At 38.9% G+C, this 70,968-nt stretch overlaps 3 protein-coding genes across 11 annotated transcripts; 2 read left to right on the top strand and 1 right to left on the bottom strand.

Moving 5' to 3' along the window:
* Positions 1-23,180: 23,180 nt before the first annotated feature.
* Positions 23,181-39,286, top strand: DEPDC1 (DEP domain containing 1). Of its 4 annotated transcripts, none has more exons than XM_064516348.1 (12): positions 23,182-23,334; positions 24,317-24,582; positions 25,236-25,386; positions 26,565-26,680; positions 27,134-27,264; positions 27,620-27,667; positions 30,143-30,283; positions 30,815-31,666; positions 32,340-32,512; positions 33,508-33,684; positions 33,956-34,141; positions 36,326-39,286. In XM_064516348.1, exons 1-12 carry the CDS (start codon positions 23,287-23,289, stop codon positions 36,464-36,466), a joined length of 2,430 nt encoding a protein of 809 aa, XP_064372418.1. In that variant the 5' UTR covers positions 23,182-23,286; the 3' UTR covers positions 36,467-39,286. The 4 variants fall into 4 exon arrangements, with proteins under 4 accessions (XP_064372419.1, XP_064372418.1, XP_025954283.1 ...); XM_026098498.2 differs by having other exon boundaries at positions 30,788-31,666; XM_026098499.2 differs by lacking the exon at positions 30,815-31,666 and having other exon boundaries at positions 23,186-23,334.
* A 3,635-nt stretch (positions 39,287-42,921) lies between these two features.
* RPE65 (retinoid isomerohydrolase RPE65) lies at positions 42,922-52,232 on the top strand. Of its 2 annotated transcripts, XM_026098509.2 has the most exons (14): positions 42,922-43,039; positions 44,611-44,693; positions 45,089-45,239; positions 45,933-46,040; positions 46,134-46,275; positions 46,984-47,131; positions 47,430-47,511; positions 47,946-48,078; positions 48,204-48,343; positions 49,110-49,239; positions 50,059-50,173; positions 50,274-50,368; positions 50,477-50,588; positions 52,081-52,232. In XM_026098509.2, exons 1-14 carry the CDS (start codon positions 43,029-43,031, stop codon positions 52,230-52,232), a joined length of 1,602 nt encoding a protein of 533 aa, XP_025954294.2. In that variant the 5' UTR covers positions 42,922-43,028. The 2 variants fall into 2 exon arrangements, with proteins under 2 accessions (XP_025954294.2, XP_064372420.1); XM_064516350.1 differs by lacking the exons at positions 42,922-43,039; positions 44,611-44,693; positions 45,089-45,239 and adding an exon at positions 45,297-45,373.
* Positions 52,164-66,821, bottom strand: LOC112982250 (methylcrotonoyl-CoA carboxylase beta chain, mitochondrial-like). 5 transcript variants are annotated; one of them, XR_010390298.1, is made up of 14 exons: positions 66,720-66,821; positions 65,466-65,792; positions 63,572-63,768; positions 62,280-62,458; positions 61,262-61,342; positions 60,642-60,820; positions 58,870-59,062; positions 58,352-58,443; positions 57,286-57,442; positions 56,361-56,483; positions 55,587-55,735; positions 55,034-55,115; positions 53,178-53,328; positions 52,164-52,301 (listed from the first exon to the last, which is right to left on the bottom strand). XR_010390298.1 is itself a non-coding variant. In XM_026098500.2 (13 exons), the coding sequence occupies exons 2-13, from the start codon at positions 65,786-65,788 to the stop codon at positions 53,245-53,247; spliced, it is 1,839 nt and encodes a 612-aa protein (XP_025954285.1). In that variant the 5' UTR covers positions 65,789-65,792; positions 66,720-66,821; the 3' UTR covers positions 52,317-53,244. The 5 variants fall into 5 exon arrangements, 4 of the variants coding, with proteins under 4 accessions (XP_025954285.1, XP_025954290.1, XP_025954292.1 ...); XM_026098500.2 differs by lacking the exon at positions 52,164-52,301 and having other exon boundaries at positions 52,317-53,328; XM_026098505.2 differs by lacking the exons at positions 52,164-52,301; positions 66,720-66,821 and adding an exon at positions 64,378-64,495 and having other exon boundaries at positions 52,317-53,328; positions 65,591-65,726.
* Positions 66,822-70,968: the final 4,147 nt, after the last annotated feature.

Here is a 70,968-nt window from a genome sequence, read left to right as displayed (position 1 = left end):
GTAAATATTCTCACTAAAGCAGGGAAATTGGAAGCATTGCATTAGTTAGCTAATGCTGTTCAAGACAATTTCTTAGCTATTAACACTAATAATTACTCATATTTCTGTGTCGTACTATAGGGACATAAGGATAACAAGGATGGATATTGTCTAGTAAGAGTTCACTCACATGATACAAGCAATGCAAGCAAAAGATAATCTGCACAACAAGAGAGTAGCTGAATTTTGTACTAGTAAATGTTTATGTCATTTTACGCATTTCCCTCTCCCATGTACATATATGGATTGCAACTATTAAAAACAACTAACAGAAATCACCAGTGAAATAACCAATACTGAGCAGCTAGTGTCAAAGACAACCTGTTCCTTATGGGATGACTAATACCACTGAAGACAGCTGGAGCAGCAGCAGGAGTACTGAGCTACACTGGACAAAGTAAGAACTACTGTTGTTTACAAACAGTGCCATTTTATGGCATCCGGATTTAGAACGTGTTATAGTTCTGCTTCCACATCCCTGTCATCTGCTGATCTACCCCACCAGTCCATATTATGTTGGGAGCTGGATCCAAGAATCAGAAATTTGATTTTTTTTTTTTTTTAATTCCAGAGTAGTATTTCTATAAAGACAGATTGCTTTGTCAAATCTTGGCTTACAGAAACAGCTGGTTTAAGGGGCTAAAGACTTTTTGCTATAGCTTGAGAGACAAACGTCTTTGAAATCAGAGATTGCCATGAGATATTTCCAGATCCAATCCCCAAACTTTGCTCTAAACGAGACCTATCTTTAATTGCCTCTTCTTCCTCCAGGTCTGCACTCATTCTACCTCATGGCTATTGTATATAGCATTCTATCGCAGCTATTTCATTATCAGAAGGACACAGACAAACTGCAGAGGGAATAAACTAAAATGAGATAGATGGAGCTGATATATCAGAAAAAAGCAAAAATTTAATTTTAAAATTTAAATTTAAAATTTAAAATAAAAATTAATTTTAGCTGTCACTAACTATTGTATACACTAAATGACTTGGCTGAACAGCAACAAGCAAAAGGGGATATGATGAGTCTAAAAATATTTGAAGGAACTAAATACCAAGGATGAATTATTCAGAAAAGTATGGAAATGGTAATGGCATTAATATTAAAGATAAGTTGCCAAGTATTAAAAATAAAAAACACTGTTCTTGTGTTTGAATTTGCATCTTTTTGTGGGCTTGAAAGATTGTTTAGAATGGTTTTGCTGGATTTGCTCTCTTTTATCCTCAAAATATTAGGAATGGCAATATTGGCCTGTTTTTCTGCAGAATTCTTGAAGATCCCAAGCATGTATTTTCAAGCCCTGCCTCAAGCAGGGATGCTGGATTTTTAGCACAGCCTTCCTTTCTCTGAAATACCACTTAGCCCTTGAAGCGCAAAATTTTAGGGGAAAAAAGCAAAAAGCAGAATTTCACAATATTTCCCTCTCAGCCTTTCCCTTTTAATCACACAACTTTCACTGGCTTTGTTCTTGAAACATCATCTTCATTTATTTTCTTTTCTTTAGACCAGACATCTAAAAGGTTAAAAAAAAAAAGCTTCAGCCCCTTAAAACCTTTTCCCAGCTGGGTTGCGATTTATGAAATGGTGGTCTAGTTTGTTAAGGGAGCTGGCAGAACCGTATTTTTGAGGTATTTAGAAGCTAAATAAGCAAGAGAATATACAATTCTCAACTTACATATAATTTTATAGTCATACAATGATCTCATCTCACAGCACTTTGATCATGTTCAGAACTGTACCATCAGTTCTTGAAAGATGACCTTGACTGGCAGTACTTTCAGACAAACTGTGAGCTGATATTTTTTTTTAAACAAAGACAATTGATAATGAGTAAAGTTATTTAGCTAACTGTACAATCACATCCTAAAAGCTCATTCTGTGGGACTTTTCCCTAAAGGCTTCCAACTTTCTCTCCCTTTCTAGCAATGACCTGAACAGAAAGCATCATGCTCTAAAGAACAGATGAAAGGAAAATTGTGAGGATGTGGCCCTTTCATCTGCAGGTCTTTGAAGAACAGGTATAGGGCAAATACTTCTGATTCTTCCTGAATAATGTAGTCTACAAGCCCCAGCAATAGTCCTATGCTGTAAATAACTGTAGCAGAACAGATTTCTCAGTACTTTTTGGCTGGGGTTCTGTGTTTTGGAAGATGCTGCCTCACACTTGAAACTTTCTAGGGAAAGTTTTGTTCTGAAAAGTTTAAATCCAGGATGGGATCTCTTTTCAGGAGAAGACGACAGCTCTAGAGTAACTAACTCTAGCTAATACAATTTACTGTAGCCCATGACTGCACCTCCCACACACAGCCTGTGGAAAGCACATGGCAAAACACCAATTATGCAGCAAGAGAGGGACTCGGAAATGGACAAAAGGCACACAGCCTCGCAAAGGTCCTCCCCGCTCATCCGGCTTCAGAATCGATTCAGTAGTCCAGGGCGGCTTGTTACTGGCTATACTGCAGATAGCTCAAGTCACACTTGAACCTGAAAAAGCGATCACACTGTAATAGTTTCTATTCACACAGGAACTGCTGACAGCTCACTGAAAACCCAAATGAGTTTTAAGCCCACATTTATACGATGCTGTTACTGAACGTAACTTTCACTAGTGTCTTTAGCGATGTTTATCATGTATTTCTAGCATCAGGAAATGCTTTTTCTAAATTTAAACATAGCTTCAGCACGCTCCAAAGATGGATATAGCCCAGCTGAAGAGGAGCACGCTGTATGAGAGGAGCAGTGGTGCTAATGGTGGAGGCATGATTCCTCCCTAACTCCACTCCTGTATATGCAATTTCTTGCAACAGACATTGGCCAATTGCATTTGTCATCTCAGTGCCATGAAATAGCTGAATTATTCTCTCCTTGAGGTAGCATTTCAAACTCCCTTTTCTGTTAGACTTTATCTGGCAAAAGGATACGCACTTTGAAAACTGAGCCTTTTGATGCTCACCTTTTTATTGTGGTTGTGATTTTACACACCTCGGTCAAGGCTCTTGCTTGGGGGGGGGGGGAGGTGAATCAAACTCCCTTCTTGATCACACAACAGAATCCCCCCCATGGCTTCTAAGTGGCTTGTGTCACAGGTTTAAAACATGTCGCGTAATCGGGGCATGCCATTCAGCCTTCACCCCGCCTGTCAGTCACAATATCTGTATTGCTAATATAAAAGCTTCATTCTCATATCTACATTTGTAATCCCATAATAAATACTATTTTTGCAAATAAAGTCATTGTCAAGTAATATGCTATCTGGCACTGCTCTTTTTAACCGAATAACTTGCTAGGACAGATTTACTATAGCCTGTATTAAATGTTGAGATTAGTGAATGTGCGCTTGTACAGAATTAATATTTTATAGCTTCTAGGTCCTGTGTGGGCTGGCTGTTCTCCTGGAATGCTTTAGCACCATGGAAACGTTGGGAGATATTTTCTCTTAATTGCATGAATGGTTGACAGATAACAGTACAGTACCATGGAATTAAACTCCGAGCGCTGATGAATTCTGATGAGCTGCTACACTGTTTCTGTTGTTTCAGTTTTATTTTTAAACTTGGCAACATCTGTCCTTGTCCATTATAATTTCTTGAAGCTTTAATGTCAGTAGGTATTGTATCTGTATGACATGCAGCATATAATTACCACAACTAAAACTCTCACAGAGGTAAACTCTTTTAACTTCGAATTTTGGGTTTTGAGAAAGAACAGAATAAAAATCTCTTGAGTGATTAAAAACCCTAACGAAATGTTTCTTTTCTTTTTAATTGTTATTTTTATGGCAAGGCTCTAATTCTCTAAATGATTACGATAAGCCCTTGGTTTTACAATTGTTTAAAAATATAGTATTTAAACACCATTATTCGCAACCATTGACAGCAAATATAGGTAACTGTTTGGTTATAAATTGACTTTTTGTATTTTCCAAGTTAGAATTATCCAGTATTTTGTAGGACTGAGCCCTAGAAATCACTGAGAATTATTACATCGTGAAGCAGTTTTATAGAGCATTTTGGTTTTTTTGTAAGCATAGTATGCGCTGTATGGTTCACCATACTGTAACAATTTGGGATGCATGTTATATCTAGATAGGTAAAATGAATGTACAAAAGAGCTTGAGAAATAACAAGAGTGCTAAGTAAAAACTGATAATCTTATTAAAATACTTTTACAGCTGTGTAATTTCCTCAAACATGGGTACTAGAGGCTAGTAGCTGTGCTGTTATTTTCATTATTTCATTATTTTAATGAATTCAGGTGGTAAAAGGTGATGGTGGGCTTGGTCAGTTGATTTTTCTTCTGGTAATTACAGTTCTTGTCTGTCTGTGTCCTCTTTTTTTGTCTGAGTTTGCACCTCTCAGATCTCAGGGGTCTGAGTTTCTCAGAGGTGGAGCTGCCCAACTCTTGGGTCTTAAAAACAGCTTCTTAAAATACCAAAGGGTTTTTATCATGCGAGGTCAAGTAGGCCTCCACATACTGCCCAGCCTTCCAGCTGTACAGTGTGCTTGAAGGCTCATGATATGGGGACCGTGAGTTCCCAAAGCACCTTCCACTTACAAATGCAACAGTGTTTTTCCTATCCTTTGCATGCTTTAATGCTTTGTCGCTAGTAGGTTCAGGACTAGGTATTTCAGCCTACTCTAGAGGCTGGGAATCAGAACAAGAAGGAACAGGTTTTGTTTTGTTTTTATTTATAGAAATCTTTGGACCAGCACATTATATTCCTTAAGACAACAGAAATCATGTAATGAATTTAGCTAAATTGCATGAAGTTTCTGCCAATTTGTAAAAGCAGAATATTAAATGTTACATTACTAAAACTACGGCTGAGCCTTTGCCCTGACTTAAATACTAATATAAATTCATACCCTGCATGTAATCTGAACCAGATACTGTTTCTAGAATCCATTGCTACCTTTTCCTCAAAAGTTTTCTGTAGGTACTTTAAACAGTAAATTCTAAAGTATTTTCAGAAGACTTTTCCCGATTCTAATCAAAGTATATCACACATACACAAGAGGAATTCTCTTTATAGGTGATAGACTGATAGTCTAGAAGGGAATGACAGATTCACCTTGTCCCTATAACAGTTACACAGAAAGCATTCACATGATAGTGGGGTAGTTTTGAGAGCTGAGAGGTTTTTTTCTGTCTCTGTGTCCGCTTGCTTCATGGTCTCTGCTAAAACTCTCAAGGAGTTGATGTTTAAGAAAGCCAAATTATATTAATGCTATTAATATTATCATTAATATTAACATGCCATGAGCAACCTCCAGTAAAACCTTTAGATGATAAAACTTTTTACATGAGATGGATCTGAGTCAAATCCCAAACTCCAATAAGGACGTCTCTAAAAAGGGGAGGATTACAGTTCTACACTTGGATCTAGATCTGATCTTGTCACTGGCCCCTTTTTTAACATGTGGAAGCCTGGGTCTAATCAAGTTTTCAACTTTCTAGTTGTTCAAAATTCAGATTTGGGCTTTACACTGAAGTCATCACTGCTATCAATTAAGAACAGTATCTAAACAAAAGCCTTAAGGAAAAATACACTCTTGTACATCCATTCTTTTAATATTCCCTTATCGCTAGGTGACTTCTTATCTTTCTGCATATCCAGCTGCACTGTGTTACACAGACTGTACAACAGGAATAGTGTCTACCTCTATATTTGGAGAAGGCAGGACACTTATCCTACAGAACTCGTTGAGCCTTGACCTCAGTAACAGCAGGATATAGCCCAGGTTACCTACCTTCATAAGAGCTCCACTTTTTTTTGTGCTATGCTACAACAGTACAAATATATTAATAAACACATGATCAGATATGAACGCACCGCCACTGAATCCTCACAATGTTCCTTTCATAGAGGACTTCCTTGTATGGTCTGAAAAGAAAGAAGCCTGACTATGCTAAAGCAGGTGCACAACACACAAATGTTTACGTTTACTGCAACTACATTTTCACAGAACACATTCCTAATCATACAGATGTATGTACAGGTGAAACGTATCTGGGGTCTCTTTCAATTTTGGAAGACCCGAGTAACAGCAACATGGCCCTGCTACTTATTGACACAAGTTCTACAGCTCCAGTAATAGACGTTTGTGTTCCTAGTGTTTCAAGTCCTGGAGTTCAACCCTCTCCTTTGTTGGTATTTTCAAAAGAAAGTATGCAGGAACCAAAGATGACTATCATGTTTAAAATGCCTAAGTTTAGTAAAACAAGCTAAGCATAGTCATTTCAGAATACATCTGTTTATTCTCTAGAGCTGTTAAGAAAATGACACCATTATTTATATTTTAAAACACAGTAAACTACCTTCAGAATGCTCATTTATCTAGGAAAGAGCTTGTTTTTTGCATGAGAGTTATCGTTCCAATAGAAGAAAAGCTTTTCATTAGCAAACAAGAAATTTCTATAGTTCAGCTGCAGTAATTTGTCCTGTGTTTACAGGATTGTAAGTAAATATGTACTTAGGAACTGTCACATTCTGTGGGGGAAGTCTCCCCAGAGTATTAGTTTCATATTTTCTTAGAAATTCATCTATAGGAGGGCAGATGAGTTATGGTCTAATAGCTTCAGAAGTTGAACCGCCTAAACCTGGCATTTCTAAGAGGAAATGTTCGGAGTGTTGCATGGCGTTTGACTTGCATTGAAATTAAGAGTAACTGTGAAACCCTGCACGTTGGGTTGAAAATGTAGGGATTAACGTAAATACTGCGCGGCTTTGTCTGATTGGTGAGTAGAAAAATGTTTAACTCCCTGTGTAGTTTATACCCAGCCTGAATTCAGATTACAGATTTAAGGAGTATGTTTCTGTCAACTCACACGCACAACTCCCATTCATGGCAATGTTAATGCCCTGGAAACAATAATGTTAACATCAATGAAAGATATTCATGCAGAAACAGAGAAATAGGCCCCTTTTGTTGAAAAGCAGAGCTCAGTGGGGTAACTAACCTACACACATCAATGAGAAACAGTCCGGTAACCAGGTACTTTTTCTGCATACCCTGAGCTGAAAATATACGTAACTGGCAATGCAAAAGCATGACTCCTTCGGAGTGCTCTTTGACTGTATAAACGTGGGTAGTTTGGCACCTTTCCACCAGCATCATTCAAAACTAAATCAAACCAATTCTCAGCATATTATTACACCACTTTTGGCATTGGTAAATCTGTGTACGTATATCTATTCTAAAATTAGAGTTGTTGAAAGTGAGTAATTGGGGGGGAAAAATCTAGCTGAAAAGAACTGGAAACCAAGCTAATTATGGATGGGGTTGGTTGCATTTCCTATTAATGAGATTGCTCAACACTTAAGACTGGGTCTGTATATGAAATAGCTCTCGTATTAGAAAACATTTGGTATTTCATTAGCATTTACATTCTACTTCAGGTATAAGAGAGATTGCCTATATTTTTTCTTCTTCTTTACTGTGGACTTCTATTAAAAAAGACTCACTTTCCAAAAGCAGTGTAGTTCAGGAACGCACATGGAACAGATGAGAGCTCCTTCGGGGACCTGAACATGAACCTTGACATGAACTTCAATCTACCATAATCCTTATACTACCAACTCTTCTGCACTGGTTGTCTCTAAATCATTCCTGTTGTGCTGTTTTACTTTGCATAAATATTGTACCAGGCTAGAAACACAGAAGCTAAAGAAAAGCCAGGATACGAATATCTCAGACTGGCTAAACAAAGAGATTGTAACAACTGAAGTCTGAAGGAAAGACTCACATCAGGCACATACCTAGATTCAGAGAAGCCAAAGCATTGAGATGAACAAAAGGGTTTTATCTATTAGATTACATCCCCAAATGGGGTCTGACATGAAACCCAAGATCACTACCTGCAAGTTCCCTGCTATCCTCTGGGGCAGTTCTCAGCTCCATCATGCTGATTTCTTTGCTGATCTGTCCTTTCCCTTCTACTCTTTCTAGGCTCTCTAATTATTCACAAGATTCTTCTTAATCCAAATATTTATACAGCCAGAGCCAAAGTCCTTCCCTTCCTCTTCTCATTTGTCCCAACAGCTGGTCCTAAATGTGGCAAAGTCCTGGAATTTTTTTAGGTTCTCAAGTTCATCAGCTCAGTTAACGGTCTAGCACTTCTTTCAGTTTTCTCAATTTCAGTAGAGCAGATGTTGATACTTCTATTTCTAGCATTCTATTTAAACAAAATCACCTACTATTGTATGAAGGTCATTTTAAACAACAAGCTCTAAAATATTTTTAGAACAGTATCACCTCTTTTTGAATCAGTGAATATTTGGCTACAAGCTGGATAGCTGTAATGGGAAATAAAGGATACCATCTGATAATAATGTGGACTGCGATCTAGAAAAAAATTAAAAAGACTGACATTTTTGTAGAAAGCTTACAGACAAATTAATTATGAAATTTGACAAAATATTTACTCCATGCAACTAACTCAAACTCTATTCATAGTAAATTACACTGTAGTGTTACTATGACACTGAGGCAAATATGTAAGAGAACTGCATTGACAGAATGCTCATGGAAAAGTACTATCACAGTGTAAGAGCCTGTAGAGATAATGCTGTCACCAATACCAAATAGTGAATAATTACAAATATTACGAAATGCTCAAGAAGAATATGGCTATTCCTCATTCTATCCTATGATGATTATGCCTTCTTCTCTTTTTAACATATATTGAAATGAACGTTCATGTTAATGCAACAAAATAAATTGAACTACATGTGACAAGCAGTATCATCAACTGCAAAATGTAAGAACTAATACATACATTATCAAGATCAGAATCATTAGGTAACATAATTAAAGGGAACATAAATGGATGGCTTGCTTGGGGGAAGAAGAGGAGGGAAAAAAAATCAACAGCATCCCCCAATCTCGTCAGAACAGTGGTATTCGTATGTTAATCATGCAAATGTTTATCAAGCCTCTCACTTCCTCAGTATATTGATCCTGTCCTTGTTTCACATGGCCAATTTGTTCCCTGCGTCTTCCCTCTAGGAAGATTCTCAGAGTCCATTGTTTCTAATCAAATCACAGTTTTTCAAGTGTTTTTTCTCCTATTTAGCTAATTCCAGCTTTTCTGTGTCAGCTCTCCAAGAAAAATATTTGCATAAATAAGGTCTACCCTCTAGAGATTTTCTGCATATACTATTATTCCTGCTGATTCCTGGGCGATGTAGTAGGAATGACAAAAGCATACAGAGGAAGGAGAGGGACACAGCTGGTTGGTACAGAATAGGAACTCTTTGTATCATCCCTTATCTTCCGCGCATTGCCCGTGCTCCCAGTCTAGGCAGCTACTTGCTCAGATGCTTCCAGGTCTCCCTCCACATGGCCCTGTACCTGCCAGGCTTCCTCCTGAAAGGAGGCTCTGTAATAAAGGAAGGTTACAGCAGTGATGCAAGTGCTTTCACTGATGTTGGTGCTTTTGTTGCTCTTTCTTTGTGTCCAAGGAAGCATTCCGTTTCCAAGCAGGACAAAAACAGAGAAGTATTTCAAGGTCAACAGTTTTACAGGGTCCATGAAAAACCCAAATAAAAGTGTCATCTGCCGATACCACTAAGCTACAATACAGAAGAAGTGTTCAATATAAGACTAGCAAGGGATGGAAGAGCATGAACTACGGCACTTTTACAGTTCTTTCATTGACTAGAATCAAGGTTTTCACTCAAGTTACTAAATCCCCAGCCTGTAGACACAGAGAGCTGAGAACTGCAGGATTTCAGGGACTTTTCAATTACCTCTTTTTCCCATAGTTTTCTCTGGCTACTTCCTAGACTTTCAGGAACGCTTTCATATCCTATAAATTCCTATAAGATATTGGGCTAAGTAGATCTGGGCCATATGAGCCTACTTCCTGAGCTCCAGGACAGCGTTCAGCAGCAACTATTGCCTCTGTGTGCTACTGAGCATCATATGAATCATTCTGCCTGAGCAAGCTGGTTACCAAGCTGACAAGCATATCTTTGGAGAATTCAGCCTGTGCTAACACAAATTTGAACTAATACATTTCTCATAACATGATGCCTAAACTGCCTTTTCACAAACAACTTTAATTACATAAAGTGATGTCTAATGACTCCAAGTAAAGTGTTGATAAGTTCTCTTTGAAAAAATGGCTTATCCCTTTTCCTAGGGGGACAAAATAGTGACAGATAAGCCAAACGCAGTAAAAATGTTAGATGCAAAGGACTAGAAAGCAGGAAATAATAGTCTTGCTAATGTACAATGGATCTGTTGTATATTGAAAGCATAGTACTAGTATACTCCAGCTGTAAAAGTAACATGAAAATTGCATGAACATTTGTTAAACCAACATGTTATCATTAAGTTGCATTAAACAGATAAGAGCTGGTTTTCACATTGCTCCAGCTGGTCTCAGAAACAACTTTACAAGATTAAAAAGAAAAAGAAAAAAAAAAGAAAAAAGCAACACCACCACCATGTGGTAGAAATCAATCACATCACAACAAAGTCATGCAGAAAGATGAGCCCTGAAACCAGAAAAGCAAGGATGTGCTACAGCTTGTTTTTAAATGGTCAGAGGTGCTAGAGCAGGCTCCTGAATTCATTTGAAGAAATCAAGGTTTCATACAGTTACATGGACTCCCGCTATTATTTCCCACTGCAGTACAGGACATTGTACTTTAAATTCTGGGAGTCACAGATTACTTGTCTGCTTTGATTTTCTAGAACACATTGCATAGTTGGTCCCCAATACTCATTAGATGTTTCAGGTGTTAATAGATACAAGACTGTTGATATTATACAAAGTTACAGGGAATACTCCTGGAATTATAAGGTTGGAACAGGGTAGACTCTGGCCCTATAGCTAACCAGTTAATTCTGGTATTGACCACATATTCTGCCAAACAGGCAGGTAAAAATAGCATGTTTTCAAAATGTTACTTCAAATTATGACAAAGCACTCTAACAACAAGATGGAAACAATAGCTTACATGCAGGTAATAAGCCAGTCATTAGGGAAAGAGCTTCCACAGGCCCAGTAGTCCCATGCCAGAGCAGCCCCAGGCAGAAGGCTTGCTCTGGGTCAGCTTCCTAAAGAGGAGGAGGAGCCCTAGAAGTGCGATTTCCACTCCCCTTTTCTTGCTTGTCTGATAGGAGACCGCTGTCAGTGTGGGCACGTTTCTCCCATCAGGCAGAACAGGCAGTAAAGCTGCCTGCACACGTGCTAGCATGCAAGTTTATCTGATCTCAGACCAGGTAAACTGCTATGTTGCCAGAGTGAAAACATATCCTCATGTAGCGGGATCCAGTAGGTCCTAATCAGGTGGTAAATCCTGGTGATTTTCTAACTGCATGAACTTGCTGACCATCTCTGCAATGCCTGTTGCAAATTTCTATTATTTGAAAAGATTACTGTGAGCCATTACAGAGTGCAACTGGTGCTTTGTTTTCTTAATATGGTCTCCTATTAGTTTTTTCCAATTGTTTGGATCTTCCAAATTACATTACTAAGTCAAAAGATAACTGTGCTTTAAATTTGGGGGAAAAAAATGCAGCCTCAGATGATGAAGCAAGAAGACTAAGGTCATCAGTAACCACCTTAAGGTTGTATGCATGCAATAGCTTAACCTAAAACCAAAATAAACTAATCTGTAAAAAACTGGTATGTTTTTTAATAACGTAAGGGAGTGAGACATTCTGAAAAAATCATGTGCGACTGCAATGATGCAGAAAAGATATGTTGTCAAGAGATTCAATTATAATTAAACCTGGTATTTAAACCTTCACCCACTATATTGTTTGAATATATGATACAATTTATATGCCTTATAGCAACTTTAAAAAGAAGGAAAGACCTCTGATCCAGTAGATCATAATTACAAACATGTTATGCCCAGACAATCACCAATTACAATATTATTGTCCCAAAAAGAAATCATTCATTCAAGAACTGCTGTGAGCAGGCAAACTCTCCTGCTGCTATAGAGTAAGAATTGGCTAGGAAGCTCCCACTGATTTGAAGCTGGAAGCCCAGAGAGACCCAAAAATGCAGCAACAGAGCTGATCTACTGCACCATACAGATTCAGCTATGTACATATGTACTGGCAGACAGAAGGGAGGTAGAAAGTGATTTTGTGGCTTTTGAAGACAAGGACTTCTTTCTACATCTAAAGATAAGGCTACTCTCTGCATACTGAGAGTCCCAGTGCTTGGTTGCTGCCTGGGGAAACACAGGAGTCTATCGAGGTGCCTGCTTTACACAGCTCTGTGTAGACCTCCGTACTGTCAATGCTATCTATAGCATTGATTCCTCCAGGCCGCAAGTACAAGAATATCTAGAGATTTGGAGAGTAGCTAAGTTACATAGGTGATTTTGGCCTCAAGATTGTTTCCAGGCTATGTTTAAATGTTTTTTTAACAAACTAGTTCCAGAATTTACTGACTAAAATTTTTACTCAAAGGACATACCGCTCCAAAATCCTTCTAAAGAAGATAGACAGTAGAAGACCACATGAAACTGCATGAATAAGTACAGCTTTTACAGGAATCCTAAAAGGACCGCAGGAATGCCTGCTATATGATGCTGGAATTTAATAGAAAGTTAGGACAACCTCACTGGCAGAGGCTGTCCATCTGATATGGAGATCAGATAGTCAGCTAGTTGATATTTGGATATCAAAAAAGATGTTGAGCTACATGGCTAGGGAAATTTTGACAAAGTATAGAGTACTTCATCAGGAGCTTGCAAATTTAGACTACTATAGACCAACAGAATTTAAAGCTGTTACTGTGGCTGCTAAGAGTTGTGTTACGGATTTGAAGCTCTCATCCTTTGTTTCTGAACATACAGCCAAGTCTCAAGAAACAACACTTTAGCTGGGTGAAAAAGGCAGCAATATTAAGGCACAAATGAGTATACACTACCAGTTCAGTAAGAACTGAGGTGGCTACAGAGGAAAAGCAGTCCTGTGACTTCACTTGTTCTACCCATCCTGTGAGCAAAGAAACTCTAGTGCTTGCTACAGCAGCTAATGCAGAGCTGATTAATATAATATTTTTGTATGTGTATCTCCCTCCAATATTTCAGAGAGTTATACTTGAATAATAAAAACCCCATATGTGATCCCATCCTTTGATGTTTTGAGCAATTGCCTTTCAAATTGCTGCACTATGAAGCTTTTTAATGTGTACTTTGTCTGGATGGTTACAACCAAATGAATGATTTAGTAACAAAATGTTTGGAGTAAACCAATTGAGTAAAACGGCAGAGGGCGTGTGCAATCAAGTTGGATTTGAGCAACAGCTGCTCCACATTTGTAGAATAATAGATCTGATGAACTAATCTGTGAGGAAACTGGGCCCATCTGTACTGCAGCTCGGAAATGAAAAGCAATGAATTGTAAGCAACTGCATAAAAGGATTATGTTTTTCAGACCAACTTGGCTAAAGCTTCATTTTTTAAAAAAACAGTTTAGTGGATAAGAGTAGCAGGGGGAAAAAAGAATGCTTATACCTGAAACAATTGTTATTTAAAGGTCTGTAAGAGAGTCAGAAAATCAGCTTTCTTTTAAAGTAAGAGATTGATTCAACTGAGTTCAATAAAAGCTATGTGAACAAATAGACATGTCAAATCCAAATTCTGCTTTGTTTCAAAGAGTCACGATAGATAAAAATTCTTAGTATACTAAGTACAAATATTAAATTATCAGAGCAAACTTTCATTTGCTGTTATACCTGGAAGGGAGCTACACAGTTTGCACCTTCCCATGGAAGCAGTTGCCTTCTAAAAATCATGTCATGAGTAGATGTCACATAATACAGGAGTCATAAGACTTGCACAAAGCCATTAGGGAAGCACATGCCAATGGATTATGTTAATATGGCACTGAATCTGTAGTAACTATTACAAAGTTATCAGTAAAATAATACACAATTAACACTATCATTTAAAAAGAGTTCAGTTGAAATAATAGTTTGGTCAGTATACATCTACATTAAAGCTAAGCAAAGCTAAAGACAAATCATACAGACATACATGATGATTGAGCAATAGATATAACAAGTTTAAAAATAAATTCCATAGAAAGTATTCATGTTGGACTAAAACAGTATAATTAATTGTTTTATAATTGAATCCCTTAACTATAGACTGCCAAATGAATGGGGGAGAATTTGTGGTGGGATGGAAAGCTACAGAACTATAGCCTGCCCTATTCATAGGCATCATAGAAGAATCTAGGTTGGAAGGGACTCGTGAGGGTCCCTTGGGAAACATCCCTGGCTCAAATCAGGGCTAACTTCAAAGTCAGATTAGGTTGCTCAGGGCCATGTCCAGCTGAGATCTGAAAATGTCCAAAGTTGGAGATCCCACAACCTCTCCAGGCCTGTTCCTGTGTCTGACCTCCACCACTGTTTCCTTGTGTCCACTCAGAACTGCCCTTGCTGCAACTTGTGTCCTTTGCTCTTGTCCTTTTACTGTGCACCTCAGGGAAGTGCCTTCCTCCATCTTCTCTATAAGCCCACATTAAGTAGTAGAAGCCCTCAATTATATCCCCCTTCTCTCCTCAGCCTCTCCTCATACATGTCCCCCCTATTTTTCCTGGTGGTCTCCACCAGCCTCTCTCCAGTTTGCCAATCTCTCTCTGATACTAGGAGGCCCAAAACTGGATACAGTACTGCAGACCTTGCCTGGCAAGTGCCAAGTAGAGACAAATAATCATGTCCCTTCACGTGCTGCCCAGGCTCTTGCTAATACACTATGGTAGGGTTGGCCTAAGGGCACGCTACAACTCATGTTCAGCTAGTTGCCCATCAGGACCCCCAGATCCTTTTCTGTAGAGATACTGTCTAGTCAGCCCCCAAGCCGTACTGATGTATGGGGGTTAGTCTGTCCCAAGTGCAGGACTTGGCATTAGCTTTTGTTGAAGTTCATAAAATTTTTGTTAGTCCATTCCTCCAATCCATTCCTCCACAGCAGCTCTGCCTTCCAGTGTACCTTTCACTCCCATCCATCTGCAGAACTGCTGAGGGCATTTTCTGTTCCAGCCTTAAGATTATTGAAAGAGATGTTACGGAGCATCAGCCCCAGTATCAACACCTATCATAACCAGGTTCTGCTTAGACTGTGAATCACTGACTTCTGAGCCTGACAGCTTTTGAGCCTGACAGTCCAGTCGGGTTTTTCTTTCACCTTGTAGTCCACTCCTCCACTCCATATTTCCTGAGTTGTCTCCACCTTCACCCGCCATGGTTCAGGACTGTCTCTAACTTTTCTTCCCTTGTTTGCTGTATAATGATCGACAATTCCCCACCCATCCTTGTTCCCAGCCAGAAAAGAAAGTTTTTTAAAAAGCATCTAGATAGCTGTTTTCTCTCTGCTTTTATCAGTTAGATACTCAAAAATAGTCCAGCCGTACCAAATGCATGAAATTGTTGGTTGATTTAATGTGCTGCCAATTTTTTCATTTCATCATATATTTTCAAAGAACTGACAGCTCAGCATAAGCAAGAACAGCAGAAGGCATTGACATTTCCATTAAACATCCAAGTAACTTTTTTTTTTTAAATAGTTTTAACCAAAATGATTTGAGAAATGCTCTTCAGAGAGAAAATAAATACCCAGAGGAATTCCCTTCCGTTTTCGGGGAAAAGTCTACCAAGATAGCAGCCAGAAACATCCAACTCACTTCTGTAATTCTGTTAGCAACCTGTAGGCACTACATAACACTGATGCTCTACAGAACAGATAATGTTCTGATTTATTCCAAGAACACACTTAAGAGGAATTATTTGACTAATAACATGCTGTAATACACACAGAATAATACAGCAACCCACACAGTACAGTTGGTGGTATCAAAGGCAATGGTTTAAACACAAAGGTATCAGTTTTAAGTACTGCAGCACAGGTAGCTTACTTCCATTTTTTTTCCTGCTCCCTCTGCCTGTTTGTCCTCTCTAAGGTTTCATTCTGAATTTTGCTGGTGCAGAAATTGTAGCTTTCAACATGTAATAGCAGAATTTTCAATAGCCTTGAGATATCCAAATCTCACTACGAGAAACTAAATTGAAAAGTCACTACTCAAACAGCCCCTGTTAGATGTAGGGTCAGATATCAAGCAGGGTCGATATGCTTTGTACTATGAGTCTTGCCTATATTGTAATTATCTGAAAAATCTCCTATAGTTTCCCCACAGAACTAGTAAACATACCAGTGTAGGCAGCTCAACATTTTTAGCCATCATATTATTTAAGAAAAGATTTTCAAAGGCACTTATATATTTTGGCTAACCAGCAGACTTGGATTTTCAAAAGCGCAGAGGATGGCAAAGTACCTAACTCATTTTAAAAAAATCCTTAAAATTCAGAAGTCAAAACTTTAGGCAGACATTGATCTATTTAGCAGTGCAATCTATAACTGATTTACAAGACTACCTCCTGTTTCAGAAGTTTTACAGGTTGCATTCCTATCAGCACCCATTTGCTGATAATACAGTTTTACTAAAGCATATACACCTTTGCTGGTGCTCTGTATCTTCACAAGCCGTACTGTTGTGCTTGACACAAAGAAAAAAGTTAACATTCCTTGTATCATTCTCCTACAAGCACATTATAGAATAGTGGTAGGATCAGGGCATTGGTAAAGTTTGGTGTCCTATAATCTATTCTTCCAGTCTTATGTTCTAAAATCCTCCTTTCCGCTATTATCTTTCATCCTAGCTTTCAGTCTTTTCAACATCTAGCTCAGAGAGACAGCAGTGTTCCCCTGTTTTGAAGATACAGTATCCGATTCTTCTGTGTTCAAGGATGTCCACCAGGAGATAATATAATAATGAAAACATAATGCTAGTGTATATTTAATACTCCAGAATTTTTTTTTTTTTAATTTCTGCTTGCAATATTCCAGCAGTTCTGCATTCCTTAAGAGACAAGCATCATGCATCTTACCTGACAGGCCAATGCTGATATCAGTGAAGTTTTCCTCTTTATCCCTTCCTTCATGTTTAACTATGGAGAACTATCTTTTCCCATTTGTGAATTCAGAAGTCATAACATGGGAAAAACAATATTCTTTATCTAAGCTGAGGATTATTACATTTCTAATCATAGTCACATCCTACAGAGCAGGATTAAAAACTCCAAGCAGGGCAACCCCTGTAATGAGAGCGAGCTGGGGGATTGTTCTAGGATACCAGTTCAACACCACAGGAAATGCATGGCCCACATTCCCTGTCTACCAAGTAGAGGATTTATATTAAACTGGAGATAATTTAACCTGGTAAGACTCAAAGAACAACAGGACTCCAATGGAAGGTGGATGCAGAGATAGAGTTCTATAGAGCAAGTTTTGTTAGTAAAATTCTGCAATATAGAGCAGCTTTTTATCCCTTGAAAAGTCAAATTAATTCAGAACTTCAAAAAAAATTAGATACCTAATGAGGAGTTACACAGCAAAATGCCATTGGGAGATCTTCATATCAGGCCTAGCATTACTATACAGAGCAAAAAGTAAAATCCTTTAAAAACCCAGCTCTCTGAACCCAAATGACTGGAAATTTTAAAACTCCTCTGGTTATCTAAATACTTTCAAAGAACTTAAAAATATTCTGTGATAAAATGTTGCAGTGGTTAAAGAGGACACTTTGCACAATAAGAAATCATTCTTAGATTTATGAGTCTGTACATTGGGTAGAAATGTCTGGGATAGCATTAGAATTTACAACCTTTTCCATACAAAGACAGCTAAATGTCTACAGATAGCAATGACTTCATTTTTGTCTCCTTGGGAGTGTCCTGGGGGCAGTCACTATGTGTACCTAATTTGCATACAAACATTAGGTGCATCAGGAAACAAGCCTCTCTAGGCAAGTACCTGTGTTTCCCAGGCAGTCAGCTGAGAGACCAAGGCCTTGCAGACCTTCAGACAGAGATACTATCTACCTAACTTAGGTAGATGAATTCCTTCTCCCTAATTGTTAGTCTGTCTGTGCAGGAAGTATAGTTACTACTCTAGAAGGACCACTTCATTAGGCATCTCAAACTTAGGTATTTATTATGTGCTTCAATTAGATTGGCTGGATTCCACACCAAGGAAGTATGTTCTCCCTACATAGCAGAGTGAACGAGGGGCTTGAGTGCCCATTCTGGGCAGCTGAGTTAGCAAAAAAGCAAATTCTGCTGATTCCCTTTACTAAGCTATACTTAGCATCACCTATTTAATTAAGTCTTAAGCCAAATGACCGGGGGAAAAAAAAAGCACATGAGTTAAATAATGTATCATGATGCAGTATATATAAAAAAAAGATCTTTGACAGGATAATAAATAATACATGAAAGGCAAAGCAAAAGGGCTTTAGCTTAGGGTTGGTTCAGAATACCTCAGGCCTCAAACTATCTTTGTTAATTAAATGTTTGGATCCAGGGCATCTCATGTCTACATTTTCAAAGATGTTATTTACAACTAGAAGGTTAGCTACGTGGTTGGTATCAGTGCTCAGTAATCTCAGGTATAGCGACTAAAATAGATATAGCTATGTCATCTTTGTATGCAATATATTTGAAGCCTATTAAAATAAAATAGTTTTTCATTAAAACTACAGCCTTCATCTAAGATGCATGCAAGTACTGGTTGTTAATTATAGATTAAACATATCTGCTAGACTTTGAAATTCTACTTGAAACTAACCCCAATAAACTGAGCTCCAAGCTCAGTATTTTTGAAAATGCAAAGATCACACAACTTCATATATATTTTAATCTTTTGTGCATATTTAACATTATATGACTGTTTTCTTGAAAAGAGGCTCTTTGCACACATCACTCTATAAGAGTATAACATTCAACACATGACTGCTACTGGTATAGTTTCCCACACTCGGTTAAGCATGATCCCCTCATTCCCTTGATAGACTTTTTTAGTCTTTTATAACAAACATGTTCATTAATTGATTGTTGTTTCTACTCTAATTGAAATGTTCCACAAATATGCTTTCTTAACATTTTATAGTCAGCTGGAAATTGAAAGATATTTGTATTTTTGAGGTATTGATATGAATATCTGGTGCATAGCAGAACTTAAGCTCTTACAAAATAAGGGACCGTATATCCATAAAAACCTGATGTTATTGAAGACTTCAAAGCCTTTCTCTATAGCTTCTACAAAACATCCATGTATTTTTAGATTTCTGTAAACCAGAATGGTCACTTACAACACTTGCACTAGAGAAACAGGAATAAGCCTACTGAGGAAACAAAGCAACATTTTCCTACCTGGCATCCACCGAGGACTTCCAATCTCTATGGCCACAGCTAGACAAACCAACAGGAGATCCATAGGACTTACCAAAGAACACCAGAAAGCAGCTCTTCAGGCAGGTAATATGCTTTATAGACTATGCATTACTTCTGCTAATCAGTAGGCTAGTCAGGAAATGACCCCCACCTCAGCAGTCTGGATGTTTGGAAGGAGGAATCCAAAACACATGTAGCAGGGGAGAGGGAAGAAGAGCACAAGTCATGAAAAGCTCACAGGATTCTTGTTAACTCATCAAGAAAGGAAATGGTAGGGAAGTATGTAAACCTGTTGAATGATTTAAGAAGTAAGTGAGGAAAGATGCATAGTAATTTTCAGTATGTGCAAGGTGCTAACAGCACAGTATGTTGATACAGAGTCCCTCAGAGGAGGAAAGAGAATAACACAGTGCTCCAGTTGCTTGAGTTTAGGGGGTGGTGACACAAGGAGCCCTTTGACATTTGCAGGAGAGAGGAAAGTGCGTGGGGAGCCTGAGTTACAGAGGGGGTGGAGCAGCGGATCTCAAATAATTGGTCAGGGTTGAACAAGAGGGGTGTTTATCCCTTTCAGTTTTCCAGGGTTGGGTTTTTTTTTTTGCTACACTACTGCATACCAGCCTCCCTTCTAAGTGCCTTTTTGTATAAATTATTGACTCTACATAGAGTAAAGTCCAGCAATAGTAGAAAAAGATAGGGTTCCCAAGTGAGATTCTTTCTTCTCTCAAATTCTCACATGCATGTTTTTATAATAACCTTCAAAAGCATTCTCCTTTTTCTATTATTCCTTCCACACCAATCCTTCCTAAAAGTGTCTACATTGTCACTATTAAAGTATGGCCATTCCATCTCCAGAAAGCAGCAAATCAGCTGTAACATGCTGTTACATGAAAGCTGGTAAATTCCACAGGCAAATAATTGCTTTTCTAAAAAAAAGTTTTCATTAAAATGAAACAGTGGTAATTCCTGCAGTATTTCTTTAAAACATACTTTTCCCATAGGCACATTCTGACCGGATTAGCTTCTTTTTACCAAAAGTTGTTCTTATAAAGTCTGTACTGCACAGTAAAAAATCCAGCCCTCGCTCCTTAATATCTTCACTAAATAATGCAAAATGGTTTTGGAAAAAACAATTTGCCTAAATGTTTCACCTGGAAACAGAAACAGATGAATTCTCTTATCTTGTTATGTCAAGGACACAATGATAATTTTGCATTAAGGAATCTTCAATACTTTATGTATTGTTATGCTTCTTGTTTGTTTAATTTCACTCAATATCAGGCAGACTTATTTCACCTACCGCAAGTATAGAAGCCATCTCCTTAAAAATAAAATTTAAACAGGCATGCGTGAAAGAGAATAGCAACAGAGCATTACCAAAGGACAGTTCTATAAATCTTCAAAGCACTTCACGAATATTGCACTAAACCTCACTCTGTTTATCTATTGACTGTACTTACACCAGCAAATTCGAAGACTTACATTCACCATCACTGTTACTGACTGTCCCAACAGCAATGTTGTCACAGCTGCTATTACATTTTGTATGCCTTACATTACCTGAGGAAACACGGCGAACAAGATAGATTTTTACTTTGTTGAATGCTGTATCTCTGCATACAGAAAATTCCAGTTCAGCAAAAGGAGACGAGGAAAATCACTTACCTGTGGTAAAGAGAAAGTTGTAAACATAGGGATAACAGACAATCCTGTGGGACCAAATATTGTGTCTGCTTTGGAATGTGGGCACTGATATCTGTATTGTTTTGGACACAAGCCACTGAATTCTCTTTTACTGGAAGTTCAAAGAGTGCAGTCAGTGACTGACTACAGGGCTTCCACACTGAGCCCTGCACAGACTATAGTATAACATCACTTATATTAGAATGAAGATAGACTGCAACGTTTCCCAGACTACTCCAATTACCACTTTCACTGTACTTTCCAGAGATGTCTCTAAAATCTCTTTATTTGATTAAGATACAGTTTCCACTGTGTATTAAATGTATTAAGTCATCTACATGTAGTAGGTTGAATACAAATATATCAAATTCATGTATTAAAAAACAGCCTGCGAAAGGGAGTGTGAGAAGCAATCAATAGTGAAACTGCTGTAGTCATCACTTTCTGTAAGTTTTACTCATGGAGATTGCCCTAAGATAATCAATAAATTGATTTATACTCTTGAACAGGTTTTGAGCTAACATATTAAGGGTCATTGAAAAAATCAATACCACTTTCTATCTTGGCAACCACTCAACATGCAATTTTGTTAGAAAGAAAAACAGAAAGTCAATTGTTAAAATACATAAGTGAAGAGCATCTCTAAAGTTTTTGAATCTAGTGAAATAATCCACACCTTTCTTCTTCTAATCAGATGGAAAACATAAGTGAAATAACACAGGTTCACTGAATTTTGAGTTATTTACTATAATGACTCATAAGTTAACAAATGGTGGCTTATCAACAGGTGCTACAGCTCAAGAGATCTGGTAAAAGTTATTAGGAAGCAACTTTGGCTCCTGCCACTAACTTCTTAAGCATATAAAAGCAGAATAGTTAACAACCACTCAGTGTAGGGGCAGTTGTGTAACCAGTTTCTCCAGTGCTGGTCTGGTCCTGCTGTGGTACATCACCTTGGTTACTGTATGTTTGGTCTTTTCCCTAGGCCACAGGGGTAGGTCTGACTGCTAAATCTACTTGTTAAGTTAATGCACATTTTCTTTTCACACTGACTTTTTTTAAAATTACTTCCTGTAAAGATGTCTAAGGTATTCTTTTGTCTTTACTGATTATAAAAGAAGTTTAGGTGATGAGCCTGAAACATCTGAGCAATGGCTGGCTATGTCAAGATGAGACAAAACACTTCTGAGGTGTTTATAGTCCACAGCTTATAAGCAAATATGCTTAAATCTACAGGTTCTGAGAAAGGGAGAACACTTAGAAGTAACTGAAAGCTATGCTAATTTGTTGTTGGGGAGGGTTGGTTTTGGGGTTTCTTTTCTGGTCTGTCTTTCCCCTCCAGATGCCTGTATCTATAGGAAATTAACAGGACAAAATAGGGTAGTTATGAAAAATGTGCTCTCTTCTGAGAGTAACTTGTGTTTGTGTTCAGGCAGCTGTGCGTGAGCTATGGGCCAGTCTTACTGGACATGAAGCATGCAAGCACCACACTTACCTTCTAGAGAATGTCTGTGAGGATAAGGTCTAAACTGAGTCAAACCATCAAATATACTTTCTTTCTCTTTTCCAAACAACTAATGTGAATTTATCACTCTTGAGAAAATACCATTTTTTAAAAACCTCTGTTTGAGGCAAGTCTGTGACTGTAATATATGCTCATCCTTTTCCTGCCTTCACGCCCACCAGAATGTAAACTATCACAGCCCTGGAGCTGACTAATGCTGCCTACATCTCTACAGCTCCCTGCAACTTCTCAGCTGTATTGCTAAGCTACCAGCTTCAAATAAAGCTGTGTTTACGTAGACTGAAATGCTTTACTGAGACTTCTAGAGGAACAGCTTAGTACAACTACATGTGAAGAAAAATGAATGAATTAAAACGTGAAATTGTAAAGGTCCACAGAACCCTGGAATAGCTTGATGTTGGGCTCTAGAATGGCTAGTTTCAAGAGACTCTGGACAGAGGTGATCGGGTCCTTTTTAAAGGAAAGCTTACATTCGTCTTAAAATACACACTTTTTTTTTTTTTTTTTAAAAAAGCTCACTTTTCTTCTGAGACGTGCTTAAAACGAGAGCCTCGCAGCAGCGCTGTCGGCTCTGCCTGCCGCCACGGCCCCTCCGCCGCTGAGGCGCGACGGTTGGCAGCAGCCTCCCCTCAGCGCGAGGCCAACGGTCGCCGGGGCCGCGCGTCACCCGGCTCGTCCAATCGGCTGGCGCCGCCGGCTCGCGCAGGGAATTCAAACCGCTGTTAGGCGGCGACGGTTGGCCGGGACGGGAGGGGCTCCGCGGAGCGCCATGGAGAGTCGCCCGGCGGCCCCGGGGCCCTACCGCGCCACCCAGCTGGTGAGGACGCCGGAGCTCCGGTGTCGGGGCGGGGGGGGGAACCGGAGGGCGGCTGGCGGTGGGCTGTCACCGCCCGTTGGGCGCCCGGCGGGCTGGCGGCGCGGGGGAGCTCGGCTGCTCTCACAGCACCTGGGTTCCTCGTAGCCTTTCCCTTGGCCTTATAAATAAAATGGAAAGGTGGTAGTGAGACTTCAGGAGTGCAGCTTGGCCCGGTGAATCTCCTGAGTGTCACGTTGCAGGGAAGAATCGAGTAGTAGTTGGGTTTTGGGGGGGTTACCACACTCGCTTTTCCTTGATTTTCGAATTCAGCGTGTGGAAATCTAAACGCTGTGGAGCAAAAGATGTCTTTTACCTTCGGCAAGGCCCTTGCGGTATAACGTGCATGGGCTGCGCAACCTTTGGTGTGGAGAAAGCGTGTGGTGGTGTTACTGCATTAGTCGTTGGAAATCAGACTGCAGCCCTAATAGTAATAGCAGCAGCCCTGAGTGCATTGATTGTGCTGCATCTGACAGCATAATCTATTTTTTGTGGGTGAATACCAAATAAAGGAGCAAAATACATTGAAGTTTGTAGCTGTTGTTGTTTAGGTACTCTGAGTAGTTCCTAAGAGTTATTTCAAACTTGCAGGCTATGGATTGGTTGTACCTCAGTAGACAGAGTTTATGCATGTGATGGACATGTGCACACTGAATCAATAAGATTTGCCATCTTTCTGAAACTTTAACATTATTTTCAGTTGTAAAAGCAGGAGACAAAAACCTAAATATATTTATGTATTTTTTAATCTGAACTTTAAATGTTAAGTATTAATATGGTACCATTAAAATATTTTAGTGTTATATTTAATAATGGTAGTATCAATGTTATTTCTATATTTGTATTATATTGCTGTGTATTAATATTTTTTATATTTAATAAGATTTATTATTATAAACTTCAGATTTTAATCCTCTATTCATTGCTTTTTTTGTTTCCCGTGCAGTGGAATGAAGTTACTAAACATTTCCAAGCAGGGATGCCATTAAGGAAACACAGGCAACATTTCAGAAAACATGGAAGTTGTTTTACTGCATCAGAAGCAATAGACTGGCTTCATGAAGTATTAAAGAATAATAGTAACTTTGGTCCAGAAGTTACTAGGCAACAGACCATTCAGTTATTAAGAAAGTTCCTCAAGAATCATGTAATTGAGGATATAAAAGGAAGATGGGGATCAGAAAATTTAGAAGATAATGGTGGCCTGTACAGGTGTGGTAAAGACGTGCCTGAAATGAAGACTAGTTAACAGACCTCTTTGGGTTGAGAACTTTATTTAAAAATACTAGTACTCGGGTCTCAAAAAGATCTTGCTTTGGGTTGAGCAATGGGCCCCAAATTAATTTTTAGCACAGTTTGACTTACAGACCAGAAATCCTGTATGGTGAGTGCTGTTAGCGTGCTTGTTGTCTGTCCAAGGTTTTCCCTGGCATACGTACTAAATTTAAGGTCTTTGGTGGGGAGCCGAACAGGACTTCTTATAGTAGCTCTGTGCTGTGCTACCACTCCTGTGTTTACTTCATCTCGCGTGTACTTTACAGAAAGTCTAAGTGGGGAAAAAAGCCCACTCTAAACTCTTAAAGGTATTAATGTTCCTCGCTTCTCAGATTGTAGTCTCTGCTGTATAAATACCTGAGTATCTTCACTTTGCCTTTGGAATTGAGAAAAGTAGTCCAAAGCTAATTTACAGTATAACTATGTTAAACAATGTTCTAAAGAAAAATTTTCAGCATTTTTCTTTTTGAATCACTGAACTTCTTCAGAATTTTATGGAGTCATAATGATAGGGTGTGGTTTTGGTTAAATGACTTCTTGTGTTTTTAATATATTCTAAATGCATTTAACATTTCTCCAATTAATTACAGATTTCCTTCAACCTCTCCAGTTAAACCTCTACCAACCTGGTGTCCACCAAAGGAGAACTCGGAAAACTTCTCTAGAGACAAAGAAAAGCTTTTTAAATTGCCACATCTATCCAGGAGAAATCTTAAAAAAACGGAATTACTGGAGTCTCTGGTAATAACTTATGTTTCTTCTTTAACTATGGTTGTCATATTTTCTTTACCCTAAAAAGCAGCCAAAACAAAAGATTAGAAGCAGTCATCTTTTAGTGACACCATTCTCCTTTTTTCATGTCATCTTCCCGTCTAGCTGAAGAAATAATTTGATAGGCTCTCCTAGACAGTGAAATACAGCATTTAAATGGGTACAATAGAAAGATGAAGCTGTATCTTGCAATACAGTGCCTTGATAATATGTGCTGTTTCTCTTCCTGCATGTATAAAGAGAGCTTGAAGTATGAGATATCCAATAACCTGTATATGTTCAGGCAAAATACACATGTGGAAAAATCATAGCAGTTACTGTAACATGAAATTATTGAAACACTGACAGCAAGTGAAAGGGAGCATTTGTGCATCTGACAGATGAAATTAAATACACTCTTAAATGTATATGAAGCTGTTCTCTTGTTCCCAATGTCATACTGGCAATAGGTTTGTTGACAGAGGGTGTTATTAATACTGCCACGCTATCTAAACCCCACACATTGCAATATAGGGCTAATTTTGCATTGGAACGATCTGGGATTATGTGAGTTTTTAATTGTCCTTCAATGCAGAATGATCCCTCCTACATTATTTTAACATACTGGGAGGGCTGGAAGGAGGCGTTCTAGAAATAACCAGAACAATATGTTCTGGTAGAAACTTTAAATATTTTGCATTTAGGGCAAATAAATAAAGGGCACCAATTATATAACTCTTCTGCTAACTTTGCTGAAAAAGAGGGAACGCAAGTGTTTGGACCTTTATTATTATTCTCTTGAGGTGTGTGTGTATGCACGCATACATTGTGAATTTATATTGCAGTACTAAAGGAGGATTCTTGTCTTCCTAATATGTTTGGATTTGACATGTTTTTACTCTTTAAATTGCTTACTTTTTAAAGCGTTTGTTGTTATTTTTCCATATTATCCTTTTTGCTTTAAAATACAGTATGCTTACACTTTAATGCTGAGACTGCTTAAGTTGCTCACTGGATCAAGCTTTGGAATTTAGTATTCTGCAATTGAGTGTTCTGCAAAAATTCATACATAATTGAGAAATTTACTTAATTTTTGAGCTAAGAGGTTCAAATTTATTTTACGTGTATATTTATCATTTATCTAATATGTATATATCGCTCATTTCCAGGAAAACTTAGAAAAAACAAAACCAGATATAGAGGAAAACAAGGAAGGCTCCCTGCACAGAAAGGAAATAAGCCAGGAATATGTACAAGAAATTTGGAGAAATATCATTATGATACAGTAAGTAATAAACTGTGAAGTGTTGTACAAAGTACTTTCTTGTGTATGTGTTCTGTGTCTGTAACGCAGGGATTAAGCTTTTGGACTTGCGAATTTTCCTGAAATTTTTTTAAATAGTTATGTTTTAGGGTGAAAATTTAAACTAAATAGTGCAACGCTTACATATACTTTCTATTATATTTATTAACATTAAGAATGTTGGACTTAGGAAATTTATTGAAGATAATTTTGAAGATGTTGAAGAAGTATATGTTAAGTACCATAGCTACTCGTTTCTTATTGTTTCTTTTGGTGTTTGTCCCAGGGATAAGTGTATTCCCGAGATGTCCTTCTGTGTATGAGAATTTTATTAAACTGAAAGTTCACTTATCAAGTAAATGCTTTTTGAATAGAGGTGGAAATAATTTGTTTTCATTGCAAATTAACAAACATCTGTTCTCTTCCTTCGAACAGTTTGCAAACCATTTTAGGCCTCCCATCTTTGGAAGAAGTTTTGCAGCCAACACAGATAATTCCCGAGTATGTCATATACAATATGACTAACACAAGTAAACATGGTGTTGTTATTTTGCAGAACAAATCAGGTTAGATTTTTTTTTCCTGGTTTTGCTTAAAGTTTCTGTATGATGTAATAATGTCCAACAGTAAATAACTGTACATAAAATCTAAAAGAAATTAATGAAGGTAATAGGTTTCATAGCCTGTCTTTTACGCTTTCTTTTCCAAATTAGAGAACAATTCAGTATATTTTTCTGGAAGGTTTTGTAGGTGTATTACATTCACATTTAGAAGTACACATGTATAGCAGTAATATTTCCTTTAAAAAATTAAATTTAATCTCTTGATGTATTATTTTGTACATGTGTGCCATTATTTATAGTAGTTATTATTAAGTCTTTGTGGTTATGTATAAATAATATACTTATTTATTTATTTTAGAAGACCTCCCTCACTGGGTGTTGTCAGCTATGAAGTGCCTCGCATACTGTAAGTCATGGAATACCTCTTAAGTTCAGAAGCTCATTTTGAGGTTTGAAAGTTAAAAATGCTTGCATTTTAAGATGAACTGTGATATTTCATTTGGGAAATTCGGATAAACCAAATGTCTTGACATACTGAGAAGTGATCAAAGCAATTCATCTCAAATTATTGCATGCAAATGTAACCATAAAGAGTTAACAGACATGAAAGATGTTCTACTTAACGTAATGAGGATCTCAGTCCTTTAGCAGTCTAGCTAATTATTCTGCTTCCAGGTTGCATCTTCTGAATGTGTGTGTGAATTTTTGGCAACATGAAGTTTAGTTTAGTATGAGAAGAGGTGTTAGTGTTCTTTAATCCATGAAATCAATGGGAGAATTCAAGTCTGAAAGCTTTCAGTGGAACCATGCTCTTCCAGTCTATAAAACAGATAATAATTAGATAATCCTTATCTGCTTCCCCACCTTTTTCTCTAAACAGTGTTTGGGAAAAGCTTCTGCTTAAAGCACACTGAGATACCTTTTATAGTTACAGTTTAACAGTAGGGAATGAAGGCCTTAGATGTCTTATGAATCACTACATTCTAGGCTAAGCTGGTTTTTAAAGTCAGACATTTTAGCTGTTAAAAATGAACTTTCATTATCTGCAGAATGTGAGTCAGTCTGTATCCATCTCTTGTTTTGGTATTAACGTGGGAGATAAAGAGGCACTAAACAAAAAGCGGTTGCAGTTTGCAGTGCTGCTGTTTGGTATTCTCTCTGTTTTCCTTCATGTAAAGCTTAGAAAGGTACAATGTTAAATCTTAAATTTCAGAGAAGATTCAGTTGCTTGACATGTCCCTATTATGTGTACTTTTAGCAGCTGCCGTGGGACCCCCAGGAAAGTATGTGCTGTGCAGTAATATAATTAACACAGGCATTTGCACATACCCTCCCCACCACCATCACCAAAAAAAAAAAGGAAAAAAAAGGGGGGAGAGAAGTGAAAATATGTAGGGAATGAATCTAATCAAGTTCAATTTTGGGTAGCTCAGTCCAGTGTGAATTCACTGATGATGAATACAGAGTCCTTCTGTACTTCAGCATGCTGTAGCACATTTGTATGGTTCTAATAGCCTTTCTCCTTTACCTTGCAATTGATTTTTATGAAATTTGACAGAAAGTCATTGAGGCTTCCTTTGTCAGATGTGTTTGTGTTACAAACGCATGCAGATCATAATTACATAAGCTTTGCATCTTTACGAAACCAGTTTAGAAAAGGTTCTGGGGAGGTAGAGGATAGTGTGGATTTTTTTTTTTTCAACAGAACAGTTTATCTGAATGGCTAACAGGATGCACAAGAGCTAGAATTAGTGCCTCTCAAATGAGATCTGAGATGATGAGCTCTTTTTATATTTGTGCTTGCCCTGCTATTTAACAATTTTGCCCCTGTCCCTGGCAATCTCCATTGCCTCCAATAAAAGCTATACTGAGTGTGACATAGTGGGATGGTGTGTGTATACACCTGCATATATTTCTCGCTATTCAGTAGCAGCTGTGGTAGCAATCCATGTAGGGTTAGAGTGGCTTCGGAAGTTCAGTTTGCAGATACGCTCTTGTGAAAATTACCTTCTTCAACTGTCAAAAACCATAGAGGCTCTTACATGAAGAGTGCCATTAGGAAAAGCAGGGCAGGAAAGAGCATGGTGAGTAAGATTTAAATCAAAGTAGAAAATATGGTTGAGCACTCACTGATAAGCATTTAAATACATTAATCCCCACATAAGTCATGTATTTAGAATTAATAGGCCTTTGTAATCCTGAATTGTATTCATGTATTGAAAATGGAGAACGAGCTTTTTTTTGAATTGTCAATATGTTTTTCAATTTTGACTGAATTAGTTCAAGTGGAGATTTTATCTCCGCATTTGCGAGCTATATGGTAGCCAATGATTAAAACAAAAGTCACTTTGCACAGTGGAAACTAAAAATACTTACATTTGAGGGGAGAAAATACTGTTCTACTGTATTTTTAGCTATTTTTTTGTAGTACATGCTAATGTGATTATGGTTATAGAGTTAGAAAGTTTGTTTGATTTGATCAATGTTTAATTAAAACCCCTATCTTCTAATTCCTCAGAATTTACTTCATAAGGCAGCTTATTTCATTTGTATGTGTTATCTTGGTGGTGTATAACAAAATGCTAAAAGTTTGTGATTATTTTGATGAGGATGTATAAAGGGCATAAATGAGTTTTCATTTATTTTACTGCTATGGAAGAGCTTGTTGAGCACAACTCCTCAGTGGCTACAGAGAATATTTTACATTTTTTCTACTTATAAGTGGTACAGTGCTAAACTAAAAACAAAATATTTGTATACTGCTGACATTCTTGTAAAATACAGTCATCCTACAAAAAATAAACTTCTGATGTTACTTTTTTATAATATGGAATTGTGAGAATAAATACTTTTGTGAATTTTCTTTCTTCATCTCTTTTAGGGCCTAGAAATAATGACATGAGCCAACCAACTTACAGTGGGTTTGAACGAGATGTATTCAGAACAGTTGCTGATTACTTTCTCGGTCTCCCTGAACCGTTACTTACTTTTGAGTACTATGAACTTTTTGTAAATATTTTAGGTATGTATGAATTTAGAAATAGCCAGTGTAAACTATAAGTATATATCAATTGGGGAAACAAATCTGTAATTCAAAGCTGAACTTGACCCCTAATCCGTATGGCAGCTTCAATCAAAGGAAGATCACTAATGCTGTCATTCTGTGTTACAATATTAATTGAAATGTAGTTACATCTCCTGATAGCCGATATAAATTGCTGTCTGATCTAACACTGAATATGCAATAGCTGTAAGTTAGAAGTATGTGGTCATCTCTGTCTGTTCCTCCCTATTGCACTGTATTAACTTTCTTTAATCCTGCATGTGTGTTGTGATGGTTGCAATTACCTTGTTAAACTGCTTCTGGACCGAGCTAAATTTTTCTTAGGTTTTTACTAACCAAGTGAACGATAGATTAGTGTCTTATATTTGTTGACTTCTCTGTTCGCTTAGCAACTTCATTCCTTTCTGAACTTGTTCATTTTCATATCACTTGCATCTTAATTTATATTTCATTTTCTGATAGTTATGTGTGGCTACATCACAATTCCAGATATATGCAGTGGAAAACATTCTGTCCAAGATGAGACATGTAATCCACAACCTTCAAAAATTCTTCACTTGAACTCTTTCAAGTCAACTGAATGTCTTCTTCTAAGCCTACTTCGCAAAGACCCCGAGAAAAAAAAGAAAGAATATGAAACTTCGAGGAAGTCTTTTCCAGAAGAGCTAACTGTTCAGAAGGGATGTGCAAAGAAATTGTATCCACATAAATTGACATGTAAACCAGGCAGTGTTGATAATCTAATAGGAGGAAGTTGTCAAAATCTTTCTGGTTTAAAGAATGAGCAGGATGTACCCCTAAAATTTAGGACGAGATGTTACTCTTTGGAAAGAATTGGAGATGCTACCTCCAGCTTATGTAATAAAGGAGAATCAAATTCCTTCAGGCAGACTGGTGTGAACATAGTCCTGGGCACTAGAAATGAAAACCAACCACTACCCTATGAATATAAAAATAAATCTATGTTGGAACTTGGTTTTGATAATATGTATCAAAAACAAACTTGTGGTATCAAGAGAGTGTCTGCATCAACTATTCAGGATAAAGAGCTATTTAATGAAAATCACAGATTAAAGCAAATATGCAGGTCTCGAAGTTTACTTGTGAAAAGAAACTCCAAAAGTTGTGCTAGCATTAACATACCAGTTGCTGAAATCACTGTAAAACCACAGTCTGGACTTTGTGGGCAAAGAAATCCAAGTACCTCTGGTGTGGCTACTTCAATGGAGATCAAGACTGAGGTTTCTGATATCACCATCAATAAAAGACTCTGCAAGAGTACCGTAGAACTTTCAGAATATTCTTGCACTCATGATACTTATGTGTTGGCTGGCACGCAAAGTAAGATGGCTTTCTAAAGCATGTTGTATTGGCTTATTGTGTTGACTAACTAATCTGCTTTCTTGCTCTCTTTGACACTTACTAGGTTTTTTAATATCCCTATAGCACAATTTGTATTTAAGGAGGGGAAAAAAAAAACCTTCAGGTTGTTTATGAAGTTACACTTTCTAAAGCCAGACTTTCATACCTCTCCTAACAAATATTAGCATGTACTGTCTTTGGATTCTTGTCTGTGCTGTGTCAGTAATTCACTTTTCCATTCAGGTAAGTGATAGTATGACCTAAATACTGTCTACCACTGAGGAAGGGGAATATACACAGACTTGCCTATTGTAGAGATCTTTTTACAGTCTTTGAAATGCATTTTCTGGCTAATACTTTCTGGAGTAACATTAGTGTTATTCCTGAATTATATTATTATAATATGATAACATTATATATTATACGTAATTGTACCAGCAGTTTATCATCAAAGTGAGTTGAAGATGACCATTCAAAAAGAAAAGGCCACCTAACATTTTGATGTACTTATGTCACCATTAATTGCTGTGAAACAGATTGTCTCCATTGCGGGGGGGGGAGGGGGGAGAGAATTCTCTTATTGAGGTAAAAATGTTCTGAAAATTGCATTAAATCTTAATGATAGCTGTCTTTCTTTACGATGAACTTGTAGATCTCCTTCAGCCTCATTTAGAAAGGATTGCTATTGAAGCACTACAGATATGCTGTTTATTGCTTCCACCTCCAAATCGTAGAAAGATGCAGCTCCTGATGCGTATGATCTCTCGGATCAGTGAAAATGTTGATATGCCACGACTGCATGATGCAATGGGCACACGTTCTTTGGTAAGGAAAGTCTTTCTAAGAGAATCATTAGGTGCAGCGTGCCTGTTATTTTATGAATACTGCTGAAAAAATGCTAAGAGTACTAGTAGTATTCTGAACTTTAGGTTCTTGTCCTGTTGCAGTACACCTAATGATTAATGGACAGACCTTTTGTCTTTGGAATACTTAGTGCTTGCTTCAAGGAAGAGTCAAGAAAAGAAAATCTGACTTAACATATTTAAAATATTGATGTTGGTTTTGTTTACTTTTGGGAAGAGAAAGGGAATAAATCTTTAAAAGAATGCAAATGATCGTTTAGTCTGATTTCTTGCCCAGTTACCAGCGTAATTTAACTTAGTGTCAGTGGAAGATATTTCTTGGGATAAACATTTGTGTTATGACAGGAACAGTTCTAGAAAAGAAGGAAGTCTTTCTACCTGATAGGTTTAAAGACTAATTTTAGGTCTGAAGTTAGGCTTTCATTGGAAGGACTAAAGATTCTTGCAATATTTGCACCAAATAAGATTAGATAAAAGAACAAAGTACCTGCACATGCTAATTAAAGAAAGCCAACTGAAAGCTTTAAAACTGTGACAGCTTTGAAAAAGTATTTAAAGGTGGTTCTTGGTGTGCGTTAAATTTTGTTTAGGCCGGCTCTGCAGGTCTGTTTTGTCTCACTTTTCTCTCAAGGCTGTTAATTGAAGATGTAATTGAAGATGATTTTTCTACAAAGAAGACTTTTTCTTCCCATTTCTCTTTAAAATACATATTTCTCAATTGAAGGTACTATTCAGTACCCCCCCCCCCCAAAAAAAAAAAGCACAAATCTAACTTTAAAAGAAAAACTTCTTTATTTCAGGTAGGGGGGGAGTTTTCCCCCGTCTCTTAACCGATGGTGCAGGCAAGAGATACTGCAGTGAAAGTTGGTATTGGAGGCTTCATTGTGAAACTCTGTAGACTGGGAAGAAGGAAAATCCTTCAACTGCACATACTAATGATCTGCTAAACAATTCCAGATGATACAGACTTTTTCTCGATGTGTGTTATGCTGTGCAGAAGAAGTAGATCTTGATGAGCTACTTTCTACACGGTTGGTTTCATTTCTAATGGACCATCAACAAGAAGTATTTAAAGTACCAACTTACCTGCAGGTTGCAGTGCAAGATCACATAGAATATATGAAGATGGCCCAGGTTGGTGTTATGAAGTACTTTTGCTAATTGCAGAATATTTGTTACTTATTAATGTGGGATGGGAAAACTGCAAATAAAACCATGGTATTTAAAATTCAAACTTTTATTAAGCTTACTGATGTAATTGTTGGTGTTAGCTACATTATAATATATTACAATTTATAGTGTCATTGTAAGCTAATGTTCTTGGGTGTTAATAAAGTGGCATCCTCTTGAAATAGTATGTAATCATTTGAATACACGTAGACCTCTTGTTTGATTTTTGTTTCAGTGCAAATATCCAAGGGAAGAAATTTGTGCTATATTGCCCACATATTCATACTGTAAACAAATAACTCCTCAGGAGTTTGAAGAACAAAAGGTGTCTACCTCTCAAGCTGCAGTGGCAGAACTCTTGGAGAACATTATCAAAGATAAGAACTTGTCTCTAAAAGACAAAAAGAAGAAGTTAAAACAGGTAAGAAACTTGGTGGATGTTTAATCTATTTCTGAGAACATTCTTGTGGAGGAAAGAGCTGATGAATTTAATCACCAGACCCTGGCACACAGCATGAACAGACTGCATAGAAAGAAATGCTTGTTTGATAGAAGACAGGTGAATCTACTTTAAGTTTAATGTCTTTGTGATTGCATCTTCTGATTACTTTTTTTAAAGACTGTGTCAAATACAGTGTTTGATACTGCCTAATAGCTGTGGTGTCCAAACAAACAATAGTTTAGGAACACAGTATAAAATCATTGTAAGATCCTACTAAATAGCGTGTAATAGAAATTGAATATTGTTCTTTGCAGCGTAGTAGCTATACAAGCTACCAGTAAAATGCCATGGGTAGGGTTAAAATCAATAGGAGACAAAAAGTAGTGACTTTTCTCTTTCAGAGTTCAAGCTCCATCTGTTTACAACTTTGAAGCATTCTTTTCCATGGAATTGGCTTTGTTTTATAACATGAATATTGCTCAAGATTATCTAGTACTTTTGTGGCACACTAACATATTGCCTAAATAGTAAGGCTAAAATGCAACAATTCTGGCAGGATTTAACGCTGGAGGAATTTTTTTTTTTTCTTTTTCAGAAAATTTTTGGCAAGTACGTCTGACCAATGGAGTAACATTGTACTTGTCCTAGAATCTCTTAAGCAAGTCTTGTGACTCAAATTTGAAAAAGCAGCTTTTCAAAGCTTGCACGTTTTTCCTCTTTCTCTCACTCCCTCTCTCTCTCTTGCCACCCTCCCCCTTTTTTTAAGGCCCCATCTCCAGCTTCTGCAAGAATTTTTTTTTTTAATATGTTGTGAAAACTTCTGGAGTTTGGTCACATAAGCAAAAGTCCAGTCTTCCATATTTAAGTTCATTAAAATTTCCTGCATGAAAGGAAGAGTAGTTAATTACAATAGATTAAAACTTTTGATTAAATAAGCAGTAAGAAGTGGTGTACAGCAGCCCTTTAAGCAAGGGAAGCAGGGGGGAAGGAAATAAACTAAAATCCTCTAATAGTAAAACTTGAAATATGTACTTAAACTTTTAGCGAGTCCCCACCAAAATCCAGAAGCCTTGCATCTGACTTGCTGCTCATACTGTAATATCAGTAGAGGTGGATTTTTTTGTTTTTTAACTTGTGGAACTACCCTTGTTACAGTCTTACATTTGTGCTGGGATAACTAGCAGCAATCACAACTTTTATAAGTAATTATTCTGTATTGGTACTTTCAGTTGGGGAAAGCTACACACATGCCACTTCCTAGAGGGATAGATCCAAGTTATGTCAACACCAACATTACAAATGATGTCTTTTTCAGTAGGTTGAATCAATCAACAGAAAGCTCTTCCTGATGCGTAGATATATGTACCATTATTCTTTCCTTCCTGAGGCCTTACTTTTTTTTTTTTTAATGCATCTGGCTCCAGAGACATGCTTTTGACATCTTGTCTTAAGTTGTGTTATCTGTGGGGGATTGAAAAATTCTCCCTTGGTTAAGTAGTAAGCTTTTCTGAAAGAGTATCTTTAAATCTCCTCAATCTTAACTTCCATTTAGGTAGAAAGTATTCATCATTGTGATTCTTCAATGACAGCTTTCCAAGTGTAAATAGAACATGTACCAGTGCTGGCTGGATAGAGTGGCTTTAAATGGGCAACTACCGTGCCCCTCTTGGAGAGGGACAATTAATCATACTGTTTAGAATTAAACAGACAGTGACAGAAGTGATAAGCAGCATTGCCCATCAGCTGAAAAGCACTGCAGTGTCATGAGCAACTGCAGACTGTCATTTCAAATGGTGATAAAGGCAATTAGTTAATCGTTTGAGACCAGTAGAGTTTTTGCTTATAGCGCTATTCCAGTCACAATATTAGAGTCCTTGGGAAGAAAATGAGATGAGAAACTTTTCCCATTTCAACAGAAGATAAAGTGTCTGGTAAAAAGTCCATTTCATTACTTGTTTATGAATTGCAAATGCATATGCGCAAGGTGGCCTTTTCTTGTGTCAAGTGTCACAGCAGATTTATTTTATATGCTGATAGTTTTGCTCCTCCTGCTCATGGGTATCTGCTCAAGGTCATTCGTTCTCAAGTCCTGCATGTTTTTTTTTCTTTTTGTTTTTTTAATGGAGTCTGATCTAATAATTTTTTTGATTGTGTGTTTTCTAGTTTCAGAAGGAATATCCCCTGATCTACAGGAACAGATTTCCAACTACAGAAAATGAGGCAATGCTATTTGAGAGCAAACCTACCATCAAACAACCAATGCTTAGCCTAAGAAAACCAAAATTTCGTAGCCTAAGATACTAATTTAACCACATTTCAGCCACATATTTATTTAACGGTTGAATGAATGGTTTACCAAAGAGCAATGGCTATGGAAATTTGATGGTGGTTGTGTGTGGAAGGAATTGAAGGAATAAATGTTTACATGGACGCTATGTTGAAAGGTGCCAAAATAACACTTTTCTGGAGATAACTTTTTAAATGACTACAGAGAGAAATATTTATATGTTTACAAATTATTCAATATATTGTTCTTCAGTAAAATAAATGTGAAAATAAGCTTGAAGCTATTAGTAACCAAAAATTTATATATGGTTTTCATATGGAAAACTAATGGTATGCATATAGCAGTAACTTTTTAAATGTTTTTTCTGGAATTTATGTCATATAATTATAGTTTGGGCAGTTTTTTAATTGTCCGTATGTCCTTGATAAGTGCCTTCCCTGAGTTCTCAAAATACTTGTCTTCAAAGAAAACAATGTTCTTTGAGGTTGGAACTAATTAAAAAGTTGGCTCTGTTGTTTCCAAGGGAGCCAGAAATCACCGTATATACATGATTGTCTGACTCTATAAAACATTTATGTTCATCTCATCTGTAAAGCTGACTCTTAAATATTTGTATATTTATTCCTATTAAGCGTTTGGCATATTTCTGACCTTGTATGGAAAACTGATTTCAGATCTGTTGATATGCTTCTTGAACCACATAAGGTAGGGGATAGATGATATGCGAAGTGACAATGAACAGAATCAGAATAGATTGAACTTCAGTGTTTTGTTTCTAGAGTTAGCCGTTCGCTTATTAATTTCGATGGGACCAGGACTGCCTCACAAGAATGTGAATCTGGATGAGTACTTCTCTGAGAGGACAGTTCAGAACAAGTGCTTTCACGGTTGAGGTCTCAGTTTAATATTTAGTCAAGTGTGCTTCAGGCAACAAATTAAAAAGTCACAATTGGTGAATGATGTTGAAGTGTTCAGTGGTGAGCTTGAGAAATGGATGCTTTTCTTCCCCCAAATTTCAATCGTTCCAAAATGAAGCCTGAAATCCCTCCGTTTTCCCAAGTTGTTCTATTTTAATTTTTGCCGCCTTTGCCTATTTTCTTTACGTTAGACTCTAAGACGGAAGAATTTGCGCAACTGGCAGCATGGGGGTAAAACCTGGGCAGTTAACAGGAAAAGGATTTGCATTAAATTTTCTTTAGAATTCCTGCAACATAGTTGAAACAGTGCAGTATAGCAAAAAGTTCCATGAACCTTTTAAGGATTCAATGGAACATTCTTTACATTAAAAGTCTTGTCACTTTGGAAAGATGTAATCTGTAACTATTGTCAGCTAACATACCCAAAATGAACTCCAGCATGAGATCTACAGATACTGCTGCTTCTAACCTGGAAAAATGATTATTATGTGCTGGAATAATGTCAAATTGTGTGGATTTTAAGGTTTTTATAGAAAATGTCCTGCAGTTAGGATGACTAATGGATCTGTTTCTCAGTCCAATCACAACTCTCTCATCGCGTTATCATCTGAGTCCAATGAGAATGTGACGACATAGGGTTAAAAACAGTGCTGGCAATGGTGTAGCTCTGTCTGTGGGCAGTTAGAGAGTAGGAGAGGTTAGCTGATAAGTAATCCAGCTGAGTTGACTAAATTAATTTGTTATAGTGCAGCTAAAGATTCTTGGAGGGAATGGGGCCATCATGTGAAATACAATTTCTATAGATGCTGTTGTTTATATCCAGTAGTTTGGTATATTCCAATCCTGTGCCAAAATTACTGCTTAATAGTAAGGTACAGCAAACATGTCTGTTGTGTAAATGTTGGTTGTGCTCGGTTTTCTTTCATCCATACAGATGCAATTCATTGTCTTGAATGTTAGCTCTTTGCATGTTGCTGTACTTGAGGCTTTCATATTTGTCTGTTCACTTGATTTTTCAGGCAGATGGATTTTTTTGCTATAAATGGACCCCAAAAGTTTTAGCCTAAAGCGGTGTTCGCTAATGCTGTTTTTCCCTACACAGCTCCAGTTTTGTGGATTTCTTATTCTTAATCGTGTGTGAAGAAAGTGATGTAAAATATCGAGTTAGTCTTAGGTTAGCTTTATGGGGGATTTCTGTGCAGAAATTCATTTCCAGGTAACCAGAGTATATCTGTCAGGATATATATTTTGCAATACATAATTTTGTTCTTTTTTATATGAGAAGGCGGCTTTCTAAATGAGACACCAAGATAAGCCCAGTTTCAGCCAATATTCATAATAAATGCTTTAACGACCTGTAGATATCATTGCGCTAACATAGTAGGGACAAATTTTCATCTGATAGTCACCTACCATAATGCCTATAGTCAACTACTTTTACAAATCTGGTACCTACTCTAATTATTTGCATCTTGTTAAGCATTGCATAAATGCTATATTTATTTATGTGTTCCAGTTAAGCAACTTATTAGGTTAGCAGCTCACATTTCTCAGGATTTAGCTTTCAAAGGACTGTTCTCATTAATCAGAGTTCTTGACCCATGTTATTTAATATGGCTTTCTAAGGTCTTAACAGAAACTTAATAAAAACTTGAATAACTAGACCATTTGACTAGCAGTGGAACAATTAAAACATTCCAAATAAATGACAGGTACAAATTTCATTTTAATCTTAAACTTTCTTTTGAGCCGTCATTTTTCTCCTCAGTGTGAATGTCTACTTCAAACTTTATAAACTTTAAGTATTGAAAAAAATGAAACTCTTTATGGGGTGTTGTTCATCAGATGTGAATTCCTGGTTATTTGTAATCTACCAGTTGTGTACAACATGGTAATAAACTATCCGTTCTTTGAAGCATAGTTATGTTCTGAAAACTGACATTGTAAAATGGTTTCATCATTGTCTTATACTGAGTTGAGAGGAAAAGTTATATTGCAGTCTAGCACTGAACCATGGATACCACCAGTAAAGGTTATATCCCAGGGATTTAAGCCATGATTATATTGGACTTCAGTCCCCTTTCTCTCTCTTTATTCTGAAATGGTAGGGTGAAGTGGACAGAGGATTAGAAGCTGACCATTTATAGAAGACTGCGTGTGTGTGTGTGTGTGTGTGTATAGACATGCGTGCACGCACACACAGCTTTTCTAAACCACTTATGTGAGAATTAAGTTCGTATAAACTTGTTTAGATTTTTAAAGACTTTGTTGTTGTTTGAGTATTTTAGTTCACTTGAAATCGGTTCTATTTAAAAGACATGTTCAGCTGAAATGTGACACTGAATGCTGGTTAGCTCTCATAAATATGGTTTTAGGCAAATCAGGAACTCTATTCACTTGGTCTGTTGCTCACTCAGGTGCACTGTCATGGCAAGATATTTTGATTTTGAATGTGCACTTACCATCTTGTATACAGAGATCCTAAGCTGTCTTCTCTTCTGCAGTTTTGCACTCTTCTGATGTGTTTTTGCACCATTTGTGATCTCTGTCTGCAATAGCTCTTGGTCTGTTGGCAGTTGGAGGTAAATAAATTGTGGCCTCCCTTTCCTACATAAAAAGGCTGTTACTTGTTACTTGAGATGCTGTCACTTGTGCTTGACAGCCAGATTTCACACAATTGGTTTCAATGACAACTCATTTTTAGTTGTATTACTCAAAACAAAGAGCAGTCTTATAATCTGTTGGTAGTTTACATGCTTCTATGCTGTTCTTGCTGTTAACATCAAACAAAACGTAAAAGATACCAGGTCTAGTTTTGGTTGATATGCAGCAGCACCTGGTGATTCCAGGAAAGGAACTGATGTATGGCAATCAAGAGGTTACGTGGATAAAATATTGATGGCAAATCTCAGCACTGAGTCGTGATGCAACTGTGTAGACCAAATTCAACTGCACATGGGCAGCAGACTAACAGAAGTGGCAAAATTAAGACCTTAAGGGGAGGTGGCAAAGACTCAAAAGTACTTTCTGCCTCTTCAAAAACTGGACGGAAGGAAGCCGACTTTCCACTTGATCTTTGTAACACCAGATCTAACCTGGGGGCTGGTTAATGTCTTATTTTCTCCTTTCACCTTTGTTTTGGTCACTGGAGGCCCAGTTTCTATTTGCGTGGGAGCTTCTACTTTGCTTAGGAAGGTACATTATAAAGTGTCTTCATCCTGTATGATGGGTTAGAAGTGAGAGGGACAGTGTTCTCCCTGCTCTTGTTAATCTTTGAAATGAATCTTTACAGTGCCATTGTTTTCATACATGTCTGCTATTAACAGGTAATTTGTTAGTGATCGGGCTATGCTCTGACAGCAGTTGCTGTGCTGTATATAAAACACAAGGATAAAGTTTATTCATGTCCTTCTGAAAAAGTGTAACCTTCGTCTCTCCCAAAAGACAACAATGAAAGAAGATGCAGTAGAAAACTGAGACTTCAAAGATAAAGCAGAACAGGAGATTTCAGGTGATGGTCCAGAAGCAGAGCCTTGATTCCAGCTCATAAGCTCTGTAGTAGCTGTGTGAACTAGACTCTGTTAACATCTGATGTAAAAATATTACTGTATGTACATGTGATTTAGTCTTAAGAAATCTGCCTAATGTAACAAGTAGAAATACCAGCATGTGCTACTGTATTGCAATGAGCACTGAAGTAAAAGAAATGGAAGGAGAGGGGGAACCATGGCCATAGACAGCAATTTATAGCAATAGAAAGAACGGCAGTCACAGATGCCGCTGCTTCCTTACAGCCTCCCGGCTTTCTGCGTGGGTTCTGCACTCTAGACTTCCTGAGCTGGATGTAATTTTCTGCACTCAGCTTCCATAGTTGGTGGGGTTTTTTTTTTTTTCCCCTCCCCACTTACCCTGCGGTACATGAATTGGTATAAACTCTTATTTGCAGTGTCCCTTGGCAGAGCAATCCATGGGTTGGCTTCCTGTTGCATGAAAAATCAACTCCTTCCATTTGTTTTAATCCTGGCTCCTGACAGTGGTGTTCAATGCCTGTTGGGTAAAGTGCTAATTTTCATCAGCTGAGGGTCTGGCCACCACAGGTTTCTAAACTATGAAAAAACAAAGTTGGTATGTCCGGTGATTCAGAAACATCTTGTGTCTCCGCTGCAGCCAAATAAAGTAGGTGAAATGTCTTGGCAATACTTCATACCGTATTAGATTGGCATTTTGCCAGGGGAGTCTTACAGTGTCGATTTGGGAATAGAAAGTGCATCTGATGGCTATGTGAGCTAAAGCTTCACTCCCTAAAAAAAAATCTCTCATTACTTATTAGCCTTTTTTGTCTTTGAATAAATAATTATCAAAGGCATATTTGTGTCTCGTTTACTGCTGATATCATGTATAAGGTTGTACAAGACAAAAAACAGACAACATTCTTATATATATGGTCTTTTATAAAGGAACTGCTATGTTGTGATCACTGCTATTATGTTTTATGCAAACTGTTATCGATAACAACATTGTAGATTTTCTTGGACACTTGTTATGCCAATGCACAAGCCTTCACAAACCAAACATTTTCAGGGGAAAAAAGTTGAATTATTAGAAATCTTTTTACATGCTTTTTTGTGACTATTGATTGATAATCAGCAACACTTTTCAGTACTTAAGGACCAAACAGGAAAAGCAAAATCATTCATTTAGAAAAGCCATAGCAAAATTTTCTTAGTTTTTAATTTCTAAGAAAAAGAATAAATATTTACCTCTCCCTGTAAATTGTCTTTACTTTGAGCAAGACAGCAATTTCTAATGAAAATCCTTTATGAAAAAAAAAAAAATTGTGCTTTCCAAGGACTGTATTGTTCAGTAACAGTACACTCCTTGGAAAGATACTGATATTTGACTGATGGCAGTCCCAAAACTGGTGAAGATGGATGCAAATAGTGGTATGTTCTTGCTGTTCTTATACATGCATGTTGAAGTCTGGAAAGAAAATCTTCCATGGACACGTGGGGCAGAAGCTAAAGTTAGTGTCTGATGTGTATAGGAAATAGGAATTATAATATTTGATGATGACATCTCACTTTTTACCTCCTGCTATCTCTAATGTCCTTTCATTAATCCCTAAGCCACTAATCTTTATTCTACATGTGAGGTAGCAGATGGAGAGATGTACTGTGTTGCATGGGACCAAGGTGACTTTTTTGGCAGGAGCAATTCCTTTCTGCCTGCAGCCTGCGTTGTAACTGGAAGCTTTGGAAATGCTTCCCTCCTGCTTGCGCAGGGCCCATCGCCGTGGAAGGAGCTGAGCAGCACAGCCAAGTGGTTACAATGCGTGTGACTCCAGCGTACTCCATTTCACTGCCTTCCCCCCCCCCCCCCTTTGTAATCACTCTGCTTGAGAAGAATTTAGGTCTCTGAAAAACATTCAAAGACTCTTTTTGTGTGAACAGCAAGACAAAACCTAATAAAGCATCAGGAGGATTTTGGTGGTGAAAGCCACTTCTGTTCCCGGTAGTGAGCTGATTGGGTGCTTGGGGTGTTTGCTTGAACCTATTACTTCCTTCAACAGGACTTAACGCTCGTATAAATACTCCGCGTGCAGCTCTACCTACCACGCTTTGCTGTCGGCTTCGGAGGGCACACATCCTTCATCAGGGAGGAAATGTACAGCCAGTGAGTATTCCTACAGGCTTTCCTCTACAGGAGCAACTCAGTTATTGCTGTGATTGTGTGAATTGTGCTACAAAAGCGTGTGCAAAGTACGCAGAGGTGCCCGCTGTGCTAGGCACTGTGCTTTCCCCTACGCTGCTGCTGGAAAGGGTTTCCGAGCGCAGCAGGCTGCTGTGCACAAGGGTCCAAGGTAGCCGTGACAGATTCAGCCTCTTTAGAAAGTGAGGTGAGCACATAAGATACGGCATCTATTCTGACAGGCTTAAACTTTAAACAGAAGATAGCGATGGTGATGGGTGAGGAAGGCGGGAGCCTAGTAGTGGGCTGCACAAACCAACCGTGTGTCTCAACTGCTAGTTGAAAATGCGATTAGTGCAGCTGTGGTGCTGAGCAGTGAGCCAGGCAGCCAAAGGGAGGAGATGACGGTGTGACAGGCCAGCAGCCTGCCAGCCCCAGAGAACAGGAAAGAGGTGGCTCTGCTGCCACTCTGAGACAGTGCAAAGGCCTGGAGCAGGCTGCCATGGAGTCCCCCCGGCAGAGTTTTGTCTCTAGACAATGGTGGGAGAACGGGTACTTTCAGCTGGCTCTCGGCTCCTTCCTAATGCAAGTAGTAAAAAGCATTGTATACAAAAAATGTTCTGTGGTCTTAGAAATACCTTGTCTGCCCCCCATATTTCAGACTCTCGCAGTAGATAAGAATTGCATGGGAACCAGCTTTCCGAGGAACAGGTTGGCAATCTCAAACCAATGTTAGGTGACCAAGGTGGGATACGCTTATCTCTGTGGGGCTTGTCAACGCTGGCTGACAGTGACTAAAGGGGAGTCACGGGGTCTGCTGCGAACTATACTCTAGGAAGAAGATTTTGAGCTGTAGGGAAGAGTGCAGTTTGGAGGCTGAGGGTCAATGCACTCCGCTGGGGAGGGGGGAGAAAAGGCTGGTTTTCTCTGTGTGTGTGTTTGTGCTACTATGCTCTGTACAGAAATAGCTCTGGCTTGTGAGGGGGCGGGCTGCCATCCCGGTACCAGGAGATGGTCCATCCTTTTTAGAGGAAGGACAGTGTACAACCCAGCCTATATCTGGTGCGTCTTCATGTGCTTTGCAGTAGACTAAAACTGAAATAATTCTCAGCTAAGTGCTCAAATGCAATTGGCTTAAAAAAAGAAAAAAGAAGAAAAACGGCTTATTGGAGGCCTGGGAAAGAGAAGCTGGATTTTTGATTCTAAAACACTGGCCTGTTTCCTGATGTTTCAGGATCTCCTGAAATTGTGCATGGTTTGAGGGTGCTTACCTTGTTAGAGATGGGTCAGCAGGGGCTGAGGCACTCAGTGTCCTGTTATTTCTCATTAGTCTGTACGCTCCATCTCTAGACATGGACGGCTTGTGGTCTGCTAGTGCAGCTTCTCAGAGTCTTTGAAGCCTTTCTTCTCATGAAGACCAGTGCTTCTCCCTGCTGATTTGTCAAGTTATTTGCAAGGCACAGATGATTCTATCCAGAGGCAAAATCCCGTTGCTCTAGTGGGTTCCCAAAGCTCCTCCAGACCAAGCTGATTTCAAGGTCTCGTGACTCTTTCAGAGTTGAACACCCTGCTGGAGGGTACAGGAAGCTCTTTGAGACTGTGGAGGAGCTGTCCTCTCCGGTAACTGCTCACGTCACAGGTTCGTATGGTCGCGCTAATCTCCTTTTATGCTCTTTCCGAGCCCAGCTTTTATTCTCGGAGCACGTGGGACACCAGCTCGCAGAGGTGCTGGAGGTCCTGGAGCGCAGGGCTGAAACGGGGGGCTACCATATTCCGGAGTAGAGGAAGCACAGATTGGACGTGGCATCTCTAAGCTTTTCAGTGCTGGACACCCTCTGTTAGGTCTGTCGAGGAAGAAAAAAGCATAGTTAAAGGGCTCATAAGAATACATAATCTTTTGCTTAAAAAAGTTTAATGACCATGGGGTAAAAATAAAATAGACTAAATAGTTTGAAGTTTTATTCTTTTGTTACAAGAAAGACTATTTGGTCTAATTTGTCATGGTCTGAATAAATAGAAAATTATTTTCCACAGGTAGGATTCCCACCTGGCTTAAAGGAAGTCTTCTTAGATGTGGGCCCGGCTTGTTTGAGGTCGGTGCAGAGCCGTTTTATCATTTGTTTGATGGCCAAGCACTCCTTCACAAGTTTGATTTCAAGGAGGGGCATGTTACATATCATCGAAGGTATGTGGAAAATTTCCAAGCAAAATATGAAACATTTGCTAAGCTGTAATGTGTTGGGGCCAGACTCTGCTGTCTAGCACGTGGGAGGCTCCCACTGATTTCAAGTCCGTGCAGTTACTGGAAGAGCTCTAACGGTGAGAGCATCAGAGAGGGCTGAAAATAACTGAAACTTGCTCGTGTTTAGCAGAGATATAACACTTCCCACTACATTTTCACAGAAAACATTACATGGATTATATTTTCCACAGAAGGTCACAAAACTCTTATTTTATAGGTGAGAAGATGCGATCAGAGAGGACTGTTCGTGGCTACAGTCAGGAAGTGACAGAACTACAAACTGTTCTGAAAACTAAAATGTATTTTCAGTTGAAAACTGTGAGCTACTGGTTTTCAGGTCTTTGGTGAAGAATAAATGGACAAAACATCATATTTCTGACCAGCTTCAGGTGTAAGCTGATCATGAGTTTCCCTGCGCTCCTGACTTGGCAGTTGAAGGGAAGAAGCAGATTTCAGGGCCTTGCCTGCCCTAGGTGCAGCGTGATGCTCTTCCCCAGCAAAGCCCTGTGGTTTTAGGTCTGCAGTTCTTGAAGGCCTTAAGGGTTTCATCACAAGAATATTTTCAGTTTAGTTATACAACCTGCTTTGTTTTTATGATGCTACAATAAGATTCCTTCTCTTTCTCACCTTTTCCAGGTTCGTTAGGACCGACGCTTACGTGAGGGCAATGACCGAGAAGCGAATTGTGATAACAGAGTTTGGCACCTATGCTTATCCAGATCCATGCAAGAATATTTTCTCCAGGTACCTCAGGACCATTTAGAGGACTTGCTGCAGTGATGTGCTACGTAATTTCTACTTTGAAGAATCCCTGACTACCTGATTTTCTTTGCTCAGGTTTTTTTCATACTTCAAAGGTGTGGAAGTCACTGATAACGCCCTGGTTAATGTCTACCCCATTGGTGAAGATTACTATGCCTGTACTGAGACCAACTTTATAACCAGAATTAACCCAGAGACTTTAGAGACAATTAAGCAGGTAGGTGTTTGTACTGAGCTTCTGAAAACACGGAGGAGTAAAGCTGAAACAAAAATGTTTAACAGCCTCTTATAGAGAGAGGAGCGTTTAAGATTAATGTCAGAGAGACGATTCGGAGAAAACAAGCCAGCCAGGATCTTTTATGAGAGTAGAGTTCAAAGCAAGCTTGTAAATGAATTTCTGCTCTGCTCTAAGTAGTATTTAATTTGGAGGCTACGAGGGGTCCATGGTCCATATTCTCACACTTGGGATAGGATGTAGGTAACAGTTCGCAAACTAGAGCCAGATTATAGCCTGAGTTTAAAAGGAGCTGCTAAAATAATTAGAGGGCTCCTACTAGATGTTTAATGCTGGCTTAACCTAAACTGGAGCCAAGCATTATTTAGCCTGAAGAACCATGTTTAAGGCAGAATATGTTTTTCAGAGTTGTTCTTTGATTTATTATCAATGTTCAGTTTGTTGAGCCTTTCCGTTTGGATCCCCAAATCCTGAACCTCCCACTGTGACAAAGTAAAGCATGCCTGACTCTCCCAAACTGTTCAGCTTTGCTGATGTTGCCTTTTCACAAAATGGGCGATGTTCTGGGCTAAGAGAAGAACTTTCTGTATATAAAGTAAGAAAGCATCCGTCCGCTAACTCGTAGCAGGAGCGCGTAACTTCCTGCCTCCTGCCGAGGAAGCTCATGGTTCTCTGTGTCTTGTTCTCCAGGTGGATCTCTGCAAATATGTTTCAGTTAATGGAGCAACTGCTCATCCCCACGTTGAAAATGATGGTACAGTTTATAACATTGGCAATTGCTTTGGAAAAAATTTTTCACTTGCCTATAATATTATACGGATTCCTCCACTTCAGGCAGGTCAGTTAATCCAGCTTCTGAATGAACTGCAGAAAATCATGTCCTATAAATAATTTTTTATTCTTCAGATGACTTTTGTTATCAAGCTTTTTTTGTTTTGGTTTGTTTTTTTACATTTCACTAGCTTCTTTTAATTAACAGAAATGTTATCTTTAAAACAACTATTTACATGGCTTCTGCATCATAAAGTTCCTTTGTGTTAAAGGCAGAAACTTTGTAAGGTAAACACCAGTAATACAACCAAAGTAAGTACGGATGAAAATTCTCCCATAATTGTTCAAATATCATCATATTCCAGACAAGGAAGACCCAATAAACAAGTCTGAGGTGGTTGTGCAGTTTCCTTGCAGTGACAGATTTAAGCCCTCTTATGTTCACAGGTAATTTTTCACTGGTCCTATAGACTGAAAATGTAGGTCCATTGACAGCAAAGGGAGATGTTGCTTACAGTAAAGCTCTTATTTTGTGTACTATGGTCACATGTCAAAACAGCCGCTTTGACAAGCAAGTATTCACTAATAGCATCCATTTTTATTTAAGCAATTACACAAAAGCATGGATACACTTGTACAGCATTGCTGGGGGGGTTTAGCATTTCTGTAGAAATGGCAAGCAGAACTTGTTCTCACATGTAATAAGCAACTAAAATTGAGGAAATTACCAAAGTCAGGATGTTTATATTGCTGTTATCTTAAGCTACATTCTACATACTACATCCAGTGCTTGAAATAAAGTCTTGTATGGTGCATGAACAAGTTCGCTGTGGTTAGTTTGGGCAAAACACATGATGTGCTGCCCCTGTATTTCTGAACAGCTTTGGACTGACCCCAAACTACATAGTGTTTGTTGAAACGCCGGTGAAAATCAACCTTCTCAAGTTCCTTTCCTCCTGGAGCCTTTGGGGAGCCAACTACATGGACTGCTTCGAGTCTAATGAAACCATGGGGGTAAGCTGCGTAAATTGCCGAAACACTGCCAGGCTGGCCAGCTGACCTTCTGAATTGGAAGGTTTGTCAAATTAATTGCACCTTCGTTATTGTAAATCTAAAACAAAGTGTTGTTTGCTTTTTAGGTCTGGGTTCATGTGGCAGAGAAAAGAAAAGGAAGGCTCCTCAACATCAAATACCGTACTTCTGCCTTTAACCTCTTCCATCACATTAACACCTATGAAGATAACAGATTCCTTATTGTGGATCTCTGCACCTGGAAAGGGCGAGTATCTGCGGTGCTGTTTGTGGCGTGAGTCTAGGGATGGCCAATACGGCAGCGCAGGAACGAGAATTCACGGGGTGCTGCACCCCTCCTGCACGTGCCGGCGACAGTGAACAAACTCTGCACAAGCGACGTGGGTGACCCCGGCTAGTGCGTGGGAGCAGATCCGCACAGCGGCCTGAGTCCTCTGGAGACCCTCCCCTTTCTCTGTGGGAATCAGCATCCAACATCAAGGCTGAAAGCAGTGCCCCTTTTAACTGGTTTAAATGTTCCTGCTTCTTAGCATGTAGATTAGACAGTCTGCAAGTTACCAAGATGTGTGGAATGCCTGTTTTAAACTCATTTTCCAAGATTTTCCATTTGCCTTTAATAGATGTTAGTGACTACTGAAGTGCTGATGCTGCTTCAGTCTCTGGGATAGCACTGGGCACAACCTGGTACAGGTTTGAATGGTGCTTTTCACATAAACGCTGCAAGAAACCTGGCAGTCCTACAGGCCCTGGAACGAGAACGCCAAACACCACGGCTGCACTGAAGCTGTGATACCCTGCTTGCTAGCGCGAGGTGCTGGGGGCAGGCACTGAAAACGAGCAGTCCTTGGGCTCGTCTAACAGCGGGGGTGATGCATGCGCACAGTTCCCTTCTGCCAGAGAGCTGGAACAGGACTCACGTTACTTGATGGCATTTTAGGAAAGAACACCTGCATTTAAAACTTCACTTGCAAATGCCATCTTTGTTTTGTGTCTGTGATCCTGTTTTTGTACAGATTCGAGTTTGTTTACAACTACCTCTATTTAGCCAATTTACGAGCGAACTGGGATGAAGTGAAGAGACAGGCAGAAAAAGCCCCGCAGCCGGAGGCCCGCAGATATGTGCTGCCCTTGAACTTCGACAAGGTAACAGTTCATCTCTGCACGTGTGCAACTTCAAACAGACCTCTGAAATGCTGGCGTCTGCATGACTCCCCTGCAGTTTATCGCAGAGTATTACCAGATGCTCTGCCTGATTCAGTTTAATTCAAATCAAACCTTTTTCTTCCTTTGGATGGGGGAATCTTTAAAGCAAGGATCTTCACAGAACCTTTTTATTTTCCATAGCTTATCAACAGTATTGCTTTCTATTTCCATGTGCTGCCTTACAAAGGTGAGTGTGGGACGGCAGTTATTCATGGAGGGTGCTCTTTCTGCATCAGTCCCCCGAGGTGGGAGTACCAAACGCTGCTGCCCTCGGTTTGGGGGGTTTTGGACCTTTCCGTGCTCTCGGTTCTCAGCAGGCTGAGGGCAGCTGGGGTGAAGCTGCTGGTCGGGTGAGCTGGTTTTGGAGCAGCAAAGCTTACGGGTGCTGTGCCTTGTGCTGAGCAAGCAAAACGTGCAACCATGTGCACCAGCACTCAGTTAACCTCCAAACGTCTCAGTAAGAAGAAAGGCACGTGCGTTCATCGAAGTTTTAATCGAAGGTAAGCACCGTGAAGGCTGCAATAAAGGACTGTTTTACCATGATGGATAGGCGTTCTCACTACAGCTCCTGTCCACTGAAAGCTAAGAAAATGGAAGCAGCCGTTTCTCACAAGCGTACTATAATTTTGCAGCTTCATGAGGCTTTGCAGCATATTGTGAACTTTACTGCTTAATGAAGTTTGCAATGGCTTTGTGCAAATGGCTAAGAAAATGGATGCAACCACTGTTGTCTGTCTTGGCTATTTCTCTTTGCCGCAGGCTGACACGGGTAAGAATTTAGTTACCTTGCCCTACACAACAGCTACAGCAACTCTGCGCAGTGATGAGACCGTCTGGCTGGAGCCAGAAGTTATTTTCTCAGGGCCACGCCACGGTAAGATGTTAACTCTCTCAGCCAGAGGCAGCAACAGTAGCTTCAGCAATCTGTGCCCCACTAATCCTAGTGCATATATATATATATGTATATTTTGTAGCCTTTGAATTTCCACAAATCAATTATAAGAAACATGGCGGGAAACCATACACCTATTCATATGGCCTTGGACTGAATCACTTCGTTCCTGACAGGGTAACTATTAACATGTGGGTGGGACACTTTCTTGGGGAGGATGAGCTTTTAGCTTCAGGACAAGAAAGGATATTTACTGAGATGTGGGTTTTTCATCTTGTTTTGTAGCTTTGTAAACTAAATGTTAAAACGAGAGAGAGCTGGGTGTGGCAGGAACCAGATTCGTACCCATCAGAACCAATCTTTGTTTCACATCCTGATGCCCTGGAGGAAGATGATGGTAATAATTGGTTTTATTTTGGTCTTTTACGTATTTAGTATTTTACAAGTTTGTCTCCTGGCCCAGAGCGTGCTGTCCTGAATTCACCTGGACAGACAGCACCCAGAGGAGTATACGTGCAGAACTTCCAGACAGCTCCCAAATTAACTGTATTCCTTGTTGTAAAACTTGGGAAATTTCTGAGAACACAGCAAAACTAAGACTAAATGAAAACAGAGGAGAAAGACCGCTAGGTTTAGATGGTCTGTTGTCCTCATTTTCCAGCCTCTCCAGCAGGAGTTACAGTATTTAAAGAAATCCAGATGGAAGAACTTTGTAAAATTAAATCTCTCTTAAGCCAAGCATGTTTTTATTCTTACCCATCTTCCCTGTGTAGGAGTGGAGTGACTTTAGTCTTTGTCACTTGAGGACACATAGTTGTATTCATGCCAAGCACTGTACACATTTCTTCACACATCCTCAGCGCAGTACCTATTTTTGAGGTAAGCTGCAGCATTTAGGCTGAAAGGGTGTCCACCTATTCCCTCAATTCCGCATTTCTGAGCAGGATTACGTGAAGCTGGGAGAACTCTTGGCTCAGCTGAAGTCAAGAGCAAACTCACAGGTATAAGGGAGCCATAATTTGGTATACTCTGTCCCCAGCTGAGGAAAGTGCTTGTGCAGGGGCTTAAGTCCCATTAAAGTTGAAAAGATTTAAGCATGTTCTTAGAAGCTTTATTTAAATGAAGATAGAGAACAAGCATTTTAAGAATATGCTTAAATCCTTTTTAATCCTTTTTACTCCATGGGACCTAAGCCCCTGCACAAGCACTTTCCTGAATCTAAATTAACACCATGTCCCATGCTAACGTTTCTGCACTCTTCCTCAAGGCTGTATGCCTGACGCTGCTTTGGATGACTGTGTATGTTTAGTCAGCTCCTGGCTCCAGCTTAGGGCATTAGTAGCAGTTCTAGCTCTGTGACTGAGACAGAATACAAATGAGCGAGGGGGGCTGATAGAACTCACAGGAGATCCTGTCTCATGTTTTCCTGCAATGACTGACCAAAAGAGTACACAAAGGAACAGAAATCCTAAAAGCTAGTGTCCCCCTTCTTCCATGTGAAGATGCCAGGATCCAGAAACAGGCATCTTGGCATCTGAGAAGCAAAACTATAAGGCTAATCTTTTGAACTTTTTGAACTTTTTTTTAAACTTTTAATAGAGACAAATTTGATATAAATTCCACTAAGTGACATTTGTCAGAGGCCCTGCAGTAGCTTTTCCAAACATACTTCAGTTCTAAAAGGAAACTAGAGGAGCTACACTGCCACAGCACCCCTGGCTGGCAAGCAGAGTAACAGCAAGAATTCAAAATACTATGAAGGGGGAAAAAATAACTGAGATTTACTAGGGCCCCATGTGCGAGTGGTTACTTATATCACGGCAAGTCCAAGTGAAGGATAAGGAATGACACGCAGCCAGGACAGAACTGTTCCTTTTCTTGCCAACTAGGGGTTGTGCTCAGCATAGTCATCAGCCCTGGTGCGGGGCCGAAGCCTGCCTACCTGCTGATCCTCAACGCCAAAGACATGAGCGAAGTTGCCAGGGCCGAAGTGGAGATAAACATTCCTGTGACTTTCCATGGACTTTTCAAAAGAGCGTGACTGCTGCCTGCAACATGTTGGCTTAGGTTTCTTCCAGCTTTGAAAAGGTGGAGTCTCTATTTACAAACACTGAAATGACATAAATTCCTTCAATATCTTTTATTTGCATAGTTAGTTAATTAGGATTAAGTGTTTCAATTTCCTTGATGATTCTCTAAAATGCTTACCCAGATAACTTTCATATATACCCTTTGACAAAGTTTAAAAATGTGCTGCTCTAAGAATTCATTTAAAATAACACAAAAGTCTTATTTTACAAGATTAAACTTTGCAGCAAAGTGAAAGATGCATGAAATGGCACAGTGTAAACTCTGTATTTGTCAGCATGGTAACATGACACAGAACAGACTACGTGTTCCTTCTGTTACATGCTCCAAGAAGAGGTAATTTTATCCTGTTTTGAAGTGATTTTGAAGGATTTAAACCAGCTCCTGGTCACTGTATGAGTATTCTCAGAGCAATCTGAGCAAAGCCATCATAAAACCACCCATCTTGTTCATTGCCTTTCCCTAGCTGTTCTGCAAATCCAGACTTGTCAGCCAGGCACTAAGTCAAAGGCATTGATGCAGGCAGCATTTTGTCCGCTGCCAACATTTACATTCCTGAAAACTCCTACTGTCTAGATAGAGTAATAGCTTCTGTGTTTTCTCTTTCCTGTTTTTTTGTCAAAGTACATTTTCTTTAGTTCTGCATTTCATAATAAAACATGAATAAAAATAATCAAACAATTGTTATGGTTCGGGATGAGTTTGCTTCATTAGAGTACTACAGAGCCACAGATTAAACTTTCCTTTTCACAAAATAAAAATCTCAACTCATATAGTAAGAAACTATGATTCAAAATACAAACTTACTGCAAATCGACTTAAAATCCAGGATTCTTGTTTGCCTGCTCATGGTTTAACTGTTTTATTAATGGTATCAAAGAATTAGAAAGTTATTTACATTTAAAGTTACCACTGCGGTATGAGTATTCTTTAAAGGCCAGTTACTTGAAAATGGCAGACTGCAATTACATTCTGATGACAGGATATTGACACGGAGATATGACCTGGTATTTCTGCTGTTTTATAATTTCTAGGCACTGTGCAACCACCTGATTAAAAAACAAGAAAGAGCATAAACAATGAGCCCCTGAAGCAAAAAAAAATTAGTAAATGTTACTAATGTATGCACTCATTCAATAATGATTTGTTCTTTCTTTCTGCAAAACAATGAATATTTAAAATGCACAGTTGCCAGCTGTACAGTTAAGGAAAATGGACATCAGGGCAATATAGCCCTGGGGAAGGGGAAACAGCAAGGAAGAGATGTCCACAGTATCCCAAAATACACCTATTGCACCCAGAAGCCATAGTGTGAGGAAACTAAACCATTTTAAAGCCACTGTTGTGACAGGAGGAATACTTTTGGAACACTGAGAAGCTATTTTACTCTAAACTTTCAATCAAAATATATTATGTGATAATCCAGTTCAATAGTTACATAGCTGTGCTCCTATGATCCCCAATCCCAGGTGAAAAATTATTAAAATATGCTGCTCTTCCCCTTAGGTATCTATCTTCTTAGAAGAGGTCATATTTCTTGGTTTCCTGTGGCAATGGTAATGACTGAAAACACAGGGCACAGCTTTCAGTCTTTAAAAACAACATAATTCTCTATTAGGATTCTGTTAACTTTTATCTTATGGTGCAACCTTTTCTATGTCTTGTTGGAAATTAAGAGTTAGGGTAAGGATTTTCCTAATTTCGCAGTGAACATTCTACTGCTATTAGAGCACACATGGGCTTGAAAAAGCCTGTTTAAAAAAAAAAAAACAGCTCGCACATTAAGGATCTGAATGAGCACATATTCTGAGTTCAGACAAAGTTAAACATAGATTCCATGTATTAGCAAGAACTGGGATAAGCAGCAAAACAATGTTGTAAAAAAGAATTAAAAACATGCAACTGTGAACTGTGGTGGGCTGGTGAAAATTACCTGAGTAACAATGACTCATTTGGATTGTCATATGTTTCCTTTTCACATACAGTTTCTAAAGAGAGATTCTATGGACTCTAGTACTCGAAAATGCTTCTCAGTGCTCTCCCATTATCAAAATTCCCATCCATAACCTCTACAAAAATATCTAATGTGTATGTAGCACCATTAAAATGTACATACTTAGCAGAATTAGTTGAAAGCAGCGTGGATTTGTGATCTTTAAATAAAGAAGCTTCACAAGTGCAAATAACATTTTAAGTATTGCTAATAAACAATACGGCAAGGCAAAAGAGAAGAACAAAGAAGGCAATTTTTAGAAAAGATCCAAAGCAGTGGATGTCTGCCAACTAAAAAAATGGAGCGCACTCCAAGTGTAAGGAACAGATTAAAAGCAGGGAGAAGTTGCAAAAAGAAACATCCTTAGGAGAAAAGAATGGGAAGAATGCAAGTAGCGAAGAGCCTGAATTTAAAAGAACAGAGAGATGGGTGATTATGCAAGACAGAAAAATTAAGGATTGGGATACTGAATCGAATTGGAAAGTCAATTAAGGGGTTTAAGAGAAAATGCTGTAGTATAATAACTAGAATGAAAAGGGAATTTAACAGAACTTTTTGGTCAGACTAACATGGAAGAGAAAAGATAAGAATTGAAAAGCTCTAAGTGCCAAGGAAATGGAGTGAGAACTGGAAGACCTGGTTCTGGGAATCAGCATGCTGGCTGACCTTGAGCAAACCACAGGCTTACGCATTCACTGCAAGCTCTTTTGGAGGTCTGAGGATAAAATGTACTATAAAGAACATATAAAGAAAAAAACTACCTTTCTAGTATTTTGAGGTAGAATTACACCATCATCCCAGAGTCTGGCAGAAGAATAAAATGCACTGCTTTCTTCCTCTAGCCTGGAAAAGAGAGAGTATTAAGTTTAAAAGTACAAATATGTAACAAAAAAAAAGATCAGGCCACTAAAACAGAATCAGGGATGAAAAAGACACGCTCTTCAATTTGAAATGAATGCATGACGCTACTGTTAAAATTAGTTTTAGTGATAGCTACAGAAGATCAGATCTGATCCCTCTGTGTTTCAGCCATTCTGCAATACAGCAGATCCTCTACATACATATCTCCATTGTTTTATACACAGCAGAATATTCTGATTTTAGGGTGTGAGTTTTTGTTTTAGTCAAACATTCATGCTTCCTTGAGAAGACCCTCACAACATACAAGGCAGAAAATACATGGCATTTTAAAATATTTTTCAGTAGATTCAGGTTTGCTTTAGCTTTTTACAATCTGGAATATAAACAAAGGTAGGCACTTTAACTAATTTAATCTCAGTGTAACTGCAGGGGTTTATTATTTAATGTCCTTACTTTTCTTTTAGATGGCTTAGTTCCAATTCATCTCCTTTACAGTCACTGTCGTCAGCTTTTGGGATTGTGGAGAAGTGTCTCGAATCCACAAGAGCAACTCTTGCATTAGGCCACAAGAACAAGAAGTTTGGACTGAACGATCTCCCACACTAGGAAAAAATCACAGGACAAACTCACTGAATTTAATCACAAGAAATGGCCGTAGGAAGACACAATCAAGTTTGAGACAGAATGTGACACAGTTTAAGTCATAAAGGACTAATGACACAGATCGTTTATCCTTACAGGTACAGAACCTGTATCAGTACAGATCCCACGTGGTAGCAAATGCTGCAATCACCATTGCCTTCAATATCAGCATTTTATTATTTCATTGTTCCTTCAAGCATTTACAAGTTTAATTCTGAGCAAGCGAATAGCCCCATCACACTTACAGCAGTGTGAACAGCACGTGTAATCACACAGCTGAAGAAGACATGGTCCCCGAGCACTGTGAGCAAGTAGTATGTGTTGAGGAAAAGGCAGAATTGGATCCTTAGCAGAAACAATTTCAAATAACCTGTTTTTTAGAACCGGCTCTAGGCTCTTAGTTGGGGACCAAACTTTTTGTAATCACATTTTGGGATGTATTTCTGATTTTAAAAGTAGTTAAAATAATGGAGTTAAATGTCTATACCAACAGCTGACGGAGTTTTAAAAATGAAAGCATTGTGAAGGCTTGGAAAAGAATACAAAGTCTGTTACTAAACACATCAACCTCTATGCTACCCATACCATAACATAACTTTCACTCCCATAACATCCACCAATTACAATGGTTATTTTGGGGACAGCAGCACAAGCAACAGCAGCCATCATGGAGGCCTGGGCTTTTAATCTGTTGGTGTGAGCTTCTGCCTGAAATTAAAATAAAGATTTTAGTTCTTCCATCTTCTAGATCGCTTCCACTCCCACCAAACTTGCAAAGTGTCTCTAAAATATTTATTTCTCTTCAATTCTATAAATCATTTCTCCCAAAACAAAAAGAAGCAGCATTAAATTAACTACTATAATCCATTATGCTACTTATTTTACAATGTAAATCAACAAAATAATTATAATCAGTGTGCACATCCCAGCACTGTTCTGCTATGTTAAACCTACAACATACGAGCAATTCCAGCTCTTGTAAACATTAGCAAAGCTCAGATACAGTGGAATTACACCAGGCTTTGTCTTTAAAGCTGGCGACAGTTGGGAAGAACAGGGCTGCAGAAACAGCCTCTGCCCAGAGAATCTAGTGTAGGCTTTACTATGACGCTCTCTCTAGCCCTGGACAAAACATACTGTACCTCAATGCCCTCATTTTTAGAAAATGGAAATATCTATTTTCTGTGGCACAGAATGGTATTAGAAGAACAGACAGGCTCTATTTCAATGCAAAAAGCTCTAAGAACATCAAGCTTTTACCAACTTACATTGCAAGCTGGACACTACTATTTCAGATAAGCCTACAGAACTGATTAAAACTGGAATAAAGTGAGAATGCTAATGGGAAGATTTAAGAATAAAGTAATGACGCGGCTGTTTGGTTTAACAATTAAGACTGGATTAAGAAAATAAATTTTCCTAATAATTAGTTATTTTCAAAGTGAAATCTTAGTCAGAACAAGAGCTAGGAACTGCTTCAATTGAGCATACTGAACTAAAAATGCCATACCTGCAAAATGCTTGTTGGCTCTGCTGCGTGTGGAGCAGTATTTTGGAAAAAGAGGATGGGAATGCTCCGCTGACTGCACAGCTGTACGAAATGGCTACCCTTGAGAGAAGCATCGTGAGAAAGTTCCCCATTGCTGGCCACTATCCCCACCAAGTGCCTGCAGACAGACATGTGAGCACTCTCACTTTTGAACTCCAGAAATTACGAAAATGTCGCTCCTAATGATCTAAAGAATGAAAACATAAATATCCATACACACAAATCTGTCCTGCTAAAGAAATTCAAAATACAAAAGGATGCACTTACACACGTCATTGCATTCAAGGAACTTCATGTACACAACAAACAAGAAGTCTCACAGCATTCCCTTTATATAAAGCATGGAGTTATTAGTATGGACTAACACCCCGAGGTCAGGTAAAGGTATAGATGACCTGCTATAGTTTACACTGCAAGACAATGTACAAGGTGCCAGGATTTTGGACTCTAATTACTGTAACACACAATATAACATTTAATCTGCAATGTCTGTATTTTCAGCACAGAAAGAGGCTCAAAAGAAATAATACATTTTACCATTTCTTTTTTAAGATTTGACTGGAATGTTATATGCTCTATGAATGCATTAACAATACAGTCAATTATGTCAAGTAACATGATCAGATGGGAGATAGGATAACGGTAAGAATACAGCTTTCAACTCAGATTGAGACAGAACACTTTTAAAGATGCAATTTCTTATTTCTTAAGGAATCTGCTGAGACTTCAATGTTCCAACTGCTCAGGTAGTAACTTGAGTGAACAAAAAAACCAATTTCACAAAGCCGTGAAAATCACCCATTTGAAATTACTCTCTGCCACTATCAGCCTGAGACAAGATGAATTCAGAGCTCAGAGATAAAAGAATAAGGCTTTCTGCTATTTTGAAGTATTTTATTACCAATTTTTGACTCTTTCAGAATTCCATAAATATTGTTACTGGAATACTGTAAAACCAAATAATGATATGAAAGCTTTCTAGACAAATATGTCTGTATACTTTTATAATGAAATCCTATAGCCTTACCCTTCCACATGGCCAAATCCTGTTACTAATGTTGTTCCATAATCAGCCTTGAATTCCTGGAATCTGCTTCCATCCATCAGACGGCTCACAATCTGCAAAGAAACATATATTCTTTCCTACAAAACTGAAATGAAAATAGAAGAGTTCTGCTAAAGGATACACTCTGTTCAAATAGTAAGGAGACCTGCATTATGCAAGAAGTCAGACTAAATGATCCTAGTAGCCATTTTATGTCTTATTTTACTAAAAAAACCAATACACGCAAAACAAATTCGTGTTTATGTTTGATTGCTGACAAAGTATTTTGAGCCAAACTTTGACTCCAAAATTATTCTGAAGTTACAGAGCACAGTTGTTCATGGGCACAAAAACTTTACAAAAAAAAAAAAGCATGTACGGTTACAGTCTGTGTGCGTAAAAAACACTTCTCAGCAGCATATTGCTCATGCTTTTTTCAAACACAAATACCAGATAAAGCAGACTGAAAGGATGAAGGAATACAGTGCCTCTCAACTTACCAATTTTACAGGAAGAGTATACTCATAACCTTGTGGTGCCAGCCCCAAGAGCTCATCAGAACTATACAGAGGATCATCATACTCCATGACCTCCTCCGGCAGAGGCTCGTAATTTAACGTTGAGATAATATTTCGAACACATTCATAGGCTTCCTTCTCTGAAGGTGCAAAATGGTCACTACAGCCACTGACTCTAGAAGAGAAACCAAAATTAATTAGTATTAAGTTAATGAAATCTGAATAGCGAAAAAAAAAGAAATCCAGACTGAAAGAAAATAAACTTTCATCCACACTGTGAACCTCTGAACTCCCTGAAAACATTGTGCATTTTTGTTCTTGTGCATGGATGAGCTGAAACCAACAAGTAAGTGGAATTTCTGTGCAATCTAAACAAAAATGCACAGTAGGGAGGAAGGAATTTCTTCCCTGTGACTTTCCTTAATATACGTTTAAAAAAAAAAAAAAGAGAGAGCGAGAGAGAGACAGACCTTTGTATAGAGACAGACCTTTGTATATATTTTTACAATGATGTTGTTACAAACAATATAGAGAGAAAACTTCTAAAAGTATTTTACAATAGTAGCACTTCCAGACCAGTTATAAAGAAAATAAGTTGTTATATGTATCACAGTTAGCTGACTGTCACACTAACATTTGCTTTTGTGAGACCTTGATAAGAAAGGTATGGAATCCAGTTTCCATTCACAAATTATACAATACCAAGAACTATGAAGCAAAACAAACAGAAAAGGGTCTTTCCCCTATCTAGAATGGAATAACATTATTTTGACAACTACCGTAACTTCTGACATGGAAAAAGAATGTTAAAGAAATGGTTAGACAGCTACTATTATCAGGTTCGTCTCCTGTTTGCTTACCTCCTGCTATGCAGCCCCTCAATAACAGCAGAGGCAGATAGGCTTTCCTTTTTTTCTTCTTTGCTTCAGGAACTTTTACAAGCATTCAGATTCTTTGCAAAGAGTTCTCTAGTGTCTTAAGGAGCACATGAAAGAAAAGAACTCATGCTATCTCTCCATGCACTGGTTTCAGGAGGAGAAAGAATTTCTTATAAGCCTCCCCATTATCACAGTATCTGAATACTCAGGTTTTTTTTAATATATGTATTCTGACAGTGTTTACCTCTGGAAAAGAAGTCATATCATTCCTCTTCTACAGCTGACCCTTTTGAGGCAGAGAGGAACTGACTTGCCTAAAGTTGTTCAGTAAGCATGTGGAAGAATGGGGGACCAAATCCAGATTTGCCCAGTCCCAGCTTAACCCCCTAATACCACTTTACTTTTCTTTCACTTGGCTGATAGAACAAAAAACAGTATCCAAGAAGGAAAAAAGCAAATAGTGTTACGACAGGTTCCACTTTTGGCCCTGATCCTGCCCTCTATATTTATCTGAGATTTCTATCAGTTAAATATGTAACAACTGAGCAATCTGTCCAAAATGGAAGTGGAAAGTTGATTTGAACAGTAGTAAAGCAGAAATTATGATGCTATGTTATCTTGTTCATATGGAAGGCTTGCATCTAACCAGTGGTACTCCCACATATGTAACTAAACACCACCAACCTTTCTAATAATTCCTGTATCATTTCTACCCTGTTTTCATGACATGCTTCCCCATCTCTGAGGACCATACTGTGCCCTATTAGTGGAGGCATCAAAAACAGCTTCAGTCATATTAATTCATGATAGAATGGCAGTCTCTTTAAAGGTAAGTGTGCTGAGTTCTCTTCTACTGTACAGAATCATTTCACCTACTTAGAGTGAAGTCTGGCTCCTCCTAGGTCCTCGGGAGAGACATTTTCTCCTGTAGCAGCTTTTACCAGAGGTGGGCCAGCAAGGAACAGCGTACCAATTTTATCTACAATCACAGTTTCCTCTGCCATGGTTGGAACATAGGCACCGCCAGCTACACAGGATCCACACACTACTGCAACCTAAAGGACACAGAAAACAAAACCAAACAAGTTACTGGCAAGAGAAGAATGGAAAAACAAAGCCATTACATTTATTTCAGAAACATTCGAAACCTTGGAAAACCAGGAACTAAAGATTTAAGTACAATCATGAGCACCACCACTGTTTCTGGTATCACACAGAACTCAGTGAAGTTTAATCTAAAATCACCTAGTGATTTGACATTTTTTCATTAAGATCAGTTGGTAAGCACTTAGAGGATCTTTGAGGCTGAAGTATGATCATTCTATTATGTGAGATACCATTTGAATCCCTCTTCCCACACAAATAGAAAAGGTGAGCTTTAAGAAATTTTTTGCATGTTTGTGAGTTGGTCCTAGAATCTGTACTAAAAGGAAACTTTTCCAGAACTCTATTAATCACATATACTACACTTACTTGTATTCAAAATGACACTGTACCTGAGGGATTTTCATGGCAGACATTATTGCTTCATTGTAGAAAACTCTACCACCATCTGACTTGTCAGGAAACAGCTCTGACTGACATTACACAGAAAAGACAATGTGAGTTTCAGTATCAACTACAGAAGCCAGTGCTTCATCTTTACTTCATTCATTCACAAACCACTGCAACTGATTCTGAGAAGGATACCATTAACAATCATACCTGATAACTTTTCACATACAACATTCTCTATCTATTCCTCTCACATACTGCTCAATTCCACATAAATATCCATGGCCATCTGCATCACAAAAGCAGAGATAAGTTTCACATTTTTGTGAAACTGATTTCTTCTACACAGGCAAAGACTGTAAACAAGGGGATGGGGAAGCTCACGTACATTCCGTACCTGTGAAACAACTTCAACACAGTCTTCCTTTTTTACTTAGTTTTCTAAATTTCTGTAATTAATGTGAGAACTTTTTCTACGTGTTTGCTTTCAGTCTGGGGATGGAACAACTCTAGTCTCTGTAATGACATGAGCTTTGTACATGGTAAAGTAACCTGTGCAAGCTCTCCTGTTACAGTAAGTATTTTTAAAATTACATTTTTACAGGCCATGGATGTTTGTGCATTACTATTACAGACTTTACAACAAAATACAGAGGAATTTTAAATATTCTAAAGTCAAAAATAGAAACTCCAAACAATGTTTTAATTTATTACAGACACCGAAGCCTTTCATGGCACTGAGGAGCATCCATACGACTTGCTTGGTCAGCATTTTGTCCCCACATTGATACTAAATTTTGTAAACTTTGATCAGAGGCTAGATGCAAGATTAGCCAGGGCGAATGCCACTGTTATGTAAGTTCAAATCATCTCCTAGGCTCTGATTGGTGGGCAAAATTCAATTTAACAGACAATGAGTGTCAGCCAGCCAAGATAACAAAAAATAAATCTGAGACTTATTTCTAAAGATTAATGTGATTAAGATAAAATTTTTCCTCTGTGAATTTGTCGCAATATTACCTGCAGTGGTAGGAATGCTCCCCCGCTGTCAACTAGGTACACAGACAAAAGTCTATTCTGCATGGCTATTTCCTGCGCTCTTAATTGTTTCTTCACTCCAATTGGGTAAATAGTTCCTCCTTTTACAGTTGCATCATTTGCCATGAAGACACACCAGACCCCACAGATTTTTCCAATTCCTGTGAACAGTACCACAGTTATTTATCAGGACTCTCTAGTGAAACATGGAGGCCAAACTATAGCTAGAATTTCTTTTGGTAATAGTATGTCAGTAAGACAGAAGGCAAGAGTTATTACAACTTATTTACTATTGGTGACAACATGTAAGAAAAAGAATAATATAATCTGACTTCTAACTCCTGAGACAAGTTTACAGGGAAGACTATAAAAATTCTGATATAAAACTGAAAAATGTAGCAATCTGACAAAAGAAACATAGGACTTCATGATCCTATTCTTCCAGTTGCTTTCTAAACTGTAACTGCTCTTCAAAATGCAATGAGGTAAGAGATTAGTCTATAATTTGAAAACTGTTACAAAATAAATGTCACAGGGTTTGTGTCACACAGCAACTTGGTCCCCTCTTTCATTCAACAGACATCAGTATATTTGACATCCCATTCTGAATTTGTTGAAACACAGATCAGTAACTGGTAAGTAGAATAAATTACTAGATCTAGAAGAAAGAACTTTTTTCTTTGAAAGTTTTTCCTAAATTCCCCAAAATAGATTGGAAGAATACTACAGACAGTGGCTGAACTGTTCCAATCTGGTAATTACTACTAGAAAGAGCTGATGTTCACTTTTCCTAGGAAAACACATTATTGAGATACTAAAATATTCCATAAACTTGATTAGATATACAATCACCTTAACTGCAAGGAGCAAGACTGGTTACTACATGAAGGTGCGCAGCACACAGTCTACAACTCATGTACACTGCCTGCAATCACACACTCTAAATACACAGGGCTATCTCACAGCGGAATGGTGAAGAAGAGCTTTTTTGTCACCACCAAGAGTAACCAGCTGAGCACTGTGGTCATCCTCGGAGGATGCCTGCATAGCAGTGCACCTGAACAGCTCCTCTCAAATTAACTTAAGGATCATATCAGTTCAAACCCTTATGCCCTCCGGCCTACGCCTCCAACACGGGCAAATGATACCTTTAAAGACAGATATGGATTGAGGGTATTATTTTGGATCTAATATGAATCACATCTAAAGATGAGCAATTAAATAAACTTCACGAATTTCCTGTTACAGCTAATATTAAATTTGCTAGCAATTACCAGTAAGGCATCCAGCAGCAGGGACGTCACCATATGGCATATTGAGGCCTGCAAGAGGAGACAACTCAAGAAAAGACTCATCGTCAAGGAGCATTTTCAGGCGTTCGCGAACAAACAGCTTCTTGTTTCTCTGGGTATGGCGCAAGATGGAATTTTCTCCTCCTCCTTTACTGACCATCTCTAGCAATTCTGAATATCTGATTTAAAAACCAAAGCTTCAATTATTGCAAATAAGCTTTACTTACACATTACCTTTTGGCAGATTTAACACAGTACTTAAATGCACTGCACAGTTTTCACATCAGTAGTACAATAAAGAAGATAAAGTCACACTTTTGGATTACTGTTTCTGAAAGGAACTTGTTAACTACTGTGTAACAGATCACAGCATTCAAAGGCATAATTTTTCTCACAAAGTGAAACAAAAAGCAGAGGTAGGTTATTTAAAGCAAGTATTTTATTTTCGTTATTCAAAGGTACATTTCTGAGCCTAATAAAGGCAAAGAAGAGCCAAATAACATACTCTGTCTGTAGCTTTTGTTCATCGCTAGTAGACACTATCAGGTCAATCATCCTCCCCTGGGTGTTTCCTACATAAACCCAACATATAGTATTTTACAATACATGATCATTTTTAATCTCTGTTGGCAACCCAGTCAGTGGAGTACTGAGAACAGGCTGACCACCAAAGCTGAAGACCTGACTTGGAGGGATATTGCAAATTTATGGGCTAGAGCTGTCACTGTAGGTCAAATATTAACAAGGCTATCGTAATTTGAGAGTCCTAATTCAGTGTGAACATTTACCTCTATGTTCCAACCACTCTAGGGGAGAATCCAATCAAGGGTTTCCTCCTTGGCTCTCCCTCAACAAGCGCTGCACGGTTTATCTGACAGGCCTAAAGAATGTTCAACATCATGGCAGCTGTATTTTAAAAGTAGTGAATAGTGCAGTGTCAGTATAATCATCCAAAGAAAAGCTCACTACCAAATGTTATTGACTGGGCAGCATAAAGGCAAATAATGAACCGAATAAACTGTAAAAAAAAATGTGGTCCTTGAAATAATTTTAATAAACCAGGCTGTTCATTTAAGTATATATTTTTCACCAAGATGCATCATCTTTATCTAAAATTATTGTTTGACGTAATAAGTTACGAACTACTCTGCCCATAATTCCATTATCTGTATTGTGGCTTCCTGCAGACTACAGAGGTTGAAAAACCTCAGGAGAAAAAGCTACGGATTTTTAATAATGCTGTAAATGCCACCACAGGAGGGCACAGTGTGTTTTCCATAGCTTTGCTTCCAGCTCATGTATCTTTCTTCTGAACAAAGGCCTTTGAGTATGTGCCATCTGCTCCTTAAGGACAAATACATAAAATATGTTTTGCTGGTTTTGTCAGTGAATCACGACAAATTGCAATAACTGTCACCTACTCTTTCAGGAGAGATTTGGAAACGTGTGAGTCACCATTTACGTCTTTGCATTCAAAATTAGACATAAGACAATTTTTATGAAGGTCTAAAAAAATACTTCTTCGCAATATATGCAAAACGAGGTCATATGGCAATATTTTAAATGCAGTCTGCACCTAAGTTTAGGCATTTTGACCAACAATTATGCACCTGTTTTGGTGGATTGAAATTTTTTAAGTGCTGATCCTTGTAAAGTGTTCTCTGCAGAGATGATGTCCAGGAAAACAGCAGAAAGGAGCTACTATTTTAAGCTTCAAAGTGGTTAGAAAAAAAATTACTTCAAATTTTTTAAACTCTCTGGATTTTTTAAAATCTAGAGTTTCCCAAGTAAAAAATTCTTAAAAGTGCCTATAAGTAGTGCTTGTATCATCTTAAAAATATCAATATTATAAGAACATTACAGAAACAGTTTTTACCTTTGAATAACAGCCTCACTGTTCCTCAAATTTTCTTCAAACACATGTTGATATACAGCTGGGATACGTCCATCTAAAACAGGGTAAGTTTTTGTATACCGTCTATATTTTGCTTTATTACTTACTAAACGACTGGGAAGCATGTTGCAAGTCCTTTTCACAACTTGACAAGACCCATCCTGTAGTATCTGTGCTGTTTGTTCATCTTTACACAAGTCCTTATACTTTCTTTTGAACACATGATATAAAGTTCGAGATCTTGAAAACAGTAAAGAGCTAGGGAAGAACTTGCAAACAGAGCACAAAGTGATATTGTTCCACATGACCCTAAGAATGAAAGAGAGAAGAATCAGTATTTACTTCCAAAATTAAAGTCAGATTCCCTAGACTGAAAAGGCAGACTAATAAGCAGAGTAAGCAATATACCAGCTCTGACAAAGGCCAAACCCTGAAAGTGTGAAATTATTTCCACTTTAATGCACCTTTAATGCAAAGAGACAACAAATACGATTTTAGAATTAAGCATTACAGCCATTAACAGGAAAACCTGGAACTGCAGGCACTGAGCACTGCTGCAAGCCAGGCCAAACGGGCAACCCTCGTTTGCGGAGCAGCTGCTTCCTTAGTCTTCCCTGTAAACCCAAACCCTGCTATCAGCACACGCACAACAGGGACGAGTTTCAGGTGGATTTAACGCAAACGCGGCACAAAGCAGAGCCAGGTCCTGTGGGCTATGCCATGCCAGAGGCTGGCTTTCCAGGGCACTCTGGCCCTGAGCAGGGCCTTGTGCACTGCCGCCCCCGCGGCACGGCCAAGTCCGCCACGGCGCTGCCTCCAGAGGAAGCCTTTGCCCTTGCTAAACTTCGTATTAATGCTGGAAACGCCTCCGGCTCCGGCCTGCCGGATCACGCACGCTGACAAGGTGCCCCTGAAGAGCGGCAGCCGCCGCCGCCCGCCTCCGTGCAGCAGGCCCGGCCGCCGGCAGCGCTGCCGAGGCGCCGCGGGCCGCGCCGGGGACCGAGGCCCGGCAACACGCAGCGGCGCTGCCTCAAGCGGCGGCAACGGCCCGGGCGGGGCGCCGCCTCGCGGCCCCTCAGCGACCGTTACGACCGTTGGCGCCGGGCGCGCGCGGCCGCCGACCGTTGGAGCCGTTGGGGGGGGAGGGGCGGGCAGCGCGGCCCCGACCCGAGGCCCTCTTCCCGGCGGCGGCCGCCCTTCCTCCCGCCGCCTCCACGACCCCCCGCCAGCCCTTACTCGGGCAGCCGCCTCCGAGCCGTCCGCGCCGGGCACGCCCCGCGGGGCGGCTCCGCGGCCGCGCCGCCCGCCCTCCCCGCTGCCGCCTCCGCCTCCGCCTCCGCCTCCTCCTCCTCCTCCTCAGGGACGGCCCACGCCGCCGGCCGGGCCTCGGCGCGCTCACCGGCGCTCAGGTATCCGCCTTCGCCCGCACTCCTGCTCTCCTGCCTCCCGGTAGGTGCTTCAAACCGTGCCGAGCGGAAAACCTGCGGAACACCGTATGAAAACGTTAGTTTTGCCTTGCGGTTGGAGTGTATACCCGTTACCCCCTTTCCCCCCAGGAAAAAAACAAGAAGCCAAGCGAACTGCTGCTCCAGGAAATAAGTACGGTTATATACACAGCATACATACTTGATTTTTAAATTACATACTCTTTAAAAAACACAGAATGATACCACACTGCAGCCTCACAAATACTGCCTTTGTGGCTCAGTCACCCTTAACTACGGGATGTTAAGGAATGGCCAGAAAACGTCTAGTTTTCAGCATCTCCCTTTCACAGAGGGTGTCGTAGTGCTGCAGGTAACACTGCTGGAAAGCTGCAGGCTATGCTTTTAATGACACTTTTCCTGTCAAGAATAGCGCTAAATCGTTTGCTGCTCTAGCTCTTCAGTCATCCAGACCTTTCCTGAATAAGTTTGTAACTCAAATATTGAAATGAATTTGAAGCCTTCCTTCCTTGCCCCGCACGGTTTCTGGGCTGCCTCAGTCGGTTCGCTATTGTTAGTCACGGCATAACCTTCTAGAAATTACAGCTTGTTGCCTCCCAGCAACTTCATTAAAATGCATTCCTGCCAGACAGCTCTTTATGCATACATATTAATAAGGCTTCTTAGGGATAATTAAGGAATGACTAATACATTGGTGAACGTAACTATCCAGCACAGGCAGAAAAAGGGATGTGTAAGTAAATAAGTTGTATATGTTATTAAAAATTTTTATAATAATAATTAAGGTTCACTGACCTATAATAATTTAAAATAATCTTTTTTTTCCTTTACACTTAAAATAGATGGGATTCTCTTTGATACTGTTCTCCTTTGCATTAAGAAAATCGATGAATGGAGAATTTGTTGAAACCATTCTTACTGCTCTGCGTAGCATTCAGCTGCAGTTATTAAATGTCTAGGAGTCTATCTCCCTCTCGTGGTTTGGCCGTATAGAACATAGAGTTCACTTGAATCTGTTAGCTAACGTGTTTTTTTCTTTATAAGGCCTGTTCTGAGGCTCAGAACCTGGTGGCAGCTATGGAAGGAACTGTCAGAACTGTTCTCTAAGTGACAATGTCGCACTTCAGGGCAATATAAACACTTCAGGGGTAGAAGATCATATTTAAAGTGGGGGGGAAAGAAGGGGGTTCTGCTCTTGTAAAGAATCCCTTCAAAAAAAGGAAAATAGGATTACAGATCTGACTTGCAGTCTCCTAAAATGCTCATTAATCTTTCTGCACAGATCAGAATGGTGCAAGCAGTGGATGTTTGTTACTGTTATTGAAACTATTGAACAAAAATTTCTATCCCTATCTGGAAGCATGTTGGAGGCACAGATACAGCTGCTGAAAGGTTGCTAATATAACCCATAACAACCTACTACACCACTCAGGCTGGTTTTGGAAATCAGTTGTGGTTGCTGTCAATACCTCTGGTTCATGTCTTCCCTATTTCCATGGTATAACCAGAACTCTCTTCTCTCACCAGCTTGAAAACATGTAAAGACTAAAGATAAGAGCCATAAGACACTTTGCAGCTTTATAAGGTTCTTTGCATTTCCTGGGGGATTTTATGTGAATTTTTGTGCTCTCCGTGGGGCAGGTGATAACGCGGAAGAAAGAGTGGTGACAGAAATTCATCTAAAGCGAGTACAACACATTTGTGGAGGTTAAAACTTGAGAGATGTGTTGCTGATAGTGACAATATGCTGGGTGCTCAGCATGCTGCAGAGGAATTACTGAGGCAAATGCTTGAATGTGTATTTAAAGTGAGAGTTGGGTGTTGGGTTTTTTTGACCCATATATAATTTCCCTGGCATCATAAGATGTTTTTAATACTCTATTTTGTGAAGGCATTATCATGACTACTGTTAATTATAATTTTCATGCTTCTTATTTCATCTTCCATAATTAAGTGTTAGACTTTTGTGAGATACATTATCTCTAAAATGCTAGCACTGCATAGGGATTTCAGTTTATATGAAGTTAATTTGCTGAGATTTTGTTTCTAAGAATACTTTTTGCAGTTAATGTATTGGCTTATGTTATTTTACTTGTTTTCCAGGAGATAGAATCTATGTTCGTAATCAGAATAAACTATATGTAATACAGGTTAACACTTAATTGCATTTCAGCTTTGACATGTGTCTAAGTGAATGTTTATCATGAAGATAAAGCATCAGTTATCAGGGGGGTTTTGTACTGGTAGGCAGCCTGCTGTGAATAACAAATTCTGTAATTAGGAGCCAATAGATTCTGATTTATTTATGTTAGTCCTCGAGCTGAAATCTAGCCTTTCTTTATTGGCATAGCATGGAACATCCTTTCCATAATGAATACTGAAGGGAAATTGAGGTAAGAAAAAATAGCTTTTCTGAATGGATGCAGTGTTGTGCAAGTGTTTGCAGTTGTTACTTTAAGCGCTTATTTTAGAGACTTTCTAACACTGAGCATTTAGAATATATAGACTAGCATTTAGGAAAAATGTTAATGTGGTTGCCTACTTTAACATGAATTGCAGTTATGCCAACAAAGCTAAAGGAAAAAAAAAAGACATACCATTTAAGGAACAGTAAAATTTGCGAGTGAAGTTTTTACTCAACTTTATTTAGAAACTTGCTTAAGTGCACCGGATGCTGGGGGAAACCAGAACACACTTTTGGATTGTCATACCAAAGGCAGGAAGGTTCCCACAAAGCCCTGCTCCTTATGTAGCTTCTGTTTCTTATTTAGATTTTGTTTTTAATACACAAAAGCTTTTAGTGGTGTTCTGACAATCATGGCCTGGAAATCTGTCTAAATTAAAGCAGGTTTTGTTTGTTTACTTAAAAGTGCTAGCAGACTCAAGCAGTCCCACAGCATTTTTCAGGTCTTACATAATTCTAAAATAGGGTCAATTGATTCAGAACAAATTTGACAGAAAGTGATTGTCCTTGGCCCCTTGATTATGAAAAGAAGTCCAGAAGGAACAGCTGAGCCTTGGCAGGTATGCTGCGTGTTGTGTCTGGAAGCGATATGAAATGTTAAGAAGCTTAGTTTAGTTGCCAGAAGGTACGAGAGAACACAAGGAGTTAAATGAACTGGTCTGGTTTAAAGATGTGAGACTGAATGTGGGAGAAATTAGAACCCATATCCTCAGTGAACGTAAACAAATGGAAGGACATTAAATCCCTTTAGTTCCATTGACTTTGTATCAGATGAAGAGCTGGTCCAGTGCTATTAAATTTCTTATGCTGGGCGATTTGGGGATTTAGAAATCCCAGACAGAGGTGTGAGGAGTCGGGTATACTACCACAAATTGTATGAAGAGTTGTGATGATCAATTTAGTCATGGATGTTTTCATTATGTTTGTTTCATTCATTACAGCTATACCACACACTAGCTGTATTACACCATCTATAAAAAAAAAAAATAGCATCTACATTTACTTACCACATAAGGAAAAGCAGGATCACAGTGTTTTTTAACTCCAGTTTAGCCTTTGCAGAGTGTCAGTCAGTCTCCAGGAAAAGCACATGAAAATACGAAGCCTTAAGCATGTCGAAGCTGTGAAGAAAGGAAGCTAATTTACAGTCCAGGACCTCTTGCTGTGGTGTATCTGTCACTTCACTGCTGGTTTTTTGAGGACAGATGCATTAGCTCAAGTGCCACAAGATGTCAGTTATCACAGCTGTAGAGAAAGGAGACTTAGGTGGGGAGGTGGTCTAGGTCCTACTGGAGATTAACTCCTGGGCTGCTCCTTTTGCCAGGTAGGACCAACCCACCTCCGCAGTCACTGCTGAGAGGGGAGCAGAGCTGACCTTACCCGTAAGAGTCCCATGGCCGTGGCTGCTCCTGCGTTGACTGCTGAGGGAGCATGGGGAGATTATTCCCTTTGAGTTGAAATAAGCTTTTGTCGGTAGCCACCTCTTTGTTTCTCCTTCTGAGAGATGTCTGCTGTGACTGGAATGTGCTGTGGAAAAGTGAGAAACTGGAGGAGGAAGGTATGTGTGTACATGAAA

Source organism: Dromaius novaehollandiae, chromosome 8, assembly GCF_036370855.1.
Source record: "Dromaius novaehollandiae isolate bDroNov1 chromosome 8, bDroNov1.hap1, whole genome shotgun sequence".
Taxonomy (NCBI): Eukaryota; Metazoa; Chordata; class Aves; order Casuariiformes; family Dromaiidae; genus Dromaius; species Dromaius novaehollandiae.
This window is presented reverse-complemented; position numbering and strand designations above follow the sequence as displayed.

Coding starts and splice junctions, on each gene's coding strand:
- DEPDC1 (XM_026098498.2), top strand. CDS start 23,287: ATGGAGAGTCGCCCGGCGGCCCCGGGGCCCTACCGCGCCACCCAGCTG. Junction 27,668..30,142: donor TATGAAGTGCCTCGCATACT/GTAAGTCATGGA, acceptor CATCTCTTTTAG/GGCCTAGAAATAATGACATG. Junction 34,142..36,325: donor AAAAGAAGAAGTTAAAACAG/GTAAGAAACTTG, acceptor TGTGTTTTCTAG/TTTCAGAAGGAATATCCCCT.
- RPE65 (XM_026098509.2), top strand. Junction 46,276..46,983: donor CTTTAGAGACAATTAAGCAG/GTAGGTGTTTGT, acceptor CTTGTTCTCCAG/GTGGATCTCTGCAAATATGT. Junction 49,240..50,058: donor TGCCCTTGAACTTCGACAAG/GTAACAGTTCAT, acceptor TCTTTGCCGCAG/GCTGACACGGGTAAGAATTT.
- LOC112982250 (XM_026098500.2), bottom strand. CDS start 65,788: ATGTGGAACAATATCACTTTGTGCTCTGTTTGCAAGTTCTTCCCTAGC. Junction 62,459..63,571: donor TGCTGCTGGATGCCTTACTG/GTAATTGCTAGC, acceptor TACTGTTCACAG/GAATTGGAAAAATCTGTGGG. Junction 59,063..60,641: donor GGAGCCAGACTTCACTCTAA/GTAGGTGAAATG, acceptor TTTCTCTTCTAG/AGTCAGTGGCTGTAGTGACC.